Source organism: Triticum urartu, chromosome 2A, assembly GCF_056163025.1.
Source record: "Triticum urartu cultivar PI428250 chromosome 2A, HENAU_Tu73, whole genome shotgun sequence".
Lineage (NCBI taxonomy): Eukaryota > Viridiplantae > Streptophyta > Magnoliopsida > Poales > Poaceae > Triticum > Triticum urartu.
Genome location: NC_141874.1, coordinates 675,951,141 through 676,021,537, shown reverse-complemented (window position 1 = coordinate 676,021,537; position 70,397 = coordinate 675,951,141). Strand labels below are relative to the sequence as shown.

Sequence of the window (70,397 nt, the reverse complement as noted above, 5' to 3'; positions counted from 1 at the left end):
CAACACTCGTAGTAGCTCCTGGGTATTTGATACCGGTGCGGTTGCTCACATTTGTAACTCAAAGCAGGAGCTGCGGAATAAGCGGAGACTGGCGAAGGACGAGGTGACAATGCGCGTCGGGAATGGTTCCAAGGTCGATGTGATCGCCGTCAGCACGCTGCCTCTACATTTACCTACGGGATTAGTTTTAAACCTCAATAATTGTTATTTAGTGCCAGCTTTGAGCATGAACATTGTATCGGGATCTCGTTTAATTCGAGATGGCTACTCATTTAAATCTGAGAATAATGGTTGTTCCATTTATATGAGAGATATGTTTTATGGTCATGCTCCTATGGTAAATGGTTTATTCTTAATGAATCTCGAGCGTATTGCTACACATATTCATAGTGTGAGTACCAAAAGATGTAAGGTTGATAATGATAGTCCCACATACTTGTGGCACTGCCGCCTTGGTCACATAGGTGTCAAACGCATGAAGAAGCTCCATGCAGATGGACTTTTAGAGTCTCTTGATTATGAATCATTTGACACGTGCGAACCATGCCTCATGGGTAAAATGACCAAGACTCCGTTCTCAGGAACAATGGAGCGAGCAACCAACTTATTCGAAATCATACATACTGATGTGTGCGGTCCAATGAGTGTTGAGGCTCGCGGTGGCTATCGTTATGTTCTCACCCTCACTGATGACTTGAGTAGATATGGGTATGTCTACTTAATGAAACACAAGTCTGAAACCTTTGAAAAGTTCAAGGAATTTCAGAGTGAGGTTGAGAATCAACGTGACAGGAAAATCAAGTTCCTACGATCAGATCGAGGAGGAGAATACTTGAGTCACGAGTTTGGCACACACTTAAGAAAATGTGGAATAGTTTCACAACTCACGCCGCCTGGAACACCTCAGCGTAATGGTGTGTCCGAACGTCGTAATCGCACTCTATTAGATATGGTGCGATCTATGATGTCTCTTGCCGATTTACCGCTATCCTTTTGGGGGTATGCTTTAGTGACTGCCGCATTCACTTTAAATAGGGCTCCGTCGAAATCCGTTGAGATGACACCGTTTGAATTATGGTTTGGTAAGAAACCTAAGTTGTCATTTCTGAAAGTTTGGGGATGCGATGCTTATGTCAGGAAACTTCAACCTGAAAAGCTCGAACCCAAGTCGGAAAAATGCGTCTTCATAGATACCCTAAAGAAACTACTGGGTATACCTTCTACCTCAGATCCGAAGGCAAGATCTTTGTTGCCAAGAATGGGTCCTTTCTAGAGAAAGAGTTTCTCTCGAAAGAAGTAAGTGGAAGGAAAGTAGAACTTGATGAAGTATTACCTCTTGTACCGGAAAATGGCGCAACTCAAGAAAATGTTCCTGAGGTGCCTGCACCGACTAGAGAGGAGGCTAAATGATGATGATCAAGATACTTCTGATCAAGCTCCTACTGAAATTCGAAGGTCCACAAGGACACGTTCCGCACCAGAGTGGTACGACAACCCTGTCTTGGAAATCATGTTGTTAGACAACGGTGAACCTTCGAACTATGAAGAAGCGATGGCGGGCCCGGATTTCGACAAATGGCTGGAAGCCATGAAATCCGAGATAGGATCCATGTATGAAAACGAAGTATGGACTTTGACTGACTTGCCCGTAGAGCGGCGAGCCATAGAGAATAAATGGATCTTTAAGAAGAAGACAGACGCGGATGGTAATGTGACCATCTATAAAGCTCGGCTTGTCGCTAAGGGTTATCGACAAGTTCAAGGGGTTGACTACGATGAGACTTTCTCACCGGTAGCGAAGCTGAAGTCCGTTCGAATCATGTTAGCGATTGCCGCATTCTATGATTATGAAATATGGCAAATGGACGTCAAAACGGCATTCCTTAATGGTTTCCTTAAGGAAGAATTGTATATGATGCAGCCGGAAGGTTTTGTCGATCCTAAGAATGCTGACAAGGTGTCCAAGCTCCAACGCTCGATTTATGGGCTGGTGCAAGCATCTCGGAGTTGGAACATTCGCTTTGATGAGATGATCAAAGCGTTTGGGTTTACGCAGACTTATGGAGAAGCCTGCGTTTACAAGAAAGTGAGTGGGAGCTCTGTAGCATTTCTCATATTATATGTAGATGACATACTTTTGATGGGAAATGATATAGAACTCTTGGACAGCATTAAGGCCTACTTGAATAAAAGTTTTTCAATGAAGGACCTTGGAGAAGCTGCTTATATATTAGGCATCAAGATCTATAGAGATAGATCGAGACGCCTCATAGGTCTTTCACAAAGCACATATCTTGATAAGATTTTGAAGAAGTTCAAAATGGATCAGTCCAAGAAAGGGTTCTTGCCTGTTTTGCAAGGTGTGAAATTGAGCTCAGCTCAATGTCCGACCACGGCAGAAGATATAGAAGAGATGAGTGTCATCCCCTATGCCTCAGCCATAGGTTCTATTATGTATGCCATGCTGTGTACCAGACCTGATGTAAACCTTGCCGTAAGTTTGGTAGGAAGGTACCAAAGTAATCCCGGCAAGGAACACTGGACAGCAGTCAAGAATATCCTGAAGTACCTGAAAAGGACAAAGGACATGTTTCTCGTTTATGGAGGTGACGAAGAGCTCGTCGTAAAGGGTTACGTCGATGCTAGCTTCGACACAGATCTGGATGACTCTAAGTCACAAACCGGATACGTGTATATGTTGAATGGTGGACCAGTAAGCTGGTGCAGTTGCAAGCAGAGCGTCGTGGCGGGATCTACATGTGAAGCGGAGTACATGGCAGCCTCGGAGGCTGCACATGAAGCAATATGGGTGAAGGAGTTCATCACCGACCTAGGAGTCATACCCAATGCGTCGGGGCCGATCAAGCTCTTCTGTGACAACACTGGAGCTATTGCTCTTGCCAAGGAGCCCAGGTTTCACAAGAAGACAAAGCACATCAAGCGTCGCTTCAACTCCATTCGTGAAAATGTTCAAGATGGAGACATAGAGATTTGTAAAGTACATCCGGACCTGAACGTAGCAGATCCGTTGACTAAACCTCTCCCTAGAGCAAAACATGATCAACACCAGAATTCCATGGGTGTTCGATTCAACACAATGTAACTAGATTATTGACTCTAGTGCAAGTGGGAGACTGTTGGAAATATGCCCTAGAGGCAATAATAAAAGCATTATTATTATATTTACTTGTTCATGATAATTGTCTTTATTCATGCTATAATTATATTATCCGAAAATCGTAATACATGTGTGAATAATAGACACCAACATGTCCCTAGTAAGCCTCTAGTTGACTAGCTCGTTGATCAACAGATAGTCATGGTTTCCTGACTATGGACATTGGATGTCATTGATAATGAGATCACATCATTGGGAGAATGATGTGATGGACAAGACCCAATCCTAAACATAGCACAAGATCGTATAGTTCGTTTGCTAGAGTTTTCCAATGCCAAGTATCTTTTCCTTAGACCATGAGATCGTGTAACTCCCGGATACCGTAGGAGTGCTTTGGGTGTACCAAACGTCACAACGTAACTGGGTGACTATAAAGGTGCACTACAGGTATCTCCGAAAGTGTCTGTTGGGTTGACACGGATCGAGACTGGGATTTGTCACTCCGTATGACGGAGAGGTATCACCGGGCCCACTCGGTAATGCATCATCATTATGAGCTCAAAGTGACCAAGTGTCTGGTCACGGGATCATGCATTACGGTACGAGTAAAGTGACTTGCCGGTAATGAGATTGATCGAGGTATTGGGATACCGACGATCGAATCTCGGGCAAGTAACATACCGATTGACAAAGGGAATTGTATACGGGGTTGCTTGAATCCTCGACATCGTGGTTCATCCGATGAGATCATCGTGGAGCATGTGGGAGCCAACATGGGTATCCAGATCCCGCTGTTGGTTATTGACCGGAGAGCGATCTCGGTCATGTCTACATGTCTCCCGAACCCGTAGGGTCTACACACTTAAGGTTCGGTGACGCTAGGGTTGTAGGGATATGTATATGCAGTAACCCGAATGTTGTTCGGAGTCCCGGATGAGATCCCGGACGTCACGAGGAGTTCCGGAATGGTCCGGAGGTAAAGATTTATGTATGGGAAGTCCTGTTTCGGGCATCGGGACAAGTTTCGGGGTTATCCGTATTGTACCGGGACCACCGGAAGGGTCCCAGGGGTCCACCGGGTGGGGCCACCTGTCCCGGGGGGGCACATGGGCTGTAGGGGGTTGCGCCTTAGCCTACATGGGCCAAGGGCACCAGCCCCAAGAGGCCCATGCACCTAGGGTTACAAGGGGAAAGAGTCCTAGGAGGGGAAGGCACCTCCTAGGTGCCTTGGGGGGGAGGGAAACCCCCCTTGGCCGCCGCCCCACCCTAGGAGATTGGATCTCCTAGGGCCGGCGCCCCCCCCCCCTTGGCCCTCCTATATATAGTGAGGGAAGGAGGGCTTTTCTCCCACGCCTTTGGTTGCCTCCTCCTCCCTCTCCAACACCTCCTCCTCCTCCATAGCGCTTGGCGAAGCCCTGCCGGAGTACTGCAGCTCCAACAACACCACGCCGTCGTGCTGCTGCTGGTGCCATCTCCCTCAACCTCTTCTCTGCCCTTGTTGGATCAAGAAGGAGGAGACGTGGCTGTTCCGTACGTGTGTTAAACGCGGAGGTGCCGTCCGTTCGGTGCTAAGATCTCCGGTGATTTGGATCACGTCGTGTACGACTACCTCATCCCCGTTCTTTGAACGCTTCCGCTCGCGATCTACAAAGGTATGTAGATGCATCTGATTACTCGTTGCTAGATGAACTCATAGATGGATCTTGGTGAAGCCATAGGAAAATTTTTGTTTTCTGCAACGTTCCCCAACATTGAGACCTTCGCATCAAACAATAGGCGCAAGCGAACACTCCGCAGCCTCGCCGAAATCTGCCACGTGGCAGCAACAAATCCATGGAGTGACACGGCTATTACCTTCAATGCCAGTGAAGAACCTAAATTCCGAACAGCCCGAGCACCAGCTGCACTGGTCCTCAGCTCAATTGTGGACATCTTTCGACTCACCAAAGTACTCATGGATGGCGGCAGTGGATTAAACCTCATCTATGAGGAAACTCTTCAGAAAATGGAAGTGGACTGGAACCGCATTGAGCAAGGCAGGACAACCTTCAGAGGAATCATCCCCAGTCGGGAAGCACACTGTGCTGGGAAAATCACACTAGATGTGGTATTCGACACGCCGGAGAACTATAGGTCCGAAGAAATTACATTCCAAGTGGCCCCGTTTAGTAGCGGATACCACGCCCTTTTAGGGCGGGAGGCATTCACGATCTTCCAAGCCATACCCCATTATAGATACATGAAACTCAAAATGCCTAGGCCCAACGAAATCATCACTCTCGCTAGTGATCCGGACACAACACTCCACGCCGAAAACAAAACGGCCGCATTGGCCCTCGAGGCATTATCCGAAGCCCTTGCGGCCGAGGAATTAACTGCACTGCGCTCCACAGTGGATAGGGACGATGTGATACTTGACAAGAGATCCAAGTCCACCTCTTTTAAACCAGCGGATGAAATAGTCAAATTCCAAGTCCACCCAACGGATCCTACAAAGACAACCTCCATCGGGGCACAGTTAAACCCCGCCGTGGACGCTGCACTACGAGAGTTCCTGCGCGAGAATCCCACGCAGGCTGGCCGAGCACAGCCTTAATATTCTAAAGGGATTCAAGCCGGTCAAGCAGACTCTTCGGCGTTTCTTTGAACCTAAGAGACAATCTATGGGAGAGGAAGTAGCCAAGTTATTGGAGGCTGGATTCATCAGAGAAATAAAACACCCGGACTGGCTAGCAAACCTGGTGATGGCACCAAAGAAGGACAAATCCTGGTGCCTATGTGTTGATTTCAAGGACCTCAACAAGGCTTGCCCAAAGGATCCCTTCCCCCTCCCCCGCATCGATCAAATTATCGATGCTACCACAGGACATGATTCATTGTGTTTCCTTGACGCATACTCCGGCTACCACCAAATCAAGATGGCGGTGATGGTGTGACGGCATTTATCACACCATACGGCCCCTTCTGTTTCAACACAATGCCTTTTGGGCTCAAAAACGCCGGCGCAACATATCAGCGCATGATTCAGACATGTCTGGAAAAACAGATCGGCAAAACAATAGAGGCATACATAGATGATGTGGTCGTCAAAACCAAACACGCCGACTCTCTAATAGACGACTTGAGGCTCACATTCGACAACCTCCGAACATACGACATCAAACTAAATCCGGAAAAATGCGTTTTCGGTGTACCAGCCAGAAAGCTCCTGGGCTTCATTGTCCCCAGTAGAGGAATTGAAGCAAATCCGGCCAAAATCCGAGCTCTGTCACAGTTGGCTATCCCAACGGACCTCAAACAAATCCAGAAATTAACCGGATGTGTGGCGGCTCTAAGCCGCTTTATCTCCTGCTTAGGAGAAAAGGCATTACCCCTTTATCGCCTCCTTCGGCGCACCGAACACTTCGAGTGGACGGATGCTGCCACAGCCAGATTGGAAGAAATAAAAGCCATACTAGCAACCAACCCAATCATGGCCGCACCAAACATTAGCGAACCAATGCTGTTGTACATTGCGGCAACTCATCAGGTTGTAAGCGCAGTGCTCGTCGTCGAATGAGAAACGGACGGACATAAATCCCCCCTTCAAAAGCCGGTATATTATGTATCCACTGTCCTCACTGCATGCAAATCACGGTACCCACATTATCAAAAGATAGCCTATGCGGTATTCATGGCATCCCGGAAGCTGCGACACTACTTTCAAGAGTGTTCAATTACAGTAGCCCCGGAAGTGCCACTTAATGATATTATAAAAAACCGCGACGCCATGGGCCAGATTGCCAAATGGGCCATTGAGCTCCTCCCATTCGACATAACATAAAAACCCCGACAAGCCATTAAGTTACAAGTATTGGCTGACTTTGTCGCCGAATGGACGAAAGCCGAACTCCCCAAAGAGTACGGCGCATACTCCAATTGGATCATGCACTTCGACGGCTCCAAAATGCTGGCTGGTCTGGGGGCTGGAGTCGTCCTGATGTCCCCAACAAGAGATACAGTTCAATACGTACTCCAGATACTATATACAGACTCCAACAACGCAGCCGAATACGAGGCCCTGCTGCATGGTCTTCGGATGGCAGTTTCCATGGGCATTCGACGCCTGGAGGTGCGTGGGGATTCGAACCTTGCAATATCCCAAATAAATGGAGACTTCGATGCTAAGGATCTGAAAATGGCGGCCTATCGCAACACCGTCCTAAAGATGTCAGCTCGGTTCGAGGGGCTTGAATTTCACCATGTGGCTCGGGAAAACAATCAGGCGGCAGATATCCTCGCCCGCATCAGCGCAAAACGCGATATAGTCCCCCCAACATCTTTTTGGAGAGGTTGTTTAAGCCATCCGTGGTATGGGAAGGGGACACCGGTAACAATAGTCCGGACCCGGCCACAATGCCCGATACCGACCACTTAGAAATAATCGGAGGCTGTGCCATCGAAATAACATCTTCAGCCCACGTAATAATGGCCATCATCGCCCCGTGGACAGAACCATTCCTGGCCTACCTAACTAGGCAGGAACTTCCCAAGGACCAAAATGAGGCACGCTGCATAGTGCGGCGGTCTAAAGCCTACAGGGTCCACGAGGGAGAGTTGTATAAGATAAGCACTACCGGAGTCCTTCAAAGGTGCATCTCCGAAGAGGAAGGGCGGAAGCTTTTGGCAGAAATTCACACCGGACTCGGCGGCCACCACGCCGCAGCCCGGGCCCTGGTAAGCAAGGCCTTCTGTACAGGTTTTTATTGGCCGACGACCCGGGCAGATGCACAGGACTTGGTCCAACGCTGCGTCAGTTGCCAGCTTTTTGCAAACCAAAGCCACATGCGACCCACCGCCCTCCAAACAATCCCCATTACCTGGCCCTTCGCGGTCTGGGGGCTTGACATGGTTGGACCCCTTAAAGGGGGAACCCATAAGAAAAAATACCTGGTGGTCATGGTGGATAAATTCACCAAATGGATAGAAGCCAAACCTGCTAAAACGGCCGAATCTGGACCAGTGATAGACTTCATATCCGGGGTTGTACACCCTTATGGCGTCCCCCACAGCATCATCACTGACAATGGCACGAACTTCACGGCCGACGAGGTAAAACTCTGGTGCAGCAACATGGGCATCAAGCTCGATTATGCTTCTGTCTATCACCCACAAACTAACGGTCAAGTTGAGCGAGAAAATGGTCTTATCATGAGCGGCATCAAACCCAGATTAGTGCGGTCCTTAAAGGAATCCAACACGCACTGGGTAGAGGAGCTCGACTCCCTACTCTAGGGGCTGCGGACCACGTCGAATCATACTACCGGATACACACCCTTCTTTATGGTGTACGTGTTGGGGAACGTAGTAATTTCAAAAAAATTCCTACGCACACGCAAGATCATGGTGATGCATAGCAACGAGAGGGGAGAGTATGATCTACGTACCCTTGTAGATCGCAACAGAAGCATTGACACAACGTAGAGGAAGTAGTCGTACGTCTTCTTCCCGATCCGACCGATCCAAGCACCGTTACTCCGGCACCTCCGAGTTCTTAGCACACGTACAGCTCGATGACGCTCCCCGGGCTCCGATCCAGCAAAGCTTCGGGGATGAGTTCCGTCAGCACAACGGCGTGGTGACGATGATGATGTTCCACCGACGCAGGGCTTCGCCTAAGCACTACAACGATATGACCGAGGTGGAATATGGTGGCAGGGGGCACCGCACACGGCTAAGGAACAATCACGAGGATCAACTTGTGTGTCTCTGGGGTGCCCCTGACTCTGTATATAAAGGACTAAAGGGGGGAGGCTGGCCGGCCAAGGAGGGCGCGCCAGGAGAGTCCTACTCCCTCTGGGAGTAGGTTTCCCCCCCCCAATCCTAGTTGGAATAGGATTCGCGGAGGGGGGAAAGAGAGAGAGGGGCCGGCCTCCTCTCCTTGTCCTATTCGGACCAAGGGAGGGGAGGGGCGCGCGGCCCATGTAGTGCTGCCTCTTCTCTTTTCCACTAAGGCCCATCATGGCCCATTTAGCTCCCGGGGGGTTCCGGTAACCTCCGGTACTCCGGTAGAATCCCGATTTCACCCGGAACACTTACGATATCCAAACATAGGCTTCCAATATATCAATCTTTATGTCTCGACCATTTCGAGACTCCTCGTCATGTCCGTGATCACATCCAGGACTCCGAACAAACTTCGGTACATCAAAATGCATAAACTCATAATATAACTGTCATCGTAACCTTAAGCGTGCGGACCCTACGGGTTCGAGAACAATGTAGACATGACCGGGACACGTCTCCGGTCAATAACCAATAGCGGGACCTGGATGCCCATATTGGCTCCTACATATTCTACGAAGATCTTTATCGGTCAGACCGCATAACAACATACGTCGTTCCCTTTGTCATCCGTATGTTACTTGCCCGAGATTCGATCGTCGGTATTCCAATACCTAGTTCAATCTCGTTGCCGGTAAGTCTCTTTACTCGTTCTGTAATACATCATCCCGCAACTAACTCATTTAGTTGCAATGCTTGCAAGGCCTAAGTGATGTGCATTACCGAGAGGGCCCAGAGATACCTCTCCGACAATCGGAGTGACAAAACCTAATCTCGAAATACGCCAACCCAACATGTACCTTTGGAGACACCTGTAGTACTCCTTTATAATCACCCAGTTACGTTGTGACGTTTGGTAGTACCCAAAGTGTTCCTCCGGTAAATGGGAGTTGCATAATCTCATAGTTATAGGAACATGTATAAGTCATGAAGAAAGCAATAGCAACATACTAAACGATCGGGTGCTAAGCTAATGGAATGGGTCATGTCAATCAGATCATTCACTTAATGATGTGATCCCGTTAATCAAATAACAACTCATTGTTCATGGTTAGGAAACATAACCATCTTTCATTAACGAGCTAGTCAAGTAGAGGCATACTAGTGACACTCTGTTTGTCTATGTATTCACACATGTATTATGTTTCCGGTTAATACAATTATAGCATGAATAATAAACATTTATAATGATATAAGGAAATAAATAATAACTTTATTATTGCCTCTAGGGCATATTTCCTTCAGTCTCCCACTTACACTAGAGCCAATAATCTAGTTCACATCGCCATGTGATTTAACAGCAATAGTTCACATCACCATGTGATTAACACCCATAGTTCACATCGATATGTGATAAACACCCAAAGGGTTTACTAGAGTCAATAATCTAGTTCACATTGCTATGTGATTAACACTCAAAGAGTACTAAGGCGTGATCATGTTTTGCTTGTGAGATAATTTTAGTCAACGGGTCTGTCACATTCAGATCCGTAAGTATTTTGCGAATTTCTATGTCAACAATGCTCTGCAGGGAGCTACTCTAGCTTATTGCTCCCACTTTCAATATGTACCTAGATCAAGACTTAGAGTCATCCAGATCTGTGTCAAAACTTGCATCGACGTAACTTTTTACGACGAACCTTTTTGTCACCTCCATAATGGAGAAATATTTCCTTATTCCACTAAGGATAATTTTGACCGCTGTCCAGTGATCTACTCTTAGATCAATATTGTACTCCCTTGCTTAACACAGTGTAGGGTATACAATAGATCTGGTACACAACATGGCATACTTTATAGAACCTATGGCTGAGGCATAGGGAATGACTTTCATTCTATTTCTATCTTCTGCCGTGGTCGGGCTTTGAGTCTTACTCAAATTCACACCTTGTAACACAGGCAAGAAACTTTTTTCTTTGACTGTTACATTTTGAACTACTTCAAAAACTTGTCAAGGTATGTACTCATTGAAAAACTTATCAAGCGTCTTGATCTATCTCTATAGATCTTGATACTCAATATGTAAGCAGCTTTACCGAGGTCTTTCTTTGAAAAACTCCTTTCAAACACTCCTTTATGCTTTGCAGAATAATTCTACATTATTTCCGATCAATAATATGTCATCCACATATAATATTAGAAATGCTACAGAGCTCCCACTAACTTTCTTGTAAATACAGGCTTCTCCAAAAGTCTGTATAAAACCAAATGCTTTGATCACACTATCAAAGCGTATATTCCAACTCCGAGATGCTTGCACCAGTCCATAGATGGATCGCTGGAGCTTGCATATTTTGTTAACACTTTTAGGATTGACAAAACCTTCTAGTTGCATCGTATACAACTCTTCTTCAGTAAATCCTTTAAGGAATGCAGTTTTGTTTATCCATTTGCCAGATTTCATAAAATGCGGCAATTGCTAACATGATTCGGACAGACTTAAGCATAGATACGAGTGAGAAAATCTCATCGTAGTCAACACCTTGAACTTGTCGAAAACCTTTTGCAACAATTCTAGCTTTGTAGATAGTAACACTACTATCAGCGTCTGTCTTCCTCTTGAAGATCCATTTATTCTCAATTGCTTGCCGATCATCGGGCAAGTCAACCAAAGTCCATACTTCATTCTCATACATGGATCCCATCTCAGATTTCATGGCTTCAAGCCACTTTGCGGAATCTGGGCTCACCATCGCTTCTTCATAGTTCGTAGGTTCATCATGATCTAGTAGCATGACTTCCAGTACAGGATTACCGTACCACTCTGGCGCGGATCTTACTCTGGTTGATCTACGAGGTTCAGTAGTATCTTGTTCTGAAGTTTCATGATCATTATCATTAGCTTTCTCACTAACTGGTGTAGGTGTCTCAGAAACAGTTTTCTGTGATGCACTACTTTCCAATAAGGGAGCAGGTACAGTTACCTCATCAAGTTCTACTTTCCTCCCACTCACTTCTTTCGAGAGAAACTCCTTCTCTAGAAAAACTCCGAATTTAGCAACAAACGTCTTGCCTTCGGATTTGTGATAGAAGGTGTACCCAACAGTCTCCTTTGGGTATCCTATGAAGACATATTTCTCTGATTTGGGTTTCAACTTATTAGGATGAAACCTTTTCATATAAGCATCACAACCCCAAACTTTAAGAAACGACAACTTTGGTTTCTTGCCAAACCACAGTTCAGATTGTGTCGTCTCAACGGACTTAGATGGTGCCCTATTTAACGTGAATGCAGCTATCTCTAATGCATAACCCCAAAACGATAGTGGTAGATCAGTAAGAGACATCATAGATCGCACTATATCTAATAAAGTATGGTTATGACGTTCGGACACACCATTACACTATGGTGTTCCAGGTGGTGTGAGTAGTGAAACTATTTCACATTGTTTTAATTGAAGACCAAACTCGTAACTCAAATATTTTACCTCTGCGATCATATCGTAGAAACTTTTATTTTCTTGTCACGATGATTTTCCACTTCACTCTGAAATTCTTTGAACTTTTCAAATGTTTCAGACTTATGTTTCATCAAGCAGATATACCCATATCTGCTCAAATCATATGTGAAGGTCAGAAAATAACGATACCCACCGCGAGCTTCAACACTCATCGGATCGCATACATCAGTATGTATTATTTCCAATAAGTCAGTTGCTCGCTCCATTGTTCCGGAGAACGGAGTCTTTAGTCATCTTGCCCATAAGGCATGGTTCGCAAGCACCAAGTGATTCATAATCAAGTGATTTCAAAATCCCATCAGCATGGAGTTTCTTCATGCGCTTTACACCAATATGACCTAAACGGCAGTGCCACAAATAAGTTGCACTATCATTATTAACTTCGCATCTTTTGGTTTCGATATTATGAATATGTGTATCACTACGATCGAGATCCAATGAACTTGTTTCATTGGGTGTATGACCATCGAAGGTTTTATTCATGTAAACAGAACAACAATTATTCTCTGACTTTAATGAATAACCGTATTGCAATAAACATGATCAAATCATATTCATGCTCAATGCAAAAACCAAATAACACTTATTTAGGTTCAACACTAATCCCGAAAGTATAGGGGAGTGTGCGATGATGATCATATCAATCTTGGAACTACTTCCAACACACATCGTCACTTCACCCTTAACTAGTCTCTGATTATTCTGCAACTCCTGTTTCGAGTTACTACTCTTAGCAACTGATCCAGTATCAAATACTGAGGGGTTGCTATAAACACTAGTAAAGTACACATCAATAACATGTATATCAAATATACTTGTGTTCACTTTGCCATCCTTCTTATCCGCCAAATACTTGGGGCAGTTCCGCTTCCAGTGACCAGTCCCTTTGCAGTAGAAACACTTAGTCTCAGGCTTAGGACCAGACTTGGGCTTCTTCACTTGAGCAGCAACTTGCTTGCCGTTCTTCTTGAAGTTCCCCTTCTTCCCTTTGCCCTTTTCTTGAAACTAGTGATCTTGTCAACCATCAACACTTGATGCTCTTTCTTGATTTCTACCTTCATCGATTTCATCATCATGAAAAGCTCGGGATTCGTTTTCGTCATCCCTTGCATACTATAGTTCATCACAAAGTTCTACTAACTTGGTGATGGTGACTAGAGAATTCTGTCAATCACTATCTTATCTGGAAGATTAACTCCCACTTGATTAAAGCGATTGTAGTATCCAGACAATCTGAGCACATGCTCACTAGTTGAGCGATTCTCCTCCATCTTTTAGCTATAGAACTTGTTGGAGACTTCATATCTCTCAACTCGGGTATTTGCTTGAAATATTAACTTTAACTCCTGGAACATCTCATATGGTCCATGACGTTCAAAACGTCTTTGAAGTCCCGATTCTAAGCCGTTAAGCATGGTGCACTAAACTATCAAGTAGTCATCATATTTAGCTAGCCAAACGTTCATAACGTCAGCATCTGCTCCTGCAATAGGTCTATCACCTAGCGGTGCATCAAGGACATAATTCCTCTGTGCAGCAATGAGGATAAACCTCAGATCACGGATCCAATCCGCATTATTGCTACTAACATCTTTCAACACAATTTTCTCTAGGAACATACTAAAATAAACACAGGGAAGCAACAACGCGAGCTATTGATCTACAACATAATTTGCAAAATACTATCAGGACTAAGTTCATTATAAATTTAAGTTCAATTAATCATATTACTTAAGAACTCCCACTTAGATAGACATCCCTCTAATCCTCTAAGTGATCACGTGATCCAAATCAACTAAACCATGTCCGATCATCACGTGAGATGGAGCAGTTTCATTGGTGAACATCACTATGTTGATCATATCTACTATATGATTCACGCTCGACCTTTCGGTCTCCGTGTTCCGAGGCCATATCTGTATATGCTTGGCTCGTCAAGTATAACCTGAGTATTCCGCGTGTGCAACTGTTTTGCACCCATTGTATTTGAACGTAGAGCCTATCACACCCGATCATCACGTGGTGTCTCAGCACGAAGAACTTTTGCAACGGTGCATACTCAGGGAGAACACTTCTTGATAATTAGTGAGAGATCATCTTAAAATGCTACCGTCAAACTAAGCAAAATAAGATGTATAAAAGATAAACATCATATGCAATCAAAATATGTGACATGATATGGCCATCATCATCTTGCGCCTTTCATCTCCATCTCCAAAGTACTGTCATGATCTTTATCGTCACCGACATGACACCATGATCTCCATCATCTTGATCTATATCAATGTGTCGTCACACGGTCGTCTCGCCAACTATTGCTCTTGCAACTATTGCTATCGCATAGCGATAAAGTAAAGCAATTATTTGGCACTTGCATCTTATGCAATAAAGAGACAACCATAAGGCTTTTGCCAGTTGCCGATAACTTTAACGAAACATGATCATCTCATACAACAACTTATATCTCATCACGTTTTGACCATATCACATCACAACATGCCCTGCAAAAACAAGTTAGACGTCCTCTACTTTGTTGTTGCAAGTTTTACGTGGCTGCTACGGGCTTAAGCAAGAACCAATCTTACCTATGCATCAAAACCACAATGATAGTTTGTCAAGTTGGTGTTGTTTTAACCTTCGCAAGGACCGGGCATAGCCACACTCGGTTCAACTAAAGTTGGAGAAACTGTCACCTGCAAGCCACCTATGTGCAAAGCACGTCGGGAGAACCGGTCTCGCGTAAGCGTACGCGTAATGTCGGTCTGGGCCGCTTCATCCAACAATACCGCCGAACCAAAGTATGACATGCTGGTAAGCAGTATGACTTATATCGCCCACAACTCACTTGTGTTCTACTCGTGCATATAAAATCAACATATAAAACCTAGGCTCGGATGCCACTGTTGGGGAACGTAGTAATTTCAAAAAATTTCCTACGCACACGCAAGATCATGGTGATGCATAGCAACGAGAGGGGAGAGTATGATCTACGTACCCTTGTAGATCGCAACGGAAGCGTTGACACAACGTAGAGGAAGTAGTCGTACGTCTTCTTCCCGATCCGACCGATCCAAGCACCGTTACTCCGGCACCTCCGAGTTCTTAGCACACGTACAGCTCGATGACGCTCCCCAGGCTCCGATCCAGCAAATCTTCGGGGATGAGTTCCGTCAGCACAACGGCGTGGTGACGATGATGATGTTCCACCGACGCAGGGCTTCGCCTAAGCACTACAACGATATGACCGAGGTGGAATATGGTGGCAGGGGGCACCGCACACGGCTAAGGAACGATCACGAGGATCAACTTGTGTGTCTCTGGGGTGCCCCTGCCTCTGTATATAAAGTACTAAAGGGGGGAGGCTGGCCGGCCAAGGAGGGCGCGCCAGGAGAGTCCTACTCCCTCTGGGAGTAGGTTTCCCCCCCCCCCAATCCTAGTTGGAATAGGATTCGCGAAGGGGGGAAAAGAGAGAGAGGGACCGGCCTCCTCTCCTTGTCCTATTCGGACCAAGGGAGGGGAGGGGCGCGCGGCCCATGTAGTGCTGCCTCTTCTCTTTTCCACTAAGGCCCATCATGGCCCATTTAGCTCCTAGGGGGTTCCGGTAACCTCCCGGTACTCCGGTAAAATCCCGATTTCACCCGGAACACTTCCGATATCCAAACATAGGCTTCCAATATATCAATCTTTATGTCCGTGATCACATATCGGAAGATTTCACCCGGAACACTTCCTATAACCAATGTAGACGGATGTGGTCGAGATGTAAAGATTGATATATTGGAAGCCTATGTTTGGATATCGGAAGTGTTCCGGGTGAAATCGGGATTTTACCGGAGTACCGGGAGGTTACCGGAACCCCCTCGGGAGCTATATGGGCCATAGTGGGCCTTAGTGGAAAAGAGAAGGGGCTTCCCAAGATGGGCTGCGCGCCCCCCTCCCTCCCCTAGTTCTATTAGGACTAGGAGAGGTGGCCGGCCCCCCCTCTCTCTTTTCCCCCTCCGTGAATCCTATTCCAACTAGGATTGGGGGGGGGGGGGAATCCTACTCCTAGAGGGAGTAGGACTCTCCTGGCGCGCCTCCTATGGCCGGCCAGCCTCCCCCCTCTAGTCCTTTATATACTGAGGCAGAGGCACCCTAGAACACACAAGTTGATCCACGTGATCTATTCCTTAGCCGTGTGCGGTGCCCCCTGCCACCATATTCCTCGATAATACTGTAGCAGAGTTTAGGCGAAGCCCTGCTGCTGTAGTACATCAAGATCGTCACCACGCCGTCGTACTGACGGAACTCTTCCCCGACACTTTGCTGGATCGGAGTCCGGGGATCGTCATCGAGCTGAACGTGTGCTCGAACTCGGAGGTGTCGTAGTTTCGGTGCTTGATCGGTTGGATCGTGAAGACGTACGACTACTTCCTCTACGTCGTGTCAACGCTTCCGCAGTCGGTCTGCGCTGGGTACGTAGACAACACTCTCTCCTCTCGTTGCTATGCATCACATGATCTTGCGTGTGCGTAGGAAATTTTTTGAAATTACTACGAAACCTAACAGTGGCATCCGAGCCTAGGTTATTTATGTTGATGTTATATGCACGAGTAGAACACAAGTGAGTTGTGGGCGATATAAGTCATACTGCCTACCAGCATGTCATACTTTGGTTTGGCGGCATTGTTGGACGAGACGACCCGGACCAACATTACGCGTACGCTTACGTGAGACCGGTTCCCCCGACGTGCTTTGCACATAGGTGGCTTGCGGGCGACTGTCTCTCCAACTTTAGTTGAACCAAGTATGGCTACGCCCGGTCCTTGCGAAGGTTAAAACGGAGTCTATTTGACAAACTATCGTTGTGGTTTTGATGCGTAGGTGAGATTGGTTCTTGCTTAAGCCCGTAGCAGCCACGTAAAACTTGCAACAACAAAGTAGAGGACGTCTAACTTGTTTTTGCAGGGCATGTTGTGATGTGATATGGTCAAGACATGATGCTGAATTTTATTGTATGAGATGATCATGTTTTGTAACCGAGTTATCGGCAACTGGCAGGAGCCTTATGGTTGTCGTTTTATTGTATGCAATGAAATCGCGATGTAATGCTTTACTTTATTGCTAAGCGGTAGTGATAGTCGTGGAAGCACAAGCTTGGCGAGATGACAATGATGCCACGATGGAGATCAAGGTGTCACGCCAGTGACGATGGTGATCACGGCGGTGCCTCGGAGATGGAGATCACAAGCACAAGTTGATGATGGCCATATCATATCACTTATATTGATTGCATGTGATGTTTATCTTTTATGCATCTTATCTTGCTTTGATTGACGATAGCATTATAAGATGATCTCTCACTAATTATCAAGAAGTTTTCTCCCTGAGTATGCACCGTTGCAAAAGTTCTTCGTGCTGAGACACCACGTGATGATCGGGTGTGATAGGCTCTACGTTCAAATACAACGGGTGCAAAACAGTTGCACATGCGGAATACTCAGGTTATACTTGACGAGCCAAGCATATACAGATATGGCCTCGGAACACGGAGACCGAAAGGTCGAGCATGAATCATATAGTAGATATGATCAACATAGTGATGTTCACCAATGAAACTACTCCATCTCACATGATGATCGAACATGGTTTAGTTGATTTGGATCACGTAATCACTTAGAGGATTAGAGGGATGTCTATCTAAGTGGGAGTTCTTAAGTAATATGATTAATTGAACTTAAATTTATCATGAATTTAGTCCTGGTAGTATTTTTCAAATCATGTTGTAGATCAATAGCTCGCGTTATTGCTTCCCTGTGTTTATTTTGATATGTTCCTAGAGAAAATTGTGTTGAAAGATGTTAGTAGCAAAGATGCGGATTGGATCCGTGATCTGAGGTTTATCCTCATTGCTGCACAGAAGAATTATGTCCTTGATGCACCGCTAGGTGACAGGCCTATTGCAGGAGCAGATGTAGACGTTATGAACGTTTGGATAGCTCAATATGATGACTACTTGATAGTTTAGTGTACCATGCTTAACATCTTAGAATCGGGACTTCAAAGACGTTTTGAACGTCATGGAGCATATGAGATGTTCCAGGAGTTGAAGTTAATATTTCAAGCAAATACCCGAGTTGGGAGATATGAAGTCTCCAACAAGTTCTATAGCTAAAAGATGGAGGAGAATCGCTCAACTAGTGAGCATATGCTCAGATTTTCTGAGTACTACAATCGCTTGAATCAAGTGGGAGTTAATCTTCTAGATAAGATAGTGATTGACAGAATTCTCTAGTCACCATCACCAAGTTAGTAGAACTTCGTGATGAACTATGATATGCAAGGGATAACGGAAACGATTCCCAAGTTCTTCGTAATGCGGAAATTGACGAAGGTAGAAATCGAGAAAAACATCAAGTGTTGATGGTAGACAAGACCACTAGTTTCAAGAAAAGGGCAGAGGGAAGAAGGGGAACTTCAAGAAGAACAGCAAGCAAGTTGCTGCTCAAGTGAAGAAGCCCAAGTCTGATCCTAAGCCTAAGACTAAGTGTTTCTACTGCAAAGGGACTGGTCACTGGAAGCGGAACTACCCCAAGTGATTGGCAGATAAGAAGGATGGCAAAGTGAACATAAGTATATTTGATATACATGTTATTGATGTGTACTTTACTAGTGTTTATAGCAACCCCTCAGTATTTGATACTAGTTCAGTTGCTAAGATTAGTAACTCAAAACGGGAATTGCAGAATAAACAGAGACTAGTTAAGGGTGAAGTGACGATGTGTGTTGGAAGTGGTTCCAAGATTGATATGATCATCATCGCACACTCCCTATGCTTTCGGGATTAGTGTGAACCTGAATAAGTGTTATTTGGTGTTTGCGTTGAGCATGAATATGATTTGATCATGTTTATTGTAATACGGTTATTCATTTAAGTAAGAGAATAAATTGTTGTTCTGTTTACATGAATAAAACCTTATATGGTTACACACCCAATGAAAATAGTTCGTTGGATCTCGATCGTAGTGATACACATAATCATAATATTGACACCAAAAGATGCAAAGTTAATAATGATAGTGCAACTTATTTGTGGCACTGCCGTTTAGGTCATATTGGTGTAAAGCGCATAAAGAAACTCCATGCTAATGGGTTTTTGGAATCACTTGATTATGAATCAGTTGATGCTTGCGAACCATGCCTCATGGGCAAGATGACTAAGACTCTGTTCTTCGGAACAATGGAGCGAGCAACAGATTTGTTGGAAATCATACATACTGATGTATGTGGTCCGATGAATATTGAGGCTCGCAACAAGTATCATTATTTTCTGATCTTCACAGATGATTTGAGCAGATATGAGTATATCTACTTGATGAAACATAAGTCTGAAACATTTGAAAAGTTTAAAGAATTTCAGAGTAAAGTGAAAAATCATCGTAACAAGAAAATAAAGTTTATACGATCTGATCGTAGAGAAGAGTATTTGAGTTACGAGTTTGGCCTTCAATTAAAACAATGTGGAATAGTTTCACAAACTCATGCCACATGGAACACCACAGCATAATGGTGTGTCCGAACGTCATAACCGTACTTTATTGGATATAGTGCAATCTATGATGTCTCTTACCGATCTACCACTATCGTTTTGGGGTTATGCATTAGAGACAGTTGCATTCACGTTAAATATGGCACCATCTAAATCCGTTGAGACGACAACATATGAACTATGGTTTGGCAAGAAACCTAAGCTGTCGTTTCTTATAGTTTGGGACTGCGATGCTTATGTGAAAAAGTTTTAACATGATGAGCTCGAACCCGAATCGGAGAAGTAAATCTTCATAGGATATCCAAAGGAAACTATTGGATACACCTTCTATCATAGATCCGAAGACAAGACTTTTGTTGCTAAATTCGGAAACTATCTAGAGAAGGAGTTTCTCTCGAAAGAAGTGAGTGGGAGGAAAGTAGAAAACTTGATAAGGTAATTGTACCTTCTCCCTTATTGAAAGTAGTTCATCACAAAAATCTGTTCTTGTGACTACTACACCAATTAGTGAGGAAGCTAATGATGATGATCATGTAACTTCAGATCAAGTTACTACCGAATCTCGTAGGTAAACCAGAGTGAGATCCGCACCAGAGTGGTACGGTAATCCTGTTCTGGAAGTCATGTTAATAGACCATGACGAACTTGCGAACTATGAGGAAGCGATGATGAGCCCAGATTCCACAAAATGGTTTGAGGCCATGAAATCTGAGATATGATCCATGTATGAGAACAAAGTATGGACTTTGATGGATTTGCCCGATGATCGGTAAGCCATAGAAAATAAATGGATCTTCAAGAGGAAGACGGACGCTGATAGTAGTGTTACTATCTACAAAGCTAGACTTGTCGAAAAATGTTTTTGACAAAGTTCAAGGTGTTGACTACGATGAAATTTTCTCACTCGTAGCGATGCTTAAGTCTGTCCAAATCATGTTAGCAATTGCCGCAATTTTATGAAATCTGGCAAATGGATAAACAAAACTACATTCCTTAATGGATTTAAAGAAGAGTTGTATATGATACAACTAGAAGGTTTTGTCAATCCTAAAGGTGCTAACCAAATATGCAAGCTCCAGCGATCCATCTATGGACTGGTGCAAGCATCTCAGAGTTGGAATATACGTTTTTATAAGTTGATCAAAGCATATAGTTTTATACAGACTTGCGGTGAAGCCTGTATTTACAAGAAAGTGAGTGGGAGCACTACAGCATTTCTGATAAGTATATGTGTATGACATATTGTTGATCGGAAATAATGTAGAATTATTCTGTGAAGCATAAAGGAGTGTTCGAAAGGAGTTTTTCAAAGAAAGACTTCGGTGAAGCTGCTTACATATTGAGCATCAAGATCTATAGAGATAGATCAAGACACTTGATAAGTTTTTTCAATAAGTACATACCTTGACAAGATTTTGAAGTAGTTCAAAATGGAGCAGTCAAAGAAAGAGTTCTTGCCTGTATTACAAGGTGTGAAATTGAGTAAGACTCAATGCCCGACCACGGCAGAAGATAGAAATAGAATGAAAGTCATTCCCTATGCCTCAGCCATAGGTTCTATAAAGTATGCCATGCTGTGTACCAGATCTATTGTATACCCTACACTGTGTTAAGCAAGGGAGTACAATAGTGATCTAAGAGTAGATCACTGGACAGCGGTCAAAATTATCCTTAGTGGAATAAGGAAATATTTCTCAATTATGGAGGTGACAAAAAGGTTCGTCGTAAAAAGTTACGTCGATGCAAGTTTTGACACAGATCTGGATGACTCTAAGTCTCGATCTAGATACATATTGAAAGTGGGAGCAATAAGCTAGAGTAGCTCCGTGCAGAGCATTGTTGACATAGAAATTCGCAAAATACTTACGGATCTGAATGTGGCAGACCCGTTGACTAAAATTATCTCACAAGCAAAACATGATCACACCTTAGTACTCTTTGGGTGTTAATCACATAGCGATGTGAACTAGATTACTGACTCTAGTAAACCCTTTTGGGTGTTGATCACATATCGATGTGAACTATGGGTGTTAATCACATGGTGATGTGAACTATTGACTCTAGTGCAAGTGGGAGACTGAAGGAAATATGCCCTAGAGGCAATAATAAAGTTATTATTTATTTCCTTATATCATGATAAATGTTTATTATTCATGCTAGAATTGTATTAACCGGAAACATAATACTTGTGTGAATACATAGACAAACAAAGTGTCACTAGTATGCCTCTACTTGACTAGCTCGTTAATCGAAGATGGTTATGTTTCCTAACCATAAACAAAAGAGTTGTTATTTGATTAACGAGATCACATCATTAGGAGAATGATGTGATTGACATGACCCATTCCATTAGCTTAGCACCCGATCGTTTAGTATGTTGCTATTGCTTTCTTCATGACTTATACATGTTCCTATGACTATGAGATTATGCAACTCCCGTTTGCCGGAGGAACACTTTGTGTGCTACCAAACGTCACAACGTAACTGGGTGATTATAAAGGAGCTCTACAGGTGTCTCCAAAGGTACATGTTGGGTTGGCGTATTTCGAGATTAGGATTTGTCACTCCGATTGTCGGGGAGGTATCTCTGGGCCCTCTCGGTAATGCACATCACTTAAGCCTTGCAAGCATTGCAACTAAATGAGTTAGTTGCGGGATGATGTATTACGGAACGAGTAAAGAGACTTGCCCGTAACGAGATTGAACTAGGTATTAAGATACCGACGATCGAATCTCGGGCAAGTAACATACCGATGACAAAGGGAACAACGTATGTTGTTATGCGGTCTGACCGATAAAGATCTTCGTAGAATATGTAGGAGCCAATATGGGCATCCAGGTCCCGCTATTGGTTATTGACCGGAGACGTGTCTCGGTCATGTCTACATTGTTCTCGAACCCGTAGGGTCCACACGCTTAAGGTTACGATGATAGTTATATTATGAGTTTATGCATTTTGATGTACCGAAGGTTGTTCGGAGTCCCGGATGTGATCACGGACATGACGAGGAGTCTCGAAATGGTCGAGACATAAAGATTGATATATTGGAAGCCTATGTTTGGACATCGGAAGTGTTCCGGGTGAAATCGGGATTTTACCGGAGTACCGAGAGGTTACCGAAACCCCCCCCCCCTCCCGGAGCTATATGGGCCATAGTGGGCCTTAGTGGAAAAGAGAAGGGGCTGCCCAAGATGGGATGCGCGCCCCCCTCCCTCCCCTAGTCCTATTAGGACTAGGAGAGGTGGCCGGCCCCCCCTCTCTCTTTTCCCCCTCCGCGAATCCTATTCCAACTAGGATTGGGGGGGGGGGGTCCTACTCCCAGAGGGAGTAGGACTCTCCTGGCGCGCCTCCTATGGCCGGCCAGCCTCCCCCCTCTAGTCCTTTATATACTGAGGCAGAGGCACCCTAGAACACACAAGTTGATCCACGTGATCTATTCCTTAGCCGTGTGCGGTGCCCCCTGCCACCATATTCCTCGATAATACTGTAGCAGAGTTTAGGCGAAGCCCTGTTGCTGTAGTACATCAAGATCGTCACCACGCCGTCGTGCTGACGGAACTCTTCCCCGAAACTTTGCTGGATCGGAGTCCGGGGATCGTCATCGAGCTGAACGTGTGCTCGAACTCGGAGGTGCCGTAGTTTCGGTGCTTGATCGGTTGGATCGTGAAGACGTACGACTACTTCCTCTACGTCGTGTCAACGCTTCCGCAGTCGGTCTACGCTGGGTACGTAGACAACACTCTCTCCTCTCGTTGCTATGCATCACATGATCTTGCGTGTGCGTAGGAAAAATTTTGAAATTACTACGAAACCTAACAGGGGACGTCCTCCATATAAAACCACTCTGAAGGCCAGTCTTCAGACGTCTTCTTCGGGGTACCGGATAGGTATCCGGTCCCGGCGATGCGCCACACTTCGACTCCGCCCACTTGATATATTGATCCCCTCTGTGTACAGGGCACAAGGCAGAACAACTTCTTCCACAGTGCGAAATGAGCTTCACAGCCCAGAAACAGTTCGCAAAGGGCTACGTAACCAGCGATGTGCAGTATGGAGGCAGGGGTGAGGTTGTGCAACTGGAGGCCATAGAACTCCAGGAGCCCTCGGAGAAACGGATGGATTGGAAATCCGAGTCCCCTTAACAAATAAGGCACAAGGCATACCCGCTCTCCCTTAGAGGGGTTGGGAAAGCTCTCCGCTTGCTCCCCGCCATTATAGGTGTTGAGCCCGGCTCGAACCGGAACCATATAAGCTGGGGGGAGAAATCCCTGGGTCTGTATCTTCACTAATTGGATGTGCGGGACGGAACACCTCTCCCAATCTCCAGGCTTGGGGCTGCGGGAGCGAGAGGAGGAGTTGCGCCGGCCGGCCATGCTGGAATGGATTATTTTCGGGCGCGCTCCGATGAATGCTCGCTGAGGGAGGGTGGTGTGGTTTGGATCTGAGAATCCTTGTCTCTTTAATAGACAACTTATTCACATAGCTAGGGTGGTAAATATAAAAATGCCCTGGCTCCTCACATTCGCTTGACACGTGGAAGGTGGCCATTATTGGACGCAGAAGCCAAGAAGCGCAACATTTACGAGAAGCCGGACACTATTTAACAGGTACTCAGAGTTTGAAGGAGAACCCGCCTTGCAATGCCGAAGACAATCTGCGTGCCCGACTCATCACCATTGAAGTCTGGTTCGGGGGCTACTGAGGGAGTCATGGATTAGGGGGTATCCGGACAGTCGGACTGTTGGACTATGAAGATATAAGATTGAAGACTTCGTCCCGTGTCCGGATGGGACTCTCCTTGGCGTGGAAGGAAAGCTTGGCGATACGGATATGTAGATCTCCTTCCTTGTAACCGACTCTGTGTAACCCTAGCCCCCTCCGGTGTCTATATAAACCGGAGGGTTTAGTACGTAGGACCAAGAACAACAATCATACCATAGGCTAGCTTCTAGGGTTTAGCCTCTTCGATCTCGTGGTAGATCAACTCTTGTAATACTCATATCATCAAGATCAATCAAGCAGGAGTAGGGTTTTACCTCCATCGAGAGGGCCCGAACCTGGGTAAAAACATCGTGTCCCCCGTCTCCTGTTACCATCCGCCTAGGCGCACAGTTCGGGACCCCCTACCCGAGATCCGCCAGTTTTGACACCGACAGGGAGCAAGAGGTTTTACCAGGCAAGTGGGGAGGCGCATCGCCTCTTCTGTCCTTATAAGGGGACAAGGATCTATTCTTCTAACCCACGCCTTCCTCCCAGCTCATTCCCTTCTGCTCAAGCGTTCCTCTTCTCTGTCCACAAGAGGTCCTCCCAAGATGTCCGGACCCGGAGAGGGAGGCAAATGGATGGCCCCTACCGTCCAAGAGAAGGATATTAAAAAGCTTCGGAAGGCCAGGTATCTGGCCAAGAAAATCAGCCACCGTCTTCCGACGGCGGGACAAATCGTCCCTACTCCGGAACCCCACAAGAGGGTTGTATTCCTCCCTCATTTCATCCATGGGCTGGGGTTTCCCCTCCACCCGTTTGTTCGCGGCATCATGTATTATTATGGGATCGATCTTCACGATATGTCCCCCAATTCCTTCCTCCATATCTCGACATTCATTGTCGTGTGCGAGGCTTTTCTCCGCATTTCACCGCACTTCGGCTTATGGTTGAAGATCTTTAATGTGAAGCCCAAGGTGGTGGGCGGTGAGCACGCCGAGTGTGGGGGCGCCATGGTGAGCAAGATGCCCAACGTTATATGGCCAACGGGAACCTTAATGATTCTGTCAAGGAGTGGCAACAGCAGTGGTTTTATATCACTAAGCCGCGTGGCACAGAGTGGGCCGCCTTTCCTGAGTTCTGATCCGGCGCCCCCCTGCGCCTTACATCCTGGATCAAGAAAGGCCTAGACTGGTCCTCGTCTGACGAACTGTCGGCGCTCCAGACGTGCGTTGAAGGTATGGGATACAAGAACATTGGGCTTGTCAATGTGGTCCAGGTGATGTTGATTCGCCGGATCTTGCCTTGTCAGCACCGGACTTGCAATTTGTGGGAATTCGATCCGGCCCGGCACCAAACCTTGCAGGGTTTTTTCAGCTCCTCACACAAGGACATTTGAAAGGTGCTTTTCAAGTCCAGCAAATCATGGCCGGACTCCGCCGAAGACCGTGGGTACCAACTGTCCCGCCCGGCAAGTTCGGTGAGTTATCAAACTTTCTTATCCGCGTAACCCAAAAGAACCGCTTAACGTGTTTTATACAACTCTCCCAGGGCTGGACGAAGAAGGCGGAGCGGATCCATTGTCCGGCCCCGCTGCCCGAAGAACCGGCCATCCCACTTCTAACGAAGATGTTGGTCCCGGCACCTTACAAGGTGCCGAAGAAGACGGCCGAGAAGGAGGCCAAAAAGACCCGGGGTGGCCCTCGTCGCCATGGCACTTCGGACACAATATCCGAAGGCTCCAATGCCCATCCCGCCTCTGAAGAGGACGAGGAGGAGGAGGAAGATGAATCCCCCGCGGGGGGAAGAAAGAAGAGGACGGCCTTCGTGCACTTGGAGGCCGAGCTGCCCAAAAGGGGAAAGGCTCCTCTTCTGGAGGAGTCAACTGCCGTCGCCGACAGCGGCCCGGCATGGGATCCCAGGGCCCAGCCCCTGGTGAACTCGTAAGTGTATAAGATCCGAGTACGTTTTAGGCGTCCGGACTCATCGTGGCTTAGTATTTTAACCCAAGCCATATTCCGGATGCGATTCCAGAGACATGTACGGCTCCCGGATCAAGTAGGCAGCCTCCTTTGGCTGGAGGGGGAGTGCCTGTTACATTAGCGGCCTCTGTCTATCCAGAAGTGTCAGATGCTTTGTTAGTGGTGTTGAAAGACGCCTCCCTCGTTGACGAACACCATGCCCTTATGGGTGCGGTGATTGAGAAAATTCAGTCAACTGAGAGTGGGCTGAACGAAGCCTGTATCAGCCTTATAAGAGGCTTTAAGGTATGTTTTATGTGTTGTCGAAGAGTGTCATGGTATGGATAGTAGCCCCTGATACACTGTTCGGTGAAGAAACTGGACAGAGGGTCAAATATATATTCGTAGGAAGACTCATTAAATGATAGTTATTTCTCTTCTGTTATAAGCAGGCGTCTGTAGCGGCTGCTGCCTCCCATACTGCGGAAATCTTCGGACTGAATCAAATTCTGGAGCGGGCCAAGGAAGAACTTGACCAGTTGAAAATGCAGTTGAGGGATAAATAGGGTATGCACAAGTCTTGTTCGCATTTATTGCGAATGAATTTGCAGTATGAACTAAGCTTTATGACATTGCGCTAGGAATTGTGACCGAAGTCGAAGCCCTCAAGAAGGCTATGGCCAAAGCCGAGAAAACGGCGGCCACTGAGCAGGCTCTTCGTGAGAAACACGAGGCCAGGGTTGTTAAAGCTGAGCAGGAGCTACAAGAGGCCATAGAGAAATGCGAGACCTTGGAGCAGAGTTTAACGGTGAAAGAGTCCGAACTCACCAAGGCTCATCAGGCCACGAGCGATGTCCAGGGGGAAACCCGAAGCGCCCTGCAGGAGATCCAAGAAGCGAGAAAGATCGCGGCTGGTAAGGTGTTTTCCCCATAGAGTAAGTATTTGGTGGGGCTTATGTTTCTAATTTTGAATCCGGATTTCTCAGGGGTATTTGCCGAGCTACCTCGCAGCATATCAGATGCCTCTCAATTCTACCGAGCCGAAGAAAGGAATACTGCGGATAAGCTCTTCTGGTCGCAGTATTTGGCACCGAATTATCTGGTGCCTTTTGCCGATCAGCTAAAACAGTTGATCGAACTACAGAAGGCGGCAGAACTAGCCATGAAGGATTTAATTATCCGGCTGTGGCCTGCTGAGCCGATCCCAACTAGCTACTTCGGGCTTGTGAAGCGGCCTGTGGGTGTCTGTCCTCGACTTGACGTCATCAAGCGGTCGGTCTGTATAGAGGGTGCACGAATGGCCTTCGCCCGCACAAAGGTGCACTGGGGGAAGATGGACGCTGAAAAGATGATGACCGAAGGACCGCCGGAGGGGAAGGAGCACTGCAAGCCCGAGTTATATTATGAGAATGTCCTGAAAGGATCCTACCTTGCTGCAGAGTTATGCACCAAGGACTTTATATTTCCATGAATGCAAATCATGTTGTACTTTGTAATGTTAAAACAAGGTCGGTTATATCAGTTACCGCCTGTTATATGAAAGTTTACCCTCCTGTGCGGCCATTTTATATGTTAAATCTGAGAGTTGACCAGTCGTCGGCTGCCCCCACGTATGAAGTACGGGGGTGTTCGGGATAAACCTAAGCACTCTTTATCCCAGTTTTGGGTCCTCCTAAGGAGGTGCTCAGCACAACGAACCAGGCAATCGGACTATAGGGCTTTATCACTCTCACTTAGCCATAGGAGCTTTAGTATGGTCGGCGCAGCCCCTGGTGTTCGGAAGACCGTACTAAGGGCTCTATAAGCGCCTGATCGGAGAAAGAACCGATCCATCGCATGATGCATTGGTTATGGCATTGTGCGGAAGAAATCCTTAAAGATTTTGCAACCTCTCGAATAGCTGACCAGCTCTCGCCTTATCATGATAGTCAGTTTTAGCTTTCTCTACTGAGGTGTTCGTCCGGAAGAACCGGGACACAATCGCAGTAGTTCTCCTAGTGCTACCTTAGCCGATATAGCGAAACGTAAGGTACCAAAACATGGGAGCCGGGAAAACCCAACTATTGACCCAAGACATGATTCGGAGCTGATGCATATAATGTTATAAGTTCGGGGTGCCGAACTTCCATGAAGGTGTTCGGACTTTACTGCCGTATTATGGGTAAAACGTAGCCCCTGACATATTTTAAGGCGTATCGCTATTTGCAGATGCCACTTTAACAAAAGAATTTCAATAAGAAATAATCAGCAGATAAGCGTCATATAAATCCTCATGTTGTATTTAGGTGGTACGTCTATGCGTATAGGTACAAATAATGTGATATATAAAAGAAAGGAATATGACTGCGGAACCTGCTAAAACCAGGTGGAAGAGGCTGAGTGCGGATCCGTAGTATAACCGGATGGTCATTGCGGGGAATGTCAAAGGATTCCCTTACGTGTTCAAGCTGCCTTCATATAGCCCATCCTGGTCGGCGCAAAGGTGAACCTGTGAGGGAAATATAAGAAATATTTATGTGCCGCAGGGCGGTTAAGCCGCCGAGTGCGGCCTGTCCTGGCCTTCGCCGGAGTGTTTAATTGAGCCCTAGACGGGCCAGGCTATCCTTTCGTGAAGTAGGTCGGAGTTCCTTGACGTTATCCGTAGGCCCAGACGTCTGCTCGAGGTTCGACTGCCACGTGCTGCTCGTTGTCTCTGCTGCTAAGGCAGTGGTGTATATGCTGGCGCCGAGGGAAAGTTTGGCCTTGCCATTAACCGTGATGGCGCCGCGTGGACCGAGCATCTTGAGCTTACGGTAGGCATAATGTGGCACCGCATTGAATCGAGCGAATGCGGTTCGTCTGAGCAGTGCTTGATAACTACTGCGGAAAGGGACGATTTTGAAGTTTAACTCTTCGATACGGTAATTTTCTGGTGAACCGAAGACTACCTCAAGGGTAATGGAGCCTGTACAGCGAGCCTCCTCACCTGGTATAATGCCTCTGAGAGTGGCTTTAGTGGGTTTGATCGTCGAATGATCGATGCCCATCTTGTGCACTTTGTCTTGGTAAAGCAGATTTAAACTGCTACCGTCGTCCATAAGGACTCGAGTGAGGTGGAACCCGTATATTATTGGGTCCAGGACTAGTGCGGCTGGATTGCCCTGATTGGCGTTGACCGGACGATCCGTGTGGTTGAAGGTGACTGGCCCCAATTTATATTGTGGGACGACAAGTTCCGTTGAGTCACCATCCCTAAGGATGGATATCCGGTCCGAGTTGGTAATTTGGGTGGTATGTACCACATTCACCGATTGAATATGCGGGGGAAATTTCTTTTGCCCTCCTGTGTTCGGTGGTCTGGGATCTTTGCTGCTATCGTCGCTTTGAGACCGCCCTTTGTCTCTGGCGCCTGCCCTGTCGGCTTGTTTGAAGACCCAGCATTCTCTGTTGGTATGGGTGGCTGGCGTTTCTGGGGTGCCATGAATTTGGCATTGGCGAACGAGTTTGCGGTCTAGACTGGAAGTACCTGGATTTTTATTTTTGGGTGGCCCATTCCGCTGACCAGACTTTGAGCCCCTGAACCTGGCATGAACTGTCGTGTTTTTGGCATTTTCACCATATTTGCTGCGCTTATGTTTGTTGCGTCGTGGTTTGCCATTGCTATCCCTGGCTTCTGATGTACCAGGTTTGCTTGCTGTTTTGGTACTACGAGCCAACCAGCTATCTTCGCCCGCACAAAAGCGGGTCATAAGTGTCGTGAGGGCTGCCATGGATTTTGGCTTCTCTTGACCGAGGTGTCGGGCGAGTCATTCGTCACAGATATTATGTTTAAATGCCGCTAAGGCCTCTGCATCCGGACAGTCTACTATTTGGTTCTTCTTGGTTAGGAACCGAGTCCAGAATTTCATGGCCGATTCCCCTGGCTGCTGGGTTATATGACTTAAATCGTCAGCATCCGGTGGTCGCACATAAGTGCCCTGGAAGTTGTCAAGGAATGCATCTTCCAAATCCTCCCAACTGCCGACGGAGTCTGCTCGCAAGCTATTCAGCCAATGCCGAGCTGGTCCTTTGAGTTTTAGTGGGAGGTACTTGATGGCGTGTAGGTCATCACCACGGGCCATGTGGATGTGGAGGAGGAAATCCTCAATCCATACCGCGGGGTCTGTTGTGCCATCATACGGTTCGATATTTACGGGTTTAAAACCCTCTGGGAATTCGTGATCCATAACTTCATCAGTGAAGCATAGGGGGTGTGCGGCGCCTCTATGCCGGGCTATATCACAACGCAGTTCATGTGAATCTTGTCTGCCGTGTTCGGCTCGGCCAGATTTACATTTAGTGTATCCGGTGTGAAGATCATCGTCACGTGTAGGCGCGCGCCCTCGTGATCCGTAGATCGATCTTGCGTGTTTTGCCCTGTCTTCCAATACATCTCGCAGGTCTCGCGTGTTGCCCCGTGCCTTGGTATTTTTGTTTGAGTGGCGGCGGGGTGCGGGCGGAGCTTCAGGCTGGAATGCCTCTCTATCTCGACCACGAGGTGGACGATCAGCCGCATCGTACATTGGTGATGTAGGCTTCAATGCTTCCTCCTCAAGTCGGGGTAGCAATCTGCACTTTGGGTAACCCTTGGAAGGGCGTTCGAGTTCATATTCCTCGGTCGCAAGGACTTCAGTCCCTCTGTCTGCTAGCAAATCCTGATCAGCTCGAAGCTATTGTTGCTTTTTTCAGGCTATTTGTCGTGGCTATAAGCCGGCGCATAAAGCACTCCTGTTCGACGGGATCCTCAGGCACGACAAATTCTTCGTCGCCGAGGCTCACTTCGTCTTCGGAGAGAGGCATGTATTGTCATCCTCCGCCTCTCCCTCTGTCGCTCGCTCAGGAGAGTTGGCTTGCTCATCCTCCGGCCCTAAATCTTGTTGGAGGGGATTGTCATCGTCTTCGGCACTGTCCGGAGTACTATTATCTCCTGTGCCGGTATCACCGCTTTTCCTGTGGCGAGACTTAGAGCGGCGCCGCTGACGTCGGCGCTTGGGTTGCTTCTTGGAGGGGTCATCCTCCACTTTCTTGTCGCCATTGCCTTCTTTGGGTGTATCCACCATGTATATATCATATGATGCGGTGACGGTCCAGTGCCCTGTGGGCAGTGGTTCCTGTTCGTCCCCCGCATCATTGTCCGTACCATCGATGTCTTCGGAGTCGAAGTCGAGCATGTCGGTTAAATCGTCGATAGTGGCTACTAAGTGGGTGGTGGGTGGGGAATGAATTTCTTCATCATCCGCATCTCATTCTAGCCGGACATAGTTCGGCCAAGGTTCTACTGATAAGTAGAGAGACCTTAATGAGTTTAGCACATCGCCAAAGGGCGAGTGCTGAAAGATATCCGCGGAGGTGAACTCCATGATCGATGCCCAATCGGATTCGATAGGCATGGGCGCAGGCGGTTCGGAGTCCGTGGCCGGAGATGAATCCAGTGGTCCGGCGTCACGGCTCTCGTGAGGGGTAAGGTCAGTATCCGGCTCTATCGCCGCTGAGAGTGCAGCCTCCAAGGTGGGGTCTATCCGCCCGTCCTCGGATGGCGCAATTTGCCCCGGATTGAAGGCCGGAGTAGTTGCCGGTGTGATCTCCCGAACACTGTCCGACGGCAGAGCTATATCATGCTCGTCGCGATCGTGCGGCACACCTAGCATGGGCTCGAATCCGTCGAAGATCAAGTCTCCATGGATGTCGGTAGTGTAATTCAAGTTTCCGAACTTGACCTGATGGCCAGGGGCGTAGCTCTCGATCTGCTCCAAATGGCCAAACGAGTTGGCCCGCAGTGCGAAGCCGTCGAATACAAAGATCTGTCCGGGGAGGAAAACCTCACCCTGGACCGCATCGTTATCGATGATCGAAGGAGCCATCCAGCTTTACGGTGACATCACAGTGGAACTCTCAATGAAAGCACCAATGTCGGTGTCAAAACCGGTGGATCTCGGGTAGGGGGTCCCGAACTGTGCGTCTAAGGCGGATGGTAACAGGAGGCAGGGGACACGATGTTTACCCAGGTTCGGGCCCTCTTGATGGAGGTAATACCCTACTTCCTTCTTGATTGATCTTGATTATATGAGTAGTACAAGAGTTGATCTACCACGAGATCGTAGAGGCTAAACCCTAGAAGCTAGCCTATGGTATGATTGTTGTTGTCCTACGGACTAAACCCTCCGGTTTATATAGACACCGGAGGGGGCTAGGGTTACACAGAGTCGGTTACAAAGGAGGAGATCTACATATCCGTATCGCCAAGCTTGCCTTCCACGCCAAGGAGAGTCCCATCCGGACACGAGACGAAGTCTTCAATCTTGTATCTTCGTAGTCCAACAGTCCGGCCAAAGGATATAGTCCGGCTGTCCGGATACCCCCTAATCCAGGACTCCCTCAAGCTTGGTGATAGTGACTAGAGAACTCTGTCAATCACTATCTTATCTGGAAGATTAACTCCCACTTGATTCAAGCGATTGTACTACCCAAACATTATGTGTACATGCTCACTGACTGAGCCATTCTCCTCCATCTTGTAGGCAAAGTACTTGTCAGATGTCTCATACCTATCGACATGGGCATGAGTCTGAAATACCAATTTCAACTCTTGGAACACCTCATATGCTCCCTGGCATTCAAAACGTTTTTGAAGTCCCGGTTCTAAGCCGTAAAGCATGGTGCACTAAACTATCAAGTAGTCATCATACCGAGCTTGCCAAATGTTCATAACGTCTGTATCTGCTCCTGCAATAGGTCCGTCACCTAGCGGTGCATCAAGGACATAATTCTTCTGTGCAACAACGAGGATAATCCTCATATCACGGACCCAGTCCGCATCATTGCTACTATAATATTTTAACTTAGTTTTCTCTAGGAACATATCAAAAACATAGGGGAGCTACAACGCGAGCTATTGATCTACAACATAGATATGCAAATACTATCAGGACTAAGTTCATGATAAATTAAGTTCAATTAATGAAATTACTTAAGAACTCCCACTTAGATAGACATCCCTCTAGTCATATAAATGATCACGTGATCCATATCAACTAAACCATGTCCGATCATCACGTGAGATGGAGTAGTTTCCAATGGTGAACATCTCTATGTTGATCATATCTACTATATGATTCACGTTCGACCTTTTGGTCTAGGTGTTCCGAGGCCATATCTGCATATGCTAGGCTCGTCAAGTTTAACCCGAGTATTCTACACGTGCAAAAATGGCTTACACCCGTTGTATGTGAACGTAGAGCTTATCACACCCGATCATCACGTGGTGTCTCGGCACGACGAACTGTAGCAACGGTGCATACTCAGGGAGAACACTTATACCTTGAAATTTAGTGAGGGATCATCTTATAATGCTACCGCCGTACTAAGCAAAATAAGAAGCATAAAAGATAAACATCACATGCAATCAAAATATGTGATGTGATATGGCCATCATCATCTTGTGCCTTTGATCTCCATCTCCAAAGCACTGTCATGATCTCCATCATCACCGGCTTGACACCTTGATCTCCATCGTAGCGTCGTTGTCATCTCGCCAACTATTGCTTCTACGACTATCGCTACCGCTTAGTGATAAAGTAAAGCAATTACATGGCGATTGCATTCCATACAATAAAGCGACAACCATAAGGCTCCTGCCAGTTGCCGATAACTTTTACAAAACATGATCATCTCATACAACAATTTATATCTCATCACGTCTTGACCATATCATATCACAACATGCCCTGCAAAAACAAGTTAGACGTCCTCTACTTTGTTGTTGCAAGTTTTACGTGGCTGCTACAGGCTTCTAGCAAGAACCGTTCTTACCTGCGCAACAAAACCACAACGATTTTTCGTCAAGTGTGCTATTTTAACCTTCAACAAGGATCGGCCGTAGTCAAATTCGATTCAACTAAACTTGGAGAAACAGACACCCGGCAGCCACCTGTGTGCAAAGGACGTCGGTAGAACCGGTCTCATGAACATGGTCATGTAAGGTTGGTCCGGGCTGCTTCATCCAACAATACCGCCGAATCAAAATAAGACGTTGGTGGTAAGAAGTATGACTATTATCGCCCACAACTCTTTGTGTTCTACTCGTGCATATCATCTACGCATAGACCTGGCTCGGATGCCACTGTTGGGGAACGTAGCATGCAATTTCAAAAATTTCCTACGCTCATGCAAGATCTATCTAGGAGATGCATAGCAACAAGAGGGGCAGAGTGTGTCCACGTGCCCTCGTAGACCGAAAGCGGAAGCGTTAGTTTAACGCGGTTGATGTAGTCGAACGTCTTCGTGATCCAACCGATCAAGTATCGAACGTCCGGCACCTCTAAGTTCAGCACACGTTCAGCTCGATGACGTCCCTAAAACTCTTGAACCAGCAAAGTGTCGAGGGAGAGTTTCGTCAGCACAACGGCGTGGTGACGGTGATGGTGATGTGATCTGCGCAGGGCTTCGCCTAAGCACTACGACGCTATGACCGGAGGAGTAAACTGTGGAGGGGGGCACCACACACGGCTAAGAGAACAATTGATGTGCTATGGGGTGCCCCCTGCTCCCATATATAAAGGAGGAGGGGAGGAACTGGTGGCCTAGGGGGGGCGCCATGGGGGAGAAACTGACTAGGACTCCTAGTCCTAGTCAGCCCCCCTTACTTTCTTTCGGAGGGGGAAAAGGGAAGGAGAGGGAGAGGGAGAAGGAAAGGGGGGGTCGCGCCCCCTTCCCCTTGTCCAATTCGGACAGCCCATGGGGGGGCACCCCTTGTGGACTCCCCTCTCTCTCCCCTATGGCCCATGTAGGCCCATTACTTCCCCGGGGGTTCCGGTAACCCCTCGGTACTCCGAAAAATACCCGAACCACTCCGAAACCATTCCGGTGACCGAGTACCATCGTTCAATATATCAATCTTTACCTCTCGACCATTTCGAGACTCCCCGTCATGTACGTGATCTCATCTGGGACTCCGAACAACATTCGGTCACCAAATCACATAACTCATATAATACAAAATCGTGATCGAATGTTAAGCGTGCGGACCCTACGGGCTCGATAACTATGTGGACATGACCGAGGCACCTCTCTGGTTAATAACCAATAGCGGAACCTGGATGCTCATATTGGTTCCTACATATTCTACGAAGATCTTTATCGGTCAAACCGTAATGACAACATACGTTATTCCCTTTGTCATCGGTGTGTTACTTGCCCGAGATTTGATCGTCGGTATCTTCATACCTAGTTCAATCTCGTTACCGGCAAGTCTCTTTACTCGTTCCGTAATGCATCATCCTGCAACTAACTCATTAGTCACATTGCTTGCAAGGCTTATCATGATGTGCATTACCGAGAGGGCCCAGAGATACCTCTCCGATACTCGGAGTGACAAATCCTAATCTCGATCAATGCCAACCCAACAAACACCTTCGGAGATACCTGTAGGGCACCTTTATAATCACCCAGTTACGTTGTGACGTTTGATAGCACACAAGGTATTCCTCCGGTATCCAGGAGTTGCATAATCTCATAGTCAAAGGAATATGTATATGACACGAAGAAAGCAATAGCAATAAAACCGAATAATCACCATGCTAAGCTAACGGATGGGTCTTGTCCATCACACTATTCTTCTAATGATGTGATCCCGTTCATCAAATGACAACACATGCCTATGGTTAGGAAACTTAACCATCTTTGATTAACGAGCTAGTCTAGTAGAGGCTTACTAGGAACACGGTGTTTTGTCTATGTATCCACACATGTATCAAGTTTGCGGTTAATACAATTCTAGCATGAATAATAAACATTTATCATGATATAAGGAAATATAAAATAACAACTTTATTATTGCCTCTAGGGCATATTTCCTTCACCTCCGCCACGGCGTTCGAACGCCAAACGAACCGCGCCGCCTCCGGCAAGGCAGTGGCAATGCGCCTCGCGTCAGATCCAAGCACCATTTGGGCGGACGCAACGGATTCTCGTCTGATCGAGTCCGACCACTGTCAGGCATTTTCCTCGCGTGCGCGGCGAAGCGCATTGCGGACAACCATCTTCTCCTCGGGCTCGCATGGGATGAGCTCCCAGTCCGCATATCAGGTGAGGAAGGACTTGGATCCGCTGCCCCCCATGCCGGAGAAGGCTGGAAATCACCGAAAGGGAGCTCGAGGACGGAGTGGACGCGAGTGGAGTGGCTAGGGTTTTGTTTGGGGAGCGGATGGGGACGAATATATGTGGGGTTAGGGTGGACAATTGTGGGTCAAATTCGACGTGGCGGACGCACCCGAGCGCAACCAAGCCTCCTCATACCTGTCCCTGATTCGGGCTAGATATGAGGTGTCTCGGTCAGCCCGGGTATTTAGATACTATATGAGGTCTCCGTCTGCGTCGCATTTTTTTGACCGGTTAGTGACCGGGCCGTCCGCCCGGACTATAGGGGGTTTTGGGCGCCTAGTTGTAGATGAGCATCTCCAACAACTTTCCTTTCTAAAAAATGTAACTGCTATAGAGGAAGTTGGCACAAAAAACACGCTTCAGAGAATCTCCTCCGAAATATATAATAATTTGTGGGTACAAAAAATAATTGATGGTCACCTGAAAAGCACTCCATTTTCCATTGTATAATGGACCCTCTTACCTGGTGAACGTTAGGAGGGGGTAGCATTTCGAACGATTTCACTGGAAGTTTTAGTTGTGAGGGGATAACAACTTCTTCGTAACAACGTGAAAGCTTCTTTAGAAGAAGACATTTTTTTGTTTAAAACTGCCACCGATGAAGCAACTAAAACTGCCAGGAAAACACTGTCAAAATTCAATCCCCGCCGCTTGCAGGCTCGAGGCTCCGGCGAGTTTCTCCCGAGAGGGGTGGGACGATGACGAACCAGCCGAATTAGTTTTGAGATCCAAGTCCTCGGCTCATCCCGACAGGCTGGCCTTTCGATCATCCGATACCTGACACTTGGTTGGTCTTCTTTCATGTAGAGATCTCTCATCGAAGTAGGGGAGAGAGAGCGCGGGGCTCTGGAGTCAACTCTAGCTTATCATGCCTCGACTCTCGATGGAGTGAATATCTACAAAACCCACAAACACATAAAAGTTCAGAGTTCATGTGAACAAGAAGTTTGAAAAATATCACAAAAGATATCCACCACTTCACACCAAGGTTCAAATATTGCTGGTTCCGCATTTCATTACGACCAAGTGTTGACCTAACCCGTTTTGTGCGCTGGCATAAAAGCAATCATTACAACTAGCATTGATGCATCATTGCTCAAGTTTGTACACTACAAAAAGTTTTAAATTATCAAGTGTCCGAGGCAGAGACACTTTTGAATAAGATGAGTGGCAAGGCGACAATCACTAGTCCTAGCCAGGTCTTTTCTCCACTCTATCGCATCTGGTACCACAGCTCAATGTTGGCTGAACTACGAAAAAAAGTTAGCGCCATTTTGTAACAATTACGTGAGTGCATGACATTATGACAACTAGAGCTTGGATTTCTAATAACAAAACTGCAGGACTTGTTGAGAAAAAGGATAAGAGACATAAAATTAACTTCTGGTTAGTGTGCCATAAGTTTCCCTAATAATTCACCCTCTGTCCACTAATGTATGACGTTTTGGCAGTTCAATTAGTACCATTAAAAAAATGTCAAGCTTCACGCCAATATATAATTCCAAAATTAGTCAATCCAAAGACAAATCTATAATGGAAAAAGTAAGGACAAAACAAACAATGATTTCAAGTGCAGAAAGTAAAGGCATCCACAAAAAGGAGGCAAAGCAGCCTGACAACCAGTTCATAAAAATTGTATTCATAGAACTTCTGCAACAAATGTAAAAATTTGTTATTATTCTTCAGAAGACCTGAACCAACAATAAGCATCACTAGAAACAAATCAAAAACTGACATGGTCGATGATATATAATAAATCTGATTTAGTTCTGATTCACGATCCCCTTACAACTTAACACGAGACCAAGCACTTGGAAACACAGCTGTAATGTCGGTCTCCACGGTGATAACATAACACTAGTAAAAGTAGTTCTAGCTAGGAGACTTGCAGGTCTCAAGTTTATAGCATAACATAGCTCGATGCTCCCACACAATCGGTAGCAAAGACTCAAGGAGCACCACAAGTAATGCCCGATCAGTTAGCCGTCAAGTTGGCGCTGCAAGATCCAGCTTCCACTTCAGTCACCAACTCCTGCACTCCAACAAGTACTCCATCAAGTTAATAGTGTCCAGATAGCTAGCTGCATTCTTGCCAGAAAAAAGATGCAGTACAAAGCTAGAAAGGTGCTGATATTTTTTCATGGATGGAGAAAGGTAAAACCTATTGGTGAGTGATGACTTACTTGGCAAAACATCAACAGTCATCAAATCTTCTCCTGGATTCCTTTTTCTTCCAACAGAATGCTTGATTGGGCCTGCCAAGCATCAATACCATTTAGGATCACCAGAGTATATCCGCACTTCTTGATTGAATCTTTACGCATAATATTCTCTTAACAGTCAACATTTCAAAATGTGTTGGAAGGGCTTTTAGATCAGAAATCAAAGGCTAAACTCAACTTCCATTTTTTATGAGATGGTAGAACATTAACTAGATATATACCAAAAAATATTGTGCTACATATGCTTATTAGCCCCACATGCAAGTGCAATCCTGCAACTATTATGGGTAGAAACAAATAGAAGAAAGAAAGTAGCTGACAAATGCAACAGTCAGAAAAACTCCAACAGTTTTGAGAAAACAATCCGCAGTAGGAACCAAGAGGTAAGAGGACAGCAGAATATCAACATGGTGGTTACAGAACACGGCAGGTAGAATATTATTATTGTGATGGAGTTTCTCTGACAAGTGACAACCAAGAATTTTAGGTAGCAGTATGAGCAGATGGAGTTTCAACAAGTTATGAAACGGGTTGTGATCCAAGGGATTCAGTTAACTTACCAGCATTTGTGCCAGATGTGACCCAAGGGATTCTAAAAGGCTGTGAGACTGCCGCACCTGTTACGAGTTATAAATTATGCTTATAATCCCTTGGTTAGTTCATTTGGTGTTCTCTAACACTGAACCATTCTAGGGTTCAACGAATTTAAAATACTGAACCTGATTTTGCAACTGATGAGCACGAAGGACAACTAGGCTGACCTGTGCAAGTTGGAGCACCTGAAATGAATTTTCCAGTAAGAAACGATGACATGTAGACAATAACTATGATCCAACTTCCAACTAATTTACCTTCATTTGTCACTGATGAGGTCCCAGTGTTTTTAGCAGGATTTGTCACGGTCCCAGATATGGCCTGCAGAAGTGGAGTACCAGAAGCAGCTGCAACCAGTTCATTAGATTTGGCATCAGGTGGGCACTTAAAAATGCAACAAACAACATGAGGCACAGTAAGTAGTGCATCTACAAGAATTAGTTCAGCAGTTAGGCGTTTCACTAGCACATTTGGACTTTTCTAAAGAAATATTAGGATTTCATATATTAACTCAGTTGAGCAGTTAGAATTTCAGGTATCAATATGTGCAGATGCAGTTTCTACAAGTTATGAAAACGGTTGTGATCCAAGGGATTCAGTTAACTTACCAGCATTTGTGCCAGATGTGATCCAAGGGATTCAGTTAACTTACCAGCATTTGTGCCAGATGTGATCCAAGGGATACTAAAAGGCTGTGAGACTGCCGCACCTGTTACGAGTTATAAATTATGCTTATAATCCCTTGGTTAGTTCATTTGGTGTTCTCTAACACTGAACCATTCTAGGGTTCAACGAATTTAAAATACTTCACCTGATTTTGCAACTGATGAGCATGAAGGACAACTAGGCTGATCTGTGCAAGTTGGAGCACCTGAAACGAAATTTGCAATAAGAAAACGATGACATGTACTCCCTCCGTTCCTAAACATAAATCTTTTTAGAGATATCAATATGGACTACATATGGCGTAAAATGAGTGAATCTACACTCTAAAATATGTCTATATACATCCGTATGTAGTTCATATTGAAATCTCTAAAAAGACTTATATTTAGGAACGGAGGGAGTAGACAATAACTATGATCCAACTTCCAATTAATCTACCTTCATTTGTCACTGATGAGGTCCCAGTGTTTTTAGCAGGATTTGTCACGGTCCCAGATATCGCCTGCAGAAGTGGAGTACCAGAAGCAGCTGCAACCAGTTCGTTAGAAGTGACATCAGATGGGCACTTAAAAATGCAACAAACAACACGAAGCACAGTAAGTAGTGTATCTACAAGAATTAGTTGAACATTTAGGCGTTTCACTAGCACGTTTGGACTTTTCTAAAGAATTATGATTTCATATATTAACTCAGTTGAGCAGTTAGAAATTCAGGTACCAATATGTGCAGATGGAGTTTCTACAAGTTATGGAAACGGTTGTGATCCAAGGGATTCAGTTAACTTACCAGCATTTGTGCCAGATTTGATCCAAGGGATTCTAAAATGCTGTGAGACTGCCGCACCTGTGAAGAGTCAGAAATAATGCTTATAATCCCTTGATTAGTTCATTTGGTGTTCTTTAACACTGAATCATTCTAGGGTTCAACGAATTTAAAATACTTCACCTGATTTTGGAACTGATGAGCACGAAGGACAACTAGCCTGATGTGTGCAAGTTGGAGCACCTGAAACGAATTTTGCAGTAAGAAACGATGACATGTAGAGAATAATTATGATCCAATTTCCAACTAATTTACCTTCATTCGTCACTGATGAGGTCCCAGTGTTTTTAGCAGGATTTGTCACGGTCCCAGATATGGCCTGCAGAAGTGGAGTACCAGAAGCAGCTGCAACCAGTTCGTTAGAAGTGGCATCAGGTGGGCACTTAAAAATGCAACAAACAACACGAAGCACAGTAATAAGTAGTGCATCTACAAGAATTAGTTGAGCATTTAGGCGTTTCACTAGCACATTTGGACTTCTCTAAAGAATTATGATTTCATATGTTAACTCAGTTGAGCAGTTGGAAATGACAGCAGGTTCCCTGCATTGATGACGTGCAAAGAACAACGTCAAGCTTGCATTGGAGTGCTGCTATGAATTATCATGCCGATGTGCATATATAACGTGCATAACATGTGAGCAACCAACAGAAGAATAACGGAATACTAAACTTTGGAGGTGTTTGGCAAACAATGAGCTTAGGAACAAAAAAATCGAGGGATGAGCTGAACAAAATATAGCGTGGGACTACATGGTGCATGAGCCACTTCAATGAAATACTCCAAGTATAAAGCTAGCCTAGCACAATACAAAAGCAACAATGGTAAAATCTGTGCAATAAAACCGGAGAAGCTGTAACAATGATGAATAAGAAAATTAACAAGAAAAATACAAGGCGTCAAAGTCAGATGAGTTAGCTCAGTTTTGCAGAGTGTAATCTAAGGGTAAGACAACGTTGAATTAATTAAATTACCTTCATTTGGATTTGATTGAAGATGCTGTTCTTGACGGAGCTCCGGAATTTTACCGGCTATTAAACATCCCTCTGAATATTATCAAGTAAGTTTTATCAGCACACAGGAACTTGCATAGCCAAAGAGATGTCCACAAACAAAGCAACAGCAGAAAATACTTATCACATATTTTGTTTACAAGCTGGAATTAGATGGTCAGAGACTAGTTTTACCAATAAGATCTGCCACCCGGCTGATTGCATTGTCGGGCAATCCTGCAATTCAATACATAGCAAACATTAACTGCCACACATATGCGGAGGTTAGCAGAGGGATGTTGCTTTTATGCCAAGATGTTCATACCATAAAGTGGGCTTGAAGATGGCAGGCTGCAAGAATCAAGGAAAATGTGTGAATGCCAAATGAAAACTACATCTGATGATAATTAATCAAGTTGTAAATACCTCCTCCTCCTGTTGAGATAGCCCTTGGCAATGGCCACCGGCTTTGGCCGCAGGAATTGTTGCCTCCGGTGGCGCCTTGGACGAAGGGGGCTAGCAAATTAAACATGCGGGGGGTGATCAGATTGACATGCAGTTGATACTCGAACAGTAAAAGATTGGATGAATGAATGGATACAGGAACCCACCCGATGGGAAGCAAGTCCTGCGCGAGACCCCGGCCACCGGGTAATTGCAAATTGCGTCTCAACTCAGGAGTCTCAAGAGCCCAGTCATCGGCAATCAACGATGCCTTCTCCCTCACCAGTATCCAGTCCAGGGACGCCCTACAAAGACAGGATTCATCTGAGGCTCGATAGTGACAAGTAGAGCAGTGACTCGAAATATTATACGGAGTAGGTATTAGGTACGTAGCATACGTGAATTGCGGTGAGTGGAGCGTGTATTGGAGGATGGAGTTGAGCTTGACGTTGCGACAGCAAAGGTTGGTCAGGAAGTGAAGGTCGCGGCGTACGGAGTCGTTCACGAAGCCGCCCACTGAGCAGGCGGCGACGTTGGCCAGAGACCAGAGCGTGTGGAGGAATAAGAGAAGGGAACGGGTCTCGACGCCCCGGTCGTCGGCCGGCGGCAGGAAGCGGTTTATGTACTTGACGGCTTCTCTCCACTGGCCCCAGACCACCAGCTGCCGCAGATGCAGCCTGCTCATCTGCTGCACATCCGACTCGTGCACGACGCTGCATGGCATACACGGCATGCAGGGGCGCGTTAGCCTAGCGGCAAGGAGACGAGCAAAGTGGGACGGCGGGCGGGCGGGCGGGGGTGCGTACCTGTCGTAGGCGGTGTCGAAGCCCTGGAGCCAGAGGTAGGTGATGAGCCGCCGGTTGCGGAGCCGCCTCACGCAGGGATAGTCCTCGAGCTTGCCGCTGCCGAGGCCTATGATCTCCATCGGCTTGCCGCTGCCGGGGTCCAGGATCTTCTTCGGCCAGCCGCTGCCGGGGTCCATGATCTCCCTCCGCCCCATTGCGCGGGATGCAGCACGGAGCCTCGCTAGGGATTTGGCCGATTTGGGAGAAAACGCGAGGATTCGATTTGGGGAACAAACAGGGCCTATGAAGGAGGGGCGGTATGCGAGACCCAGGCATTTCCTTCCCCCTCCCTCCCGGTGCCCGGTGCTCGCTCGCTCTACCGGGACAACTTCCCGCTCCCGCTCCCAGTCCCACTCAAGAGTCAAGACGGCCCCACTGCCTGGACAACCTTTCTTCTGGCCGAAGCTCCACTGCCGACGATATGTTCTTTTTATTAAGGCCATCGTCATTTTTAGGGCCATCGTGGGTAGCTTCACTAGTTTCGAACCAAAATTATATCGTTCATGAGATTGCTAGCTAGACATCCATCCAATAAAACGAAATTTTATTATAATAACAATAATTAGCTAGCACATACTCCTTCCGTCCAGTGAAAAATGTACATATAGAAATTTTAAGACAAGTTATGAAATGAAGTAAAAAATGCATCGGAAAGGTGCAATCCGTCATCTTTCTCCTCTTTAATTACCTAACCACCAATGAGTTAGATGCATGTAGAAATTATGAAGACCATATGTAGAATGTTATTGATCTTGATTACCGTGTGATGAGAGAGAAACATTTTTTTCTACTTTAAAGTGTATTGGAAAGATAGAAATACACTCTTTTATGAACAAATTTTAAAGCTAAATGTACACTCTTCATCAGACGGAAGGAGTACACCGCTTAGCTAGCAGAACAAAATCAATGTGTAAAAATGGCCTTCCCTGTTGATGTTGTCATGTCCACCCACCCCGCAAGAAAATGTTATCGCGTCCTTCCATCTTCTTTTTGGTGACATTTAGAAGTCAGACTTGACCTCCACTTGATGAAACCCAACGAATTAGCAAGGTTCAAGTCATCCCGTATGGAACAAGCTTCATCAGTCGTCACATCTGCAGCACAATGCACAGATCTTTTTCGCAAATACGCAGAGCTTGCATATGGGCGTTCATTCTATCGATAGAAGGAGAAGAAGCAAAGTACATGTCAAGGCTACATCACATCACACATACACTAGCATGTGCGCACATGATGGCCGAGCATGAGAGGGAGGGGGTGCTCATCCCCACCTACATAAGCTAAACCTCGGGAATTGTGTTACCTATCCTGGTGGTGCCGGCTTTGGCCCAACATCTCCCATCTTCATGGATGAATTGCATCACGTAGTTGACGGAGGGGCAAGAATGATCGAAAATGCATGCGTTGCTTTGCTTCCACAGATACCACTCCGTGACGATAACGATGGAGGAGAGACCTCGATGGTGGGAGTCAGGAGCGTGGGAACATGAGTACGCACACCAATCAGTGAAGGAAGCTGTGGGCTGTCGGGGGAGTTGTGGACTGGCACCATGAAAGGACTTCGTGCCCAACCAGCCATGAAAGCGGGTCCTCTTTCGCTTTCCACCGGCGGACCTGGAGGGCAGCTCTGAGACGGAAGCCATCCTGCCCCTCTCGCTCCTCGTATTGGCCATCAGCGGCGAAGGGACAGGAACAACGAAAAACTATGTGGTGGCGCGACAGAGGGTTCGAGATGAGCAAGGGCGAGAGCTAGAATGAGGTAGGGTTTTGAAACCCTCGGTTTCCCTCTCCTTATAAACATCCGTACTCGAGGCGCTGTCCACCTACGGCGGAAAGGACCACTTTTTCCGTCACCTTGGGAGAGTTTTTTTCTCTATTTTCTTCTTTTTTTTGCAGAAGATAGAGGCGACAATTACGGTTGGTCCCCTTTTTTAAGACTGATGATGCGATCATCAACGGCGTCGGCTTGGCGTCAGAACTAAAGGCCGCCTGATCCTTCGAGTGAGTTTTACTCGGAGGTTATCTGGGCTCTCAAGGGACGCGCAATGAAGGAGCCCGCCGGAGGTATTGCGATCCTCCCTGCGACCTTCGCCATGCTCGAGGGCTACTGACGGGGTCCTGTACCAGGGGTGGCTAACACCAAGGAGCCCGGCCTCACCAACCATAAGGGGGCCCAAAGGTCCACGGCGTAGCGCTAACCAGGTGCCAGACGACCTTCTTGATGTCCAAGACTAGAGGGCGGCGACGCCTCAAATCGCATCCAACATGTAAACCCTAAGACTGTAGGAGATATGCCCTAGAGGCAATAATAAATGTTATTATTTATCTCCATGCTCATAATTATGTTTATATTCCATGCTATAATTTTTGTGGTTCCCGAGGCCCTATATCCATAAAGGCTCTGGGGAAAACCCATGTGCATGTGTGGAATAATAAACGGTAAAATGTATTCCTAGTCATTCCTCTAAGACTAGCTCAAGTGTTGCATGATGATTATATTTTTCCAATCATGGGCATGTCTATGCCAGCAACTTTGAGGGCACAATGTTAGAAGAACAATTGTGTTGAATCGACCCGTTTTGATGTTATGCTATGAGATACATTCGTCACAAGTCAATGATTAATAACACATAGATGGTTAATGTTTGCATGATTCCTTAGACCATGAGAGTATCGAGTTTCTTCATGCTTGATTCATGAAATTTGGGGTTTGTTAAACGTCATCCGTAACTGGATGGTTATTACGGCGGCTTACGGGAAACTTCTGGGAATTTTTCGAGATAAAAACCGAAAATCTTCCGGAGTTGCCGAGACCGGTTTGGTTGCTTTTCGCAGATGAAATTTACAGATCCGAAATTGTTTCGAAACGAACCCAAAATGATTTTCGTGGGTATTGGAATAATTCTAAGACCCATAGAAATATTTTCGGATTTAACGGACTCTGAAAAATGTCGTCATGAATAGTGAAATCAGCTTTATGGTTACATTATGAAAAGCCACCTTTTTGGGAGTTGCCCCAAAAGATCTAGGGATGACATGGAAGGATGGGAACCCTTGGGGGGGTCCCACAAGGGTTTTCGACGTCCAAGAGGGGCTGCTCCATGGAGCCCTACTTGCTTCCCCATAACGCCCTTTATGTGTGACATAAAACATGGGTATTTTGGGTTTTCCATGTCCCACCCTTCCCCTTGGGTTTTCCTATAAATAGAGGTGGCGATGCACTCTCCACACTCACTCTTTCTCACATACAAGTGCCATTTCAATGATCTGGCTTCTCTCTCCATCCCCACGAAATAGTTTCGTAGAGCCGAAAGACTGTCTGGGTTCCGGTGGGAACTAGTTCAGGACGGCGAAGCCCTGCCGAATAGATGACACCGTATGTGTGAAACTCTGTAGAGAAATCGTAGTTTAGGTCTTAGTTCGAGAGTGCCTCCCGAAGGGCTGTCTGTGTGACCGTCCGAGTTTCGAAGGTCCTCCCGAAGGGCTGTCCGCAACACCGTCCGGGGGACTGTCCGACCGCCTCCTGGAGGGCTGTCCGAGGGGCAAACGAGGGTATACATCCTTGCGGTTGGGAGGTTGTAAATCCTAGCTGCGGGGATGTGCACCGTCGATCGTCATCGACTCTACTTCCGCTGCGCTACGAGTCGGTAACGAAAAGATCAAACCTTGTATGCAGTCTCCATAGTGGTCCTGGGCTGTTGCGTAGGTCGGAAATTTTTTGTTTTCTGCAGTGTTCTCCTACAAAGACCTCTCATGTCTATATAAAGGGAGGTCTAGGGTTCCCCTTGATCATCTATCCTTAGATAGGAGAAACTCTCGGTAGCAACAACAAACACCATTGTAACCCCTTGCACGAGGTATCCCTTCATTATGAACAACCGAAACCAGCAGGACGTAGGGTATTTTTTTTGGAGGCTCGAATCTGGATAAACCCCTCATGTGACCTCCGATCCATGACTTCCAGTTGCGCTTGGCCCCCTACCGAGGGATCTAACAAAAATCTGCTCCGTCAAGAATCCATGGTGATTAGGCAACCAAATGGTTCAGTACCTTTCCTTGGGCCGGCTAGCCTCGTGGGCCGTACGCCCCCGTTTTTGACGGGGATCCACGAGGGATTCTGTGCAACCAAACAAGCCCTCAGAGTTTCCCTATCCCATTCATGAAGATCAACATGCACCGCCTTCGTCCAAGCCCATGCTAGCCTGGCTTTGTCCCATTCTGTGTGAACAACTTCATCACAGTTTCTCCCTTAAGCCACTGTGCTTCAAATTTCCTGCAGCTCCACTTCCTGAATTGATTACCGTCATAGTAATATGTATCCAATAATAACGGCCAGCGATTTGAATGTATATGATGTTTATGGACAATCGCTGCCAATGGGAATTTTGCCGACCAATATTCATTGTAAACAACTCGATCAAGTTTCTCGTGAATATAGATGGGAGAGCTTTATTGAATATCATGTATTATTCTTTCAGTATTAGAAGAACGCATTTGTGATGGGGCCGTTGCTTTTGTATCCTACGGTTGGTACTAAGGTATTGAATTTTAAATATTGATGTGCAGAATAAACTAAACATTTACATGTCAAAAGCATCTTGATGTATACAAAGAGTGATCGAAGACATCAATGACGGGCATTTTATGGATTGATATTGTCCATATTCATGTATGTTTGTGTGTACTATACATGGACATTCATCGTTTCACGCCATGTAAAATTTCCTATACGCCACAATAGGCACAAAGAAACCTTTCTTCAACTACATGGCGGTGGCTATTTCAAATCTTTTCATCTGTAGTAAGTATTAGTATATTAGTATATTCTATCAGTATATTATCATAAGCTTTTGTTGATTTTTTTAAATAATTGCCTTTTAACTAGTACTAGGATGCATGAGGAAATATCTTCATGTATGATGCACGTTCACGCTTATGCTGTACGACAATAAAAGCTAGAAATGCACGTGCATTTACCCTGTATATAAAAAGAAAATTATGAGACAGCATCTTCCGGCGTCGGCTAATAGAAAAATATTTGTCCCGACAGTGGAGGCAGGGAGCGGGAGCTGCCAAGAAGAAAAGTTGTCCCGGGAGCGGGCACCGGGCACCGGGAGGGGGGGCGAGACGCCCCGGTTGAGGAACGACGGTTGTGGGTCCCGCATGCCGTCCCGTCATATGCAAGGCGTCGCTCCCCCAATTCCTTGTTCCCCCAAATCCCTAGCGAGGCTCTGTGCTGCATTCGGCGCAATGGGACGGAAGGAGATCATGGAGCCCAGCATCGGCGGGCCAAAGGAGATCCGGGACCTCGTCAGCGGCAAGCAGATGGAGACCATTGGCCTCGGCAGCGGCAAGCTCCAGGACTATCCCTTGGTGAGGCGGCTCCGCAACCGGCGGCTCCTCACCTACCTCTGGCTCCAGGGCTTCGACGCCGCCTACGACAGGTACGCACCCCCGCCCGCCCGCCCGCACGCCGGCCCGCCGTTTCCTTGCTGTTTAACGCAACCCCCGCCGCGTACGCAACGCAGCGTTGTGCATGAGTCGGGTGTGCAGATGAGCAGGCTACATCTGCGGCAGCTGCTGATCCGGGGCCAGTGGAGAGAGGCCATCAAGTACATAACGCGCTTCCTGCCGCCGGCCGTTGATCGGGGCGTCGAGACCCGTTCCCTCCTCATCTTCCTCCACGCGCTCTGGTCCCTGGCAAACGTCGCCGGGTGCTCAGCGGGCGGCTTCGCGAACCAGTCCGTGCACCGCGACCTCAGCTTCCTCAAGTCCATTTGCAGTCGCAGCGCCAAGCTCGCCTCCATCCTCCAATACACACTCCACTCGCCGCAATTTAGGTACATTACGTACTACCTAATATATTATTTCGAGACACTGTTCTAGTACTTGTCATTGTTGAGCCTCAGATCAATCCTATTCCTGTCTGTGTAGGGCGTCCCTGAACTGGATACTGGTGAGGGAGAAGGCATCGTTCATTGCCGATGACTTGGCTCTTGAGAGTCCTGAGTTGAGACGCAAGTTGCTATTGCCCGGCGGCCCAGGTCTCCCGCAGGACTTGTTTCCCATCAGGTGGGTTCCTGTATTCATTCATCCAATCTTTCACTGTTCGAGTATCAACTGAGTACATATCAATCTGATCTCCCCCATATATGATCATTTTTGATTTGCTAGTCCCCTTCGTCCAAGGCGCCACTGGACGCAACAATTCCCGCGGCCAAAGCCGGAGGCTATTGCCAAGTGCTATCTCAAGAGGAGGAGGAGGTATTTAGAACTTGATTAATTATCATCAGATGAAACCCAGTTCCACAGTGCTGTCTCTGAGTTTCACTTGCATTCACACATTTTCCTTGATTCTTGCAGCCTGCCCTCTGCAAGCCCACTTTATGGTATGAACATCTTGGCATAATATCAACATCGACCCCTCTCTCCTTACCTCAGCATATGTGCGGCAGTTAATGTTTGAATGTTTTGAATTGCAGGATTGCCCGATAATGCAGTCAGCCGGGTGTCAGATCTTATTGGTAAAAACTAGTCCCTGACCATCTAATTCCAGTTTGTAAACAACATATCTGATAATATATATTTTTCTGCTGTTGCTTTGTCTGCTGATATCCCTTTGATTATGTGAGTTCGTGTGTGCTGATAAACTCACTTGATAACATTTAGAGGGGTGTTTAAAAGCCGGTAAACTTCCGGAGCTCCATCGAGGGAACCCACTTCAATCAAATGCAAAGGAAGGTAATTCAATTAATGCATAGTTCTGTTACCCTTAGATTACACTGTACAAAGTTAGATTGGGGCATTTATGTAACGCATCTTACTTTGATGCCTCGTACTCCCTCCGTCCTAAAATAAGTGTCACTGATTTAGTACAACTTTTGTCACTTTTTTGGGGATGGAGGGAGTATCTTGCTTGTCAATTTTCTTGTTTGTGTTTGTTACAAACCACTGTCTCTGCTCTTACTGTACATATTTTATTGTTGTTGCTTTTGAGTTGCTAGGCTAGGTTTATGCTTGGGATATTTCATTGAAGTGGCTCATACACCATGTAGTCTCAAGCTACATTTTGTTGAGCTTGTCCCTCGCTTTTTTCTTCCTAAGCTCATCGTTTGCCAAACACCTCCTAAGTTCCGTTTTCTTCTTCTTTTTTTCCATGTTCAGATGTTACATAATGTTATATCACTTGGGCATATTATGCACATGGACGTATTAATTCATAATAGCACTCACATGGAGCAGCCTCCTCAAAGCTGGACGTTGTTCTATGTTATCGCTTATCAATGGCTGGCAACCTGCATTTCTAACTGCTCAACTGAGTTAATCTGTGAAATCATACTTCTTTGGAAATATTTAGATGTGCTAGTGAGGATCTGTTTCTACCATTGATAATGTGATAGATGACATGATATGCTTTAGAAGATTTAGGCTAGAAACATCTCCCCTAAGTCTTCCATTATGTTGCATACTAATTCTCATTAGTGCACTACATACTGGGCTTCATGTTGATTGTTGTATTTTTAAGTGCCCACCTCATGCTACTTCAAACGAACTTGTAACACCTCTGGTACAACACTTCTGCAAACCATGTTTGGTACTGTGACGAGTCCTGCTAAAAACACTGGGACCTTATTGTTTAGTTGGAACTTGTAACAACTTTTTTAGAAAATGTTCAAATGTGCTAGTGAGGGGCTATTTATATTATACCATTGATAATGTGATAGATGAAACTATATGCTTTAGAAAATTTACGCTAGAAATATCTCCCCTTAAGTCTTCTGTTATGTTGCATAATAATTCTCATAGATGCACTACTTACTGGGCTTCATGTTGTTTGTTGCATTTTGAAGTGCCGAGCTGTTGCCACTTCTAACGAACTTGTTGCAGGTGCTTCTGGGACTTCACTTCTGCAGACCATGTTTGGTACTGTGACAAGTTCTTCTAAAAACACTGGGACCTCATCAGTGACAAATGCAGGTAAATGGTTGGAACTTGGAGCACAGTGCTTGGTGGCATGTTGTCGTTTCTAACTGCAAAATTCGTTTCAGGTGCTCCAACTTCCATAGGTCAGCCCTGTCCTTGGTGCTCATCGGTTGCAAATTCAGGTGAAGTTTTTAAAATCTTTCAACCCTAGAATGGTTCAGTGAACACCAAATGAACCAATCAAGGGGCTATGAGCATTGTGTATAACTCTTCACAGGTGCTGAGCATTGTTTATAAGTTATAACTCTTCACAGGTGCTGCGGTCTCACAGCCTATTAAAATCCCTTGGATCACATCTGCCACAAATGCAGGTAAATTAACTGAATATGTTTTCATGCCATATAGGAACTCCATCTGCACATATTGATACCTGAAATTCTTAGTTGTCACTTGTCAGAGAAACTCCATCACCGATAATAATATTCAACCTGCTGTGTTTTATAACCACCATATTGATATTCTGCTGTCCTCGCACCTCTTGGTTTCTGTGGCAAACTATTTTCCGAAAGTGTGGAGTTTTCTTACTCTTGCATTTATCAGCTGTTTTATTACTTCTACTTGTGTATTTCCATAATAGTTGCACGATTGTACTTGCATCTGGGAGCTGATAAGCATTATGTATCACAAATCGAATCATGCAAGTGCTCATTTTTATAGTATAGATCTAGCTAATGTTCCACGTCTCATAAAAAAACATAGTTGAGTTTAGCCTCTTGATTTTTGATCTAAAAGGCCCTTCCGACACATTTTGAAATGTCGAGTGTTAAGAGAACATTATGTGTAAAAATATTGATAATACTTACTCTGTTGATATTGATGCTTGGGCAGCCCCTATCAAGTGTTTGAGACAAGATGGTTGGTGTACCAACAGTGCTACTCAAGGTTCTGCTGGAAGAGGAAAGAATTCAGGAGAAGATTTGATGACTTTTGAGGAAGATGGTCCTGATAGGAAAAGGCAACGGACAAAACTGGTAGTGCTTGGTATAAATGGCCATTTTTTTCACTCTATAGTTTCCTGCCAGAATATCCATCTAGGTTGCACTTTCACCAGTTCTTTTACTGAAGAATGTACTGGTCCCTGATTTCTTTCTTGCCAAGTACTTGAGCACTCACCAATAGGTTTTACCTTCTCCATTTCACGAATAATATCAGCACCTTTCAAGCTGGGTACTGCATTTTTTTCTGGCAAAAGTGCAGCTGGCTATTTGGACACTATTAACTTGCTGTGAGTACTTGTTGGAGTGCAGGAGTTGGTGACTGAAGTGGAAGCTAGATCTTGCAGCGCCAACTTGACGGCTTACTGAGCGGGCACTCCATGGAGTCGATTTGCTGCCAGATTGTGTTGGAGCATCGAGCTGTATTATGTTATCGACTTGATGAGACTTGCAAGTCTCCTAGCTAGAATTACTTTTAGTAGCGTTATGTTATCACCTGTGACATTGCAAGTTTGCAACTGTGTTTCCAAGTGCTCGCTGTCCTGTGTTACGTTTAAGTGGATCGTGAATCAGACCTAAATCAGATAATGCTGCAGTGTTATGTTATCATCGACCATGTCAGCTCTTTCGTGTTTCATTTGGAGATCTGATAGACATACATTAAAAACAAATGTTTTCCTGATGAACGTTTGATAGACCATGTTGTTAACTCATTCTGTTTTAACATTATTTTCTGAGGTACAGTCTGTTTTGATGTGGGTGTGGATGATGATGATGAGTTTCAAAAGTAAAGTACAGTTATCCCTGTATTGTTCGGAGGGGAGCCAAGAATGCTTGTTTTCTACTCCCTCCGTCCTGAAACATAAGAACGTTTCTTAAGCTAACATTGCTCGGAAAATATTCTTATATTATGGAATGGAGGGAGTAATTTTCTATGATTTGTAAGATCTTAGCTTTGCAACCCCAATTTTAGCAGGTGATGATATTTATTGTTTGCTGAACGGGGGGCACATTTTTTTTACGTGGAACGGGCATGTTGATTGCCTGGACTCTGTAGATGCTGGAAGGTCTGATGCTACGTTGATCACGTGACACGCGTGCTCTTTTTTTCTTTCTTTTTTTCTTCTGATGTCCAGGGTTGTATATATACAGACTTAAAGGCAGCAAGCCACGTGCCAAATGCCAATCTTTGCTCCGGCGGTCCATCTGATATCATATCAGCCTGCCTATCACGCTGGCAGCAGACCTGCTCAAACCTCCGGCTCGCGTTATCTTCAGCTCCAACCCAGAGCAAGCGACGGCATCCCAATGCAAAGCACTGGTGGTGAGCCTACAACAACACCTGAGAAGGTTTTGCATTTACGAACTCCTTAATCGTGCACAAGCTGCATCAGTTATCCCCCCTTGATTTAATAAAAAAGAAAAATGAAAACATCGTCTGTCCCTCACATGATCAGGACCAATCGCAACAATAACCGGCACTTATCTTTTACAGTATAAACAACCCAAAGAAGAGCATGCGCATGCTATTATCATTCCGCACAGGTGATGATCAATAGAGAATGGCTAGAGCCTAGAGATGATAGGCACAACTTAACCATGGAACACCGAACAAATGCAGGGAAGTAAAGCAGCAACCAATAGCTGATAAGAATCACAGCTTTGCAATTCAAATGGTCACTGGAACCATCCATCCTGCACCCAAGTCAACTTCCGGTACAAGTTTTCCATCCAAGGAGAGATAAAACTAAAGAGTGGTCACTGGAACCATCCATCATGCGCCTAAGTCACACTTCTGTTACAAGTTTCCGATCCAAGTAGAGATGAAGCTAAGTAACCGACAGTGTTTCCATCACCATCCGATGCACCAAGAAACCGGTAAAGCAATTTTGCGTGAAAATGCCATAAACATGCATGATGATCAATGTAACTCATCAGGATTCGGATCGGACAAGTTTCATGAGGCACAGTATTGGTGGCATCAGTTCTCTTGCTGAGCGTCCTCAGGGGTTGGACTCCTTGCTTCTTTCCGATTAGGAGCTGCATTGTGAGGATCCGCAAAGGCATCCAGATCCAGATACAAGATCGTATCATCATATGCACACATATCAGTGAAATTGGCTTCAAAAGGACGAGCTCCAGGATTCACGTCCGAGTGCAGAAATGTGGAAAGATAAGTATCCATATCTGTATGTAGTACACATATAATAGAGAAAGAAACTCTGTGAGAAGAGCACACAGAGCTCCGTAAGGATCAACAGCAAGATCCATGGTTTTCCCCATGGTTATTGCAGGAGAAGAAAACTGTGGGAGGACCATGCATACCTTCATAAACATTCCTCTCTTGATGACTATTTGTTTCAAAAGAAGTGCTTGCTGTAGGAACTTGCACAACTTCATAAGGAGGCCCATGTGTTGCCGTACCAAACGTTATGTTTGCTGCAGAAGAAGCGGCGGTGGGAGGACCTGTTATAAGAAAATTGCATTCATAAGGAATCCCATCTGTTGCAGGATAAGTCTCTGTTAGAGGACCAAACTAGCACGGTTGTTGCAGGACAAGGAAATATGGGAGGAGCATTCATACCTTCATCATGATTCGCCTGCTGATAAACATTGGTTGCAGGAGCTAGCGAAGATTCATAAGCATTACCATATGCAGTAGCTGCTGCAAGACAAGTCTCTGTTAGAGGACCAAACTAGCACGGTTGTTGCAGGACAAGGAAATGTGGGAGGAGCATTCATACCTTCATCATGATCCCCCTGTTGATAAACATTGGTTGCAGGAGCTAGCCAAGATTCATAGGCATTACCATATGCAGTAGCTGCTGCAGGACAAGTCTGTTAGAGGACCAAAATAGCATGGTTGCTGCAGGAGAAAGAAATGTGGGAGTAGCATACAGCATACATACCTACAACCACTACAACAAGACCCCTCCTATAGCAACGATTTTTTCCGTATCTAAAAGTCCATATATGCGTTGTTAGTGTATTTACCAACGCTTTGGGATGCATAGCCTTATCCAGTGTTGCTAGCGCATAGTGCAACGCTTATAGTGCCGTTGGTAAAGGGGCCGTTGCAAGAGTACAACAGATAAAATAGACTTGTGCAACACTTTTATACGTTGGTGCTTAATGTACAGGAATCAAAATCCCATTGCTTGGCAACAAAGAATTTGCAACGGTTAATTGTTGACACATATGATGTGAATAATATTATTTTTTTATATATAATGTCAGCATCTAAATTAATGCTCCATGAAGAGAAACCATGAAAATATTATTCACGGGAAGAAGAAATCATATACTTAATAAAATTGTTGGATTACAATAGTGATTATTACAGCAGGAACATCATCTAATGTGATGTATAATCTAAATATTTTCTTGATAGCAAACTTAAACTAAAAGCATCCATCACATCCCTACAACTTATCTAAAACTTAACCGAGGAACATCATCCCTACAACTTAACTAAAACTGAAAGCATCCAGCATCATCATCATCATCACGAACAGGAACATCATTATCGTCATTGCAGTATACTTGCCACACACCCATATAATCCTCCATTTATCTTTTGAATCTACAAACAAAAAACAAAATGAACTGTTAACTCCAGAAACTCATCTACACTAGCTGAATACTATGTACTTCCTCTAGTAAATCGCTGTGAAGAAACTCACCTTGTGAGATCAAATATGAAGTAGTATTAGTAAATGTCAAGTTCATCCTCTCCTCTGCTTGCATGCCACATACCTGCACTGGTACACATGCTAATTAGCTCAAGTAAATAGTTCTTTGAAACTAAAAACAAACCATGATAATTTGTGTGTTGTAAATACAATAGAACAACAAGTGTTTTTTGTGATACATAGTGACATCCATTTTACAAATGGCATAGATAATGATGAGCAAATATTTTGTGGGCGACAAACAACTCTGGACCCAGAAAAGGAGGATTGCAAATCAATAGTGTGTATACTGTTATAGGAAAATCTTATTGGGCAAACCAAACTAATTTATATTGAAATTGCTAAAATAGTAACTAATTTATAGTGGAATGGCTAAAAGAGTACCTTAATCTTATAGGGACAACTTGTAGGTGCGTATTTCCTTGCAGTGCATTTCATGAGTACAGGCTCATAGTACTGAAAAATAGTAGTACATCACAGGTCAATCCTTGTATTTAGTTTGTTCTTTCCCTTTCCGTATGGAATTTGCAAAATAAAAACGTCTGTTCCATCCATATTTCATACATATAATAGGCAGAATAGAACTTGTTCCTGACTTTTAATGAGGAATAGTACCCGAAAAAATACATCTATAGAAGCACCGTGTCCTGAACTAATGATAACCACAATACCAATATCCTTGTTAGTTGAAAAAGGTAAACTTCTAATACAAAAATATTTCCCATGATTTTTTAAACAGGATACATGGAGATACCATGTTACCACAAAGGCAGTAAAAAAGATAATACAATTATGCTTTATTTGGTCTGAGAGTGCATACGAATATAGCATATAGTTTGTATTGGCCACTATACTGGGATAACAATACAACAGCTCCCAACTGTAACAGAAGTACCTATATTATTTTTGGGAACTAAGGGAAAGCATCTAACTTACCGCCAAATAGTGGTTGAAATATTCATCATTTGGTACTAAAAACACCTTGTTGATGATATAGTCATACATAATAATCATATCTGACTATCAGAACTTGAAGATCAGCTTTTATTTCAGAAGGGAAAAGACAACAATCTGTAAGTATAAATCAATAAGTAACCATTAAAAAGGAAAATAAATAATTCTGCTCAGTTTCAAAGCCAACATGGTATTACATAAGAAACCATATACATACCGTCATACCCTACCTGCAGTATGCGTACTACAAGCCATGTAGACTAAGTTAAGATGTACAATTGTAAAAGCCATGTATATATAGTTCGTGATATTGAACTTGAATTACAATCGCTTATATGTTGTGTTAAATTAATTGGTGCGCTTTATTGTTGTTTAAAGCATATCAATTTGCATAATATAGAGAGGCTCGATTATTACCCCTGCTGGAAATGTTATTGGACGAAAACGACATCAGAAAGGCAGGAAGGCACATGAATGAATCAGCATTCGTGCGCGTACTTTGCTGAAACTGGGCACCTCCAGAAAGCGATGAATTGCCATCAGTCACCAAAGAGCTAACACCAATGCTTCGGCCAGAGGAATTTGTAGTACTGACTGGAAAGCTACCATTCATGTCCCTGGGAACAAGTCCAAGGTTGGAGCATGGGGCGCCGGACATGGAGGTCAGCAGTGTTGAACTGAACCACCACCTTGAAGACTGTTGCTTAATAGGATAGAACGTCACTGGAATATAGCAAGGATCTTCCGATATTTTTGCTAGAAGCTGCAAAGTGTAATTATCATTAAGACTTTGACGTAATGCAAGCGAATCAAGAAAATAGTCACCACAAAATTTCTTGACCAATGAGCTTATGAACCAACAGTCCCAGGACGCCTAATTCTAAGTTACTAACTTCTAAGTCTCAAAAATCAAGAGGACTCGTTTCAGGACATCAGAGATAAAAATAACCATCATCGAAAAGCAAGTGTCAATCCAATCTAGAGATAACACAAATAGAGAGGAAACGGGGCAAGAGAAGTAGACAGGGACAAGATATTTCATTTGAATTACATACTAGCACATGGATACAGCCAAGGCAAAGAACGTGCAGACTTGGTGGGAAGGTTTGAGCCTGTTCATGGCCTTACCTTGGATTCACCGTTGGCCGCAGGGGAGCGGTGTTGAGGGGCGGCGCGCCGGGATCCAGGGCCGCAGGGGAGTGGTGATGAGGGATTGCACGCCGGGATGGAGGGTCGCAGGGGAGTGGTGAGGGGCGGCGTGCCGGCATGTAGGTCGCTGCCGCGCAAAGGAGTCGCAATGCGTGATGAGGGCCGGCGGCCGTCGTGGGAGGAGAGGACTGGAGAGGAATAGCGGAGGCTGGGGACAAGGAGGAAAGACCTAGACTAATCCTGAAAGCCAACTTGGGCCGGGCTAGACAAAAGGCTGGGTTAGTGTGTTGGGCTGGGAGTATGTACAAAGATGGGTCACGAGCAAGTCTACAACGCATATGCTACAATGCTTATATGCGTCTCTTTTGTGAATTTTGCAACATACACTCAAAACGTTGTACAATATGTGTTGCTTTACAAAGGGTATCCTTGTAGTGAACATGATCCAACTGTTGATTAACATTGGTTGCAGGAGCTAGCGAAGATTCATAAGCATTACCATAGGCAGTAGCTGCTGCAGGACAAATCTCTATTAGAGGACCAAACTAGCACGGTTGTGCAGGAAAAGGAAATGTGGGAGGAGCATACATACCATCATGATGCATTTGCTGATAAACGTTTGTTGCAGGAGCTTGCCAAGATTCATTAGGATTACCATACACAGTAGCTACTGCAGGAAAAGTCCTGGTTAAAGTGTCAAGCATTGTGTTGTTTCTCCATTGGCTCTACTGGCTTTGGACCTCTCTTTGCTGGCTCATGGAGGGCTGATTCCAGGGCTCCACACTGTTTGAGACCAAAGGGTACGGCAGCACCTGCTGCTCAGCCTGTGGCAACTCCAGGGACAAATGCTCCTTGTGCAGCCTATCTTCAGTAATAACAGTTGATCCCATCTTTGCAAATAGTTCAAACAACTGTAACCGCGCATCATCAAGTGCAGCAGGGTTGCCATGCATGTCCTTGAGCTTAAGCGCAATGGACCTCCCTTGACGGAGCAACTCTGAAAATGATTTGTTTTCATCCAAAGTGACACGGCCACCATCGTTCTTCCCTGCCCTGCTTGATTCAGCAGCAGCCATTTGTTTCCCAGCATGAGGCTTGTTCCACTTCCTCTTCTTACTGGACATGCCAGCAGTATTCACTTGCTGTAGTATCCTCTCTGCAGCAACATTCAACACATTTCCAGATTCTTGCACAAATGTTTGTGCCACAAGGGGAGCACTTCTTTTCTGCACATCGGCTGCGACATTCTTACATTTTCCCACATGGGACTGAAAAAATTTGTTTGGCTTGGTGTTGAAAACATCCTGGCACATTAGACATCGGAACTTCTTACGTTCTGGTAATGAGAACACATATGGATGATATGGACTGGGTGAAGCTCTCGGTTTACATGGGTACCTAAAGATGGAAAATGGCATAGTTAATGGCAAGGCCATGGAAATGACGCAAGGGAAAAACAATGGTAACACCGAGATAACAATGCAAGTAGCAATATACTTACTCAAATATGTTTGTGCAGTATAACCTCAGATGGTCAGTAATTGCAATTAAGAGAGCATCTGGATCAGCTGTCAACTCCCTACGCACACATGGAGTCAAACAGAATATTTAATCCAGAAATTGAGCACAACAAAAATTCAGAATTAGAGCATAGGTACAAAATTGAAAGATAAAGCACAAATAATTACTTCTTGCCATGTATCCACAAAGAGATATCCTTTATGGTGTCATTAAGAAAAATGGTATTGGTGAAATCAGTCTTCAACCCCTCTAATGGTTTCACTTTCGAATTGAAATACTGAAGAAGTGTATCACCATCAGAACCTCCTTCCTTCAATCCCAGCAATTCTGCTTTGCGGCACAGAAGGTATAGATACGGATGCTGGTCATTACCAATAAGTAGTCTGATATAATTCTCAAGTTGTGCCCATCTATTCTCGTTTACTAAATTCTGGGCAAAGGCGATGTCAAATCTGCAAATTACAGGCTTAATTACACATAAGATCAATGTTGATTAACAAAAATCTGCAAATAATACAAGTTGAAGTTCACATGACACTAGTAGAAAACAGGGCTTTGGTCCAGGCCGGGTCAGCCCATTAGTCTCGGTTCAGTCCAGAACCGGGACCAATGGGGGCATTGGTCCCGGTTCGTGAGCCCAGGGGGCCGGCCGGGCCACGTGGGCCATTGGTCCCGGTTCATCTGGACCTTTTGGTCCCGTTTGATGGGATGAACCGGGACTAATGGGCCTCGCTTCTGGCCCACAACCATTGGTCCCGGTTCGTGCCTCAAACCGGGACTAAAGATTAGACCTTTAGTCCCGGTTTGAGGCACGAACCGGGACTAATGAAAATGGGACCTTTAGTCCCGGTTCGTGCCACGAACCGGTACTAAAGGTTCCATTTTCAAACTCTACCCCCCCCTTGGATCGCCTTTTCAGTTTTTAAAAAAATAAAAGAAAATGATGGAAATGTCAAAAAAATAAAAGAAAATAAGTTTTCCATGTGATATGTGGTCTAGTTGTTGGGAAAATTTGCAAATGTGAATTTTGACTTTATTTGCAAAATCTCTCTGAAATTTGTAAAAATGGGCATAACTTTTGCCTACTAACTCGGATGAAAAAGTTTTTATATGAAAAATCATCTACTCGAAAGTTACACCCGAATTTAACGGGGGGAACCCCGTTAAACATTTTCAAAATCCTCAAAAACCTAATAGAAAAAAGTTACGGGGCTTTTAAGATCTAGAGTGAAAAAATCAAAAAAAATTCAAACAGTGGGCAAACAGTGGTCAAACAATGGTCAAACTAATTATTCTAGAATATTAGTGTTACTAAATAATTATTGTTTTTTAAAACAATAGTCTCAAAATAAAACTATGAAATGTGTCACTTCATGCTCAAGCAAAATTCCTGAAGATTAATATGATTGACATCTTAGTATTGTCAGGAAAACAACAAGTACAGACTTGGAGCGAGGGAGAATAGAACCCGGAAGTTAAGCGTGCTCAGGCTGGGGGAGTGGGAGGATGGGTGACCGTTCGGGAAGTTAGATGATTTGGAATGATGAGGGATGATTAGAGGATAAATTGAGAAGTGATGAGGGGTGGTGATTACAGACTAGAGGTTAAAATAATTCAGAAATTTAAAAATAAAAAAAATCAAAAAAATTTAAATTTTTTTAAAAAAAATCATAAAATTTTCTTTAGTCCCGGTTGGCAATCAAAATCACGAAAACACTTTATGTTTTCTATGTTATATACTGCTGTAGCATGTACTGGTGTTCACGAATTACAGCTCATGTCTTACAGGATCGTATCCTTGAGAAAACAGCAGATGCATAATTATTTTCGAAATGCAAAAAAAAAGATTGGAACAATTAGCAAAGTTGAATTCATAAACTTTAAGATAAACACTTGAAGTAAATAAATGATGAGGGGTGATTAGAGGATAAATTGAGAAGTGATGAGGGGTGGTGATTACAGACTAGAGGTTAAAATAATTCAGAAATTTAAAAATAAAAAAAATCAAAAAAATTTAAAAAAAATCATAAAATTTTCTTTAGTCCCGGTTGGCAATCAAAATCACGAAAACACTTTATGTTTTCTATGTTATATACTGCTGTAGCATGTACTGGTGTTCACGAATTACAGCTCATGTCTTACAGGATCGTATCCTTGAGAAAACAGCAGATGCATAATTATTTTCGAAATGCAAAAAAAAAAGATTGGAACAATTAGCAAAGTTGAATTCATAAACTTTAAGATAAACACTTGAAGTAAATAAATGCAATGACTTATGCAAATTAAAGTGCAATAGCTCGGATAGAAATCATATAACCTTGGTAATGTCAACAAGCACAACCAAACAATTATGCAGAAGTAACAACATATTATTTATTTATTTGCAGGGAAAAGTAACAAATTATTAACACAAATGCTTCCATTAATATTCAGATCTTGTACAATAACAACTACACTAAGTATCAAGCATCCGTCAGGTACTAATAATAATACTGTATCTCTAGATAAGCAGATCCTCCCCAACGAAAATAAGTGTCTGAGTCAATTCTGGTGGCAAACGGCCTGTCTAAGGACTCCGTGTCGTGTGCAAGGCCCGGTTTAGGCATGATGGCCGAGCCAAGGCATGACATTTTCGAAACCCTAAAGAACAAATCGCCGCGGAGCACGGCTACTTGGGCTGCTCAGGTGTTGTAAATATTTTGGGCCGATGAGATTTGGCCCGTTTAGCCGTCGCCCGCGGCCTAGACAGGCTACGGCTGCTCATTGCCGTCGGCGTCGGCGTCTCCGCCGCTGCGGGAAACATTCTACACGCTCGCGCTCAAACCTGCCCTCGCAGTACCCACGCGCAAAAGCTGCTCCCTCCTCGACCTCGCTCCAGCCCCAACTCCGCCTCCATGCGCCGCCGACCAAGCGCGCAAAAGCTGCTCCCTACTCGCCCTCGCTCCATCCGACGCCCGCCACTGCATCCGGCGCCGAACTAGTCGCGCCTGATGATACACCACCCTAGCCTAGGGTTTAGGGAGGGGATTACCTTGTTGGTTCGACGGGGTCTCCTCCCCCTCCAGCGGCTGCAGCTGCGGCAGCATTATGTCCGGCCTCCATGGATTCCTCGCTCCACCCGCGCTCTGCTTTTCCCCCCAACGATCGCCTGCGCTTTCGAGGAACCAGAGAGAAGACGGGTGCGCGCTGCGCTGCGCTCCAGGGGAGAGAGACGGGGTATTGGGAGGCGCCGGATGTGCTGTGTCGTTGTGGTCGAGTGGCGAGGCGGAGGAGGCCCCGACGGCCAGCCAGGACGACTACGGAGGCTTCAGCTTTTACTTTCTGTAAATCGCATATACTAGTAGTACTACAAGACAAGAAGGATCGAGAAAGCAAAAAATGCACGCTAAAGTCGGCTCTGAACTCTTTTCTGCACCTGCAGCGGGCAGCGGCAATACCACCGCGGTCCGCGGAGGCATGGACTCAGAATCTCAGCCGCACCAACTGTTGCCAGATTGGCAAAAAAATCGTTCACGGCCTTTATTAGCCCTTCATCTTCCTTGATCACATTCACACAAGAGGACTAGAGTGTCCGCATTTCTTTTTGATCTCAGTCAAAATTTTCTTTTTTTGAAATTTTCACCGGGGAGGAGGGGGGGGGGGGGGGGGGGGGCTCAACCACCTGAATATAAAGGATAATTGGTTTGATGCCAACATTTGGCATTGCCAATACTTGGCAAGCCAACAATTGGCAATATTCAAAGTTGCCATAATTGACAACTTCTTGTGAGGTTGGCAAGTAAACTTGGTAACCAACCAAGCACTAGCCAATGTTTGGCATTTGTCAAATGTTGGCATGCCAATTTTTGGCATCAAACTAATCATGCTCATATTCCATCGAATTTGCCTAGAAGCCTCGCAGCTCCATACAAGATAGGTTCAAGCGAACCAGAATACACGGGGGAAACAAGAGGAGACACAACCAAAAAACACACACACGCATGCACGCACGCACACATCCAGCCGAACCTCCGGAAGACCCGCCGAGGAAAGGGCACAGAAGAAGGCCTTTTGAAGATCCGAAGCCGGACGCACCAACACTACCGACCGCCATTCCAAATATCATCAGCACAACCAGCAAGGAGGAGGACCTCAACTTACACCTTCATCTGACCAAGCAAGGAGAAGAGCCTTGAACGTTGGTCGGCTGGTTGCCACCCAACAGCACCCCGCAGAGGTAGAGGTGTGCCATATGGGAACGAGGTGATCCATTTGAAGGAAATATGCCCTAGAGGCAATAATAAAGTTATTATTTATTTCCTTATTTCATGATAAATGTTTATTATTCATGCTAGAATTGTATTAACCGGAAACATAATACATGTGTGAATACATAGACAAACAGAGTGTCACTAGTATGCCTCTACTTGACTAGCTCGTTAATCAAAGATGGTTATGTTTCCTAACCATAGACAAAGAGTTGTTATTTGATTAACGAGGTCACATCATTAGTTAAATGATCTGATTGACATGACCCATTCCATTAGCTTAGCACCCGATCGTTTAGTATGTTGCTATTGCTTTCTTCATGACTTATACATGTTCCTATGACTATGAGATTATGCAACTCCCGTTTGCCGGAGGAACACTTTGGGTGCTACCAAACGTCACAACGTAACTGGGTGATTATAAAGGAACATTACAGGTGTCTCCAAAGGTAGATGTTGGATTGGCGTATTTCGAGATTAGGATTTGTCACTCCGATTGTCGGAGAGGTATCTCTGGGCCCTCTCGGTAATGCACATCACATAAGCCTTGCAAGCATTGCAACTAATGAGTTAGTTGCGAGATGATGTATTACGGAACGAGTAAAGAGACTTGCCGGTAACGAGATTGAACTAGGTATTGGATACCGACGATCGAATCTCGGGCAAGTAACATACCGATGACAAAGGGAACAACGTATGTTGTTATGCGGTCTGACCGATAAAGATCTTCGTAGAATATGTAGGAGCCAATATGGGCATCCAGGTCCCGCTATTGGTTATTGACCGGAGACGTGTCTCGGTCATGTCTACATTGTTCTCGAACCCGTAGGCTCCGCACGCTTAAGGTTATGATGACAGTTATATTATGAGTTTATGCATTTTGATGTACCGAAGGTTGTTCGGAGTCCCGGATGTGATCACGGATATGACGAGGAGTCTCGAAATGGTCGAGACGTAAAGATTGATATATTGGAAGCCTATGTTTGGATATCGGAAGTGTTCCGGGTGAAATCGGGATTTTACCGGAGTACCGGGAGGTTACCGGAACCCCCCGGGAGCTATATGGGCCTTAGTGGGCTTTAGTGGAAAGGAGAAAGGGGCAGCCCAAGGTGGATGTGCGCCTCCCCCCTTCCCCTAGTCCTATTAGGACTAGGAGAGGTGGCCGGCCCCCTCTCTCTCTTTCCCCCCTCAAGGAATCCTATTCCAACTAGGATTGGGGGGGAATCCTACTCCCAGAGGGAGTAGGACTCTCCTGGCGCGCCCTCCCTTGGCCGGCCAGCCTCCCCCCTCTAGTCCTTTATATACAGAGGCAGGGCACCCCAAAGAACACACAAGTTGATCCACGTGATCTATTCCTTAGCCGTGTGCGGTGCCCCCAGCAACCATAGTCCTCGATAATACTGTAGCGGAGTTTAGGCGAAGCCCTGCTGCTGTAGTACATCAAGATCGTCACCACGCCGTCGTGCTGACGGAACTCTTCCCCGACACTTTGCTGGATTGGAGTTCGAGGATCGTCATCGAGCTGAACGTGTGCTCGAACTCGGAGGTGCCGTAGTTTCGGTGCTTGATCGGTTGGATCGTGAAGACGTACGACTACTTCCTCTACGTTGTGTCAGCGCTTCCGCAGTCGGTCTGCGTTGGGTACGTAGACAACTCTCTCCCCTCTCGTTGTTATGCATCACATGATCTTGCGTGTGCGTAGGAAATTTTATGAAATTACTACGAAACCCAACAGTGGCATACGAGCCTAGGTTATTTATGTTGATGTTATATGCACGAGTAGAACACAAGTGAGTTGTGGGCGATATAAGTCATACTGCCTACCAGCATGTCATACTTTGGTTCGGCGGCATTGTTGGACGAGACGACCCGGACCAACATTACGCGTACGCTTACGCGAGACCGGTTCCCCCGACGTGCTTTGCACATAGGTGGCTTGCGGACGACTGTCTCTCCAACTTTAGTTGAACCAAGTGTGGCTACGCCCGGTCCTTGCGAAGGTTAAAACGGAGTCTATTTGACAAACTATCGTTGTGGTTTTGATGCGTAGGTGAGATTGGTTCTTGCTTAAGCCCGTAGCAGCCACGTAAAACTTGCAACAACAAAGTAGAGGACGTCTAACTTGTTTTTGCAGGGCATGTTGTGATGTGATATGGTCAAGGCATGATGCTGAATTTTATTGTATGAGATGATCATGTTTTGTAACCGAGTTATCGGCAACTGGCAGGAGCCATATGGTTGTCGCTTTATTGTATGCAATGCAATCGCGATGTAATGCTTTACTTTATTACTAAACGGTAGTGATAGTCGTGGAAGCATAAGATTGGCAAGACGACAACGATGCTACGATGGAGATCAAGGTGTCACGCCGGTGACGATGGTGATCATGACGGTGCTTCGGAGATGGAGATCACAAGCACAAGATGATGATGGCCATATCATATCACTTATATTGATTGCATGTGATGTTTATCTTTTTATGCATCTTATCTTGCTTTGATTGACGGTAACATTATAAGATGATCTCTCACTAAATTATCAATAAGTGTTCTCCCTGAGTATGCACCATTGCCAAAGTTCGACGTGCCCAGACACCACGTGATGATCGGGTGTGATAAGCTCTACGTCCATCTACAACGGGTGCAAGACAGTTTTGCACACGCAGAATACTCAGGTTAAACTTGACGAGCCTAGCATATGCAGATATGGCCTCGGAACACGGAGACCGAAAGGTCGAGCGTGAATCATATAGTAGATATGATCAACATAACGATGTTCACCATTGAAAACTACTCCATCTCACGTGATGATCGGTTATGGTTTAGTTGATTTGGATCACGTGATCACTTAGAGGATTAGAGGGATGTCTATCTAAGTGGGAGTTCTTAAGTAGTCTGATTAATTGAACTTAAATTTATCATGAACTTAGTCCTGGTAGTATTTTGCAAATTATGTTGTAGATCAATAGCTTGCGTTGTTGCTTTCATATGTTTATTTTGATATGTTCCTAGAGAAAAATTGTGTTGAAAGATGTTAGTAGCAATGATGCGGATTGGATCCGTGATCTGAGGTTTATCCTCATTGCTGCACAGAAGAATTATGTCCTTGATGCACCGCTAGGTGACAGACCTATTGCAGGAGTAGATACAGATGTTATGAACGTTTGGCTAGCTCAAAATGATGACTACTTGATAGTTTAGTGCACCATGCTTAACGGCTTAGAATCGGGACTTCAAAGACGTTTTGAACGTCATGGACCATATGAGATGTTCCAGGAATTGAAGTTAATATTTCAAGCAAATACCCGAGTTGAGAGATATGAAGTCTCCAACAAGTTCTATAGCTAAAAGATGGAGGAGAATCGCTCAACTAGTGAGCATGTGCCCAGATTGTCTGAGTACTACAATCGCTTGAATCAAGTGGGAGTTAATCTTCCAGATAAGATAGTGATTGACAGAATTCTCTAGTCACCATCACCAAGTTAGTAGAACTTCGTGATGAACTATGATATGCAAGGGATAACGGAAACGATTCCCAAGCTCTTCGTAATGCGGAAATTGACGAAGGTAGAAATCAAGAAAAACATCAAGTGTTGATGGTAGACAAGACCACTAGTTTTAAGAAAAGGGCAGAGGGAAGAAGGGGAACTTCAAGAAGAACAGCAAGCAAGTTGCTGCTCAAGTGAAGAAGCCCATGTCTGGTCCTAAGCCTGAGACTAAGTGTTTCTACTGCAAAGGGACTGGTCACTGGAAGCGGAACTACCCCAAGTGATTGGCAGATAAGAAGGATGGCAAAGTGAACATAAGTATATTTGATATACATGTTATTGATGTGTACTTTACTAGTGTTTATAGCAACCCCTCAGTATTTGATACTAGTTCAGTTGCTAAGATTAGTAACTCGAAACGGGAGTTGCAGAATAAACAGAGACTAGTTAAGGGTGAAATGACGATGTGTGTTGGAAGTGGTTCCAAGATTGATATGATCATCATCGCACACTCCCTATACTTTCGGGATTAGTGTTGAACCTGAATAAGTGTTATTTGGTGTTTGCGTTGAGTATGAATATGATTTGATCATGTTTATTGTAATACGGTTATTCATTTAAGTAAGAGAATAAATTGTTGTTCTGTTTACATGAATAAAACCTTATATGGTTACACACCCAATGAAAATAGTTCGTTGGATCTCGATCGTAGTGATACACATAATCATAATATTGAAACCAAAAGATGCAAAGTTAATAATGATAGTGCAACTTATTTGTAGCACTGCCGTTTAGGTCATATTGGTGTAAAGCGCATGAAGAAACTCCATGCTGATGGGATTTTGGAATCACTTGATGCTTGCGAACCATGCCTTTTGGGCAAGATGACTAAAACGCCGTTCTCCGGAACAATGAAGCAAGCAACAAATTTGTTGGAGATCATACATACTAATGTATGTGGTCCGATGAATATTAAGGCTTGCAGCAGGTATCATTATTTTCTGACCTTCACAGATGATTTGAGCAGATATGGGGATATCTACTTGATGAAACATAAGTCTGAAACATTTGAACAGTTCAAAGAATTTCAGAGTGAAGTGGAAAATCATCGTGACAAGAAAATAAAAGTTTCTATGATATGATCGCAGAGGTAAAATATTTGAGTTACGAGTTTGGTCTTCAATTAAAACAATGTGGAATAGTTTCACAAACTCATGCCACATGGAACACCACAGCATAATGGTGTGTCCGAACGTCATAATCATACTTTATTGGATATAGTGCAATCTATGATGTCTCTTACCGATCTACCACTATCGTTTTGGGGTTATGCATTAGAGACAGCTGCATTACGTTAAATAGGGCACCATCTAAATCCGTTGAGACGACACCGTGTGAACTATGGTTTGGCAAGAAACCTAAGCTGTGGTTTCTTAAAGTTTGGGGTTGCGATGCTTATATGAAAAGGTTTCATCCTGATAAGCTCAAACTCAAATCGGAGAAGTGCGTCTTCATAGGATATCCAAAGGAAACTATTGGATACACCTTCTATCACAGATCCGAAGGCAAGACTTTTGTTGCTAAATTCGGAAACTTTCTGGAGAAGGAGTTTCTCTCGAAAGAAGTGAGTGGGAGGAAAGTAGAACTTGACGAGGTAACCGTACCTGCTCCCTTACTGGAAAGTAGTACATCACAGAAAACTGTTTCAGTGACACCTACACCAGTTAGTGAGGAAGCTAATGATAATGATCATGAAACTTCAGATCAAGATACTACTGCACCTCGTAGATCAACCAGAGTAAGATCCGCACCAGAGTGGTACGGTAATCCTGTTCTGGAAGTCATGCTACTAGATCATGATGAACCTACGAACTATGAAGAAGCGATGGTGAGCCCAGATTCCGCGAAATGGTTTGAGGCCATGAAATCTGAGATATGATCCATGTATGAGAACAAAGTATGGACTTTGATGGATTTGCCCGATGATCGGCAAGCCATAGAAAATAAATGGATCTTCAAGAGGAAGACGGACGCTGATAGTAGTGTAACTATCTACAAAGCTAGAATTGTCGCAAAAGGTTTTCGACAAGTTCAAGGTGTTGACTACGATGAGAGTTTCTCACTCGTATCTATGCTTAAGTCTGTCCGAATCATGTTAGCAATTGCCGCGTTTTATGAAATCTGGCAAATGGATAAACAAAACTGCATTCCTTAATGGATTTACTAAAGAAGAGTTGTATATGATGCAACTAGAAGGTTTTGTCGATCCTAAAGGTGTTAACTAAATATGCAAGCTCCAACGATCCATCTATGGACTGGTGCAAGAATCTCGGAGTTGGAATATATGCTTTGATAAGTTGATCAAAGCATATAGTTTTATACAGACTTGCGGTGAAGCCTGTATTTACAAGAAAGTGAGTGGGAGCACTACAACATTTCTGATAAGTATATGTGAATGACATATTGTTGATCGGAAATAATGTAGAATTATTCTGCAAAGCATAAAGGAGTGTTTGAAAGGAGTTTTTCAAAGAAAGACTTTGGTGAAGCTGCTTACATATTGAGCTTCAAGATCTATAGAGATAGATCAAGACGCTTGATAAGTTTTTTCAATGAGTACATACCTTGACAAGATTTTGAAGTAGTTCAAAATGGAGCAGTCAAAGAAAGAGTTCTCGCCTGTATTACAAGGTGTGAAGTTGAGTAAGACTCAAAGCCCGACCACGGTAGAAGATAGAAAGAGAATGAAAGTCATTCCCTATGCCTCAGTCATAGGTTCTATAAAGTATGCCATGCTGTATACTAGATCTATTGTATGCCCTACCACTAAGTTTGGCAAGGGAGTACGATAGTGATCTAGGAGTAGATCACTGGACAGCGATCAAAATTATCCTTAGTGGAATAAGGATATGTTTCTCGATTATGGAAGTGAAAAAAAGGTTCGTCGTAAAGGGTTACGCCGATGCAAGTTTTGACACTAATCTAGATGACTCTAAGTCTCGGTCTAGATAAATATTGAAAGTGGGAGCAATTAGCTAGAGTAGCTCCATGCAGAGCATTGTTGACATAGAAATT

General features: G+C 45.1%; 4 protein-coding genes and 2 long non-coding RNA genes across 17 annotated transcripts; 1 reads left to right on the top strand and 5 right to left on the bottom strand.

The window, feature by feature from the left end:
• Positions 1–38,492: 38,492 nt before the first annotated feature.
• On the bottom strand, positions 38,493–40,199 carry LOC147986650 (uncharacterized). The gene is made up of 6 exons (XM_087542100.1): positions 40,194–40,199; positions 39,843–40,065; positions 39,711–39,770; positions 39,552–39,608; positions 38,953–39,024; positions 38,493–38,801 (listed from the first exon to the last, which is right to left on the bottom strand). The coding sequence occupies exons 1-6, from the start codon at positions 40,197–40,199 to the stop codon at positions 38,788–38,790; spliced, it is 432 nt and encodes a 143-aa protein (XP_087398226.1). The 3' UTR covers positions 38,493–38,787.
• Positions 40,200–40,236: 37 nt separating this feature from the next.
• LOC147986649 (uncharacterized) lies at positions 40,237–40,784 on the bottom strand. The gene is made up of 3 exons (XR_015617366.1): positions 40,690–40,784; positions 40,397–40,456; positions 40,237–40,294 (listed from the first exon to the last, which is right to left on the bottom strand). It is a non-coding gene; the product is annotated as an uncharacterized LOC147986649 (long non-coding RNA).
• Positions 40,785–41,193: 409 nt separating this feature from the next.
• Positions 41,194–42,120, bottom strand: LOC147986648 (uncharacterized). The gene is made up of 3 exons (XR_015617367.1): positions 42,048–42,120; positions 41,329–41,418; positions 41,194–41,256 (listed from the first exon to the last, which is right to left on the bottom strand). It is a non-coding gene; the product is annotated as an uncharacterized LOC147986648 (long non-coding RNA).
• Positions 42,121–42,243: 123 nt separating this feature from the next.
• LOC147986647 (uncharacterized) lies at positions 42,244–43,628 on the bottom strand. Its single transcript, XM_087542098.1, has 5 exons — positions 43,316–43,628; positions 42,908–43,222; positions 42,677–42,814; positions 42,391–42,416; positions 42,244–42,302 (listed from the first exon to the last, which is right to left on the bottom strand). Exons 1-5 carry the CDS (start codon positions 43,507–43,509, stop codon positions 42,244–42,246), a joined length of 732 nt encoding a protein of 243 aa, XP_087398224.1. The 5' UTR covers positions 43,510–43,628.
• A 4,774-nt stretch (positions 43,629–48,402) lies between these two features.
• LOC125534019 (uncharacterized) lies at positions 48,403–52,881 on the top strand. 4 transcript variants are annotated; one of them, XR_015617365.1, is made up of 13 exons: positions 48,403–48,798; positions 48,883–49,194; positions 49,289–49,426; positions 49,529–49,618; positions 49,718–49,743; positions 49,837–49,878; positions 50,024–50,095; positions 51,242–51,331; positions 51,403–51,459; positions 51,592–51,648; positions 52,166–52,189; positions 52,228–52,318; positions 52,585–52,881. XR_015617365.1 is itself a non-coding variant. In XM_048697326.2 (13 exons), exons 1-12 carry the CDS (start codon positions 48,518–48,520, stop codon positions 52,266–52,268), a joined length of 1,230 nt encoding a protein of 409 aa, XP_048553283.2. In that variant the 5' UTR covers positions 48,403–48,517; the 3' UTR covers positions 52,269–52,308; positions 52,585–52,881. The 4 variants fall into 4 exon arrangements, 3 of the variants coding, with proteins under 3 accessions (XP_048553283.2, XP_048553282.2, XP_087400995.1); XM_048697326.2 differs by having other exon boundaries at positions 52,228–52,308; XM_048697325.2 differs by having other exon boundaries at positions 52,166–52,318.
• A 1,102-nt stretch (positions 52,882–53,983) lies between these two features.
• LOC125529068 (uncharacterized) lies at positions 53,984–58,303 on the bottom strand. Of its 9 annotated transcripts, none has more exons than XR_015617363.1 (7): positions 58,047–58,303; positions 56,349–57,681; positions 55,956–56,028; positions 55,017–55,855; positions 54,857–54,937; positions 54,598–54,738; positions 53,984–54,459 (listed from the first exon to the last, which is right to left on the bottom strand). XR_015617363.1 is itself a non-coding variant. In XM_087544865.1 (7 exons), exons 4-7 carry the CDS (start codon positions 56,976–56,978, stop codon positions 55,740–55,742), a joined length of 339 nt encoding a protein of 112 aa, XP_087400991.1. In that variant the 5' UTR covers positions 56,979–57,035; positions 57,336–57,434; positions 57,525–57,681; positions 58,047–58,300; the 3' UTR covers positions 55,548–55,739. The 9 variants fall into 9 exon arrangements, 7 of the variants coding, with proteins under 7 accessions (XP_087400991.1, XP_087400992.1, XP_087400988.1 ...); XM_087544865.1 differs by lacking the exons at positions 53,984–54,459; positions 54,598–54,738; positions 54,857–54,937 and having other exon boundaries at positions 55,548–55,855; positions 56,349–56,420; positions 56,901–57,035; ... (1 more) ...; positions 57,525–57,681; positions 58,047–58,300; XM_087544866.1 differs by lacking the exons at positions 53,984–54,459; positions 54,598–54,738; positions 54,857–54,937 and having other exon boundaries at positions 55,548–55,855; positions 56,349–56,420; positions 56,901–57,005; ... (1 more) ...; positions 57,525–57,681; positions 58,047–58,300.
• Positions 58,304–70,397: the final 12,094 nt, after the last annotated feature.

What these genes read in the sequence shown, in the direction of transcription:
- LOC125534019 (XM_087544869.1), top strand. Translation starts at nt 48,518, where the DNA reads ATGCCGTCCCGTCATATGCAAGGCGTCGCTCCCCCAATTCCTTGTTCC. An exon ending in CCGGGTGTCAGATCTTATTG is followed by an intron (nt 49,879 to 50,023) that starts GTAAAAACTAGT and finishes GATAACATTTAG; the next exon opens with AGGGGTGTTTAAAAGCCGGT. An exon ending in CTCATCGGTTGCAAATTCAG is followed by an intron (nt 51,460 to 51,591) that starts GTGAAGTTTTTA and finishes AACTCTTCACAG; the next exon opens with GTGCTGCGGTCTCACAGCCT.
- LOC125529068 (XM_087544862.1), bottom strand. Translation starts at nt 56,978, where the DNA reads ATGATTATTATGTATGACTATATCATCAACAAGGTGTTTTTAGTACCA. An exon ending in GTTGTCCCTATAAGATTAAG is followed by an intron (nt 56,029 to 56,348) that starts GTACTCTTTTAG and finishes GTACCAGTGCAG; the next exon opens with GTATGTGGCATGCAAGCAGA. An exon ending in TTCATATTTGATCTCACAAG is followed by an intron (nt 55,856 to 55,955) that starts GTGAGTTTCTTC and finishes TTTTGTTTGTAG; the next exon opens with ATTCAAAAGATAAATGGAGG.
- LOC147986650 (XM_087542100.1), bottom strand. An exon ending in CTCATCAGTGACAAATGAAG is followed by an intron (nt 39,771 to 39,842) that starts GTAAATTAGTTG and finishes AATTCATTTCAG; the next exon opens with GTGCTCCAACTTGCACAGGT. An exon ending in CTCATCAGTTGCAAAATCAG is followed by an intron (nt 39,609 to 39,710) that starts GTTCAGTATTTT and finishes AACTCGTAACAG; the next exon opens with GTGCGGCAGTCTCACAGCCT.
- LOC147986647 (XM_087542098.1), bottom strand. Translation starts at nt 43,509, where the DNA reads ATGGGGCGGAGGGAGATCATGGACCCCGGCAGCGGCTGGCCGAAGAAG. An exon ending in TTCGACACCGCCTACGACAG is followed by an intron (nt 43,223 to 43,315) that starts GTACGCACCCCC and finishes TATGCCATGCAG; the next exon opens with CGTCGTGCACGAGTCGGATG. An exon ending in CTCCACTCACCGCAATTCAC is followed by an intron (nt 42,815 to 42,907) that starts GTATGCTACGTA and finishes CTGTCTTTGTAG; the next exon opens with GGCGTCCCTGGACTGGATAC.